The 71,870-nt window shown below is 47.0% G+C and overlaps 1 protein-coding gene across 1 annotated transcript; it reads left to right on the forward strand.

Moving 5' to 3' along the window:
* Positions 1-2,316: 2,316 nt before the first annotated feature.
* On the forward strand, positions 2,317-10,009 carry NRN1 (neuritin 1). The gene is made up of 3 exons (XM_063098114.1): positions 2,317-2,382; positions 6,394-6,538; positions 9,544-10,009. Exons 1-3 carry the CDS (start codon positions 2,328-2,330, stop codon positions 9,770-9,772), a joined length of 429 nt encoding a protein of 142 aa, XP_062954184.1. The 5' UTR covers positions 2,317-2,327; the 3' UTR covers positions 9,773-10,009.
* Positions 10,010-71,870: the final 61,861 nt, after the last annotated feature.

Raw genomic sequence — 71,870 nt, forward strand, 5'->3', positions numbered from 1 at the left:
GTTGAGGACAAGAAACCTTGAGCCGCCCCCCTAGCCCGGGCTCTGCAAGGGTCTGAGCGCGGCGGGGGCGCTCAGCTCCGGACCGGGGAGGGGACGGTGGGGTGGGCTGGCTCTGCTCGGGGGACCCTGAGGGGAGGGGCGGAGCCGTGGGCGGGGCCTGCTGGGACCAGAGGCCCCGCCCCTCAGACCAACCTGTCGCCCTGTCATTGGAGGGCGTCGGGGGCGGGTCCGAGGGACGCCCTCCTCTCGCCACCAACCCCCGCCCCACCCCCTGCCCGCCCACGTTTTCCGCTCTTCCTGGAGCCTCCGAGCTCAGGGATAGGAAACACCCTGGGCCCCCACCGTGTCCCTGGACGCCGAGGAGGCGAGCCCCCTGCCGCCCCGCCCGCGGGCTGGTGACGTCACCAGGGGCGGGGCGGCGGGGCTCCGCCCCCGGGGCCCGGGCAGTCAGTCACCTAGGTGTCTGCGGCTCCTGCGGGACCCGGGGAAGGGGCCGCTCAATGCAGATGCTTCACGTCACATAGTGCTGCAGTCAGACCCCCTGCGGCTCCCCCTTAGCCCCTCACCGTGCAGACTGTCCCACTCCCCTTGTTTTGCACCTTTCTCTCCCTTTCTGTCTATGCATCTCCAAATGGTTAAGAATGGGGACGCCTAGCTGGGCTCATGAGTAGCAAGCTGTCTGCAGAAGCAAATTGGATGCCATATCTCCTTAATCATTTCGCGATTCTGCTTATTTGATCGTTCTCTCATGTAGTTTCGCAAGATGTGGAGGAGGTCGTTTTCTTGTCTTTTCTCTGCAAAGGCTTAATTAAAGTTGGCCAATGCCTTCTTATTATAGAAGCTAAGATTCAGGCTTTTCTCTTTCTTTTTTCTTTCCTTTTTTGTTTGTTTGAGTTTGTGTATGTGTGTGTGTGTGTGCTGAAAAAGGCGTTTAGAAAGGAAATAGGTCTGATTAGTTTTTATTCTTAAGCTATCGTCAACACCTTGCACCAAGCACAAACGCAACTGCAGAAGCACTTCGTTGCAGAGTAGGCTGCGTCTACACAGGGTGTGTGCTCAAGCCTCAAAAGACAGTGCAGGTGTGTGTGGGTCCGGGTGTGCGTGTGCGTACGTGATGTACGTGTGTGCGTGTGTATACGACCCAACGAATAACCCCAAGAGGCGCATCGAGATCAGAAAGAAGCCCGCACACGAGCGCTTGCCTCGGAAATTTCCTAAAGATGAATGTTAGTAAATCGCTAGTATCCGAAAATCGTCTTCGAGGAGGCCCCTTCCCCCCAAAACAGGTGTCGCTGCGTGTCGTGCAGCTGCCTCTCGCCCTGGCGTCGGAGGCGGTGAAGCTCACAGAGGGCACGCGGTGTATATTCCAGGGGCCCCCCGTGTGCAGACCGAAGCCCCGGGGCCTGGGTGCGTGCGCTCGCCCGCGTGCAGCGTGTGCAGGCGGGCACGGGGGCGCTCGGCTCGACTCGCGGGCGTGCGCGCGTGTGCGAACGTGTGCTCGTGCCAGGGGGCCGGGCTCTGTGCTCACGCGCTGCAGGCTGCGCCCGGAGCTCAGCTGCTGGGTTGGAGGAAAAGAGGGGAGGCAGGTGCAGGGGGCGGGCGGCCGAGGGGAGCTTTCGAATTAATAGAGCTGGCTTAGCTGTTCTTCCCTCTCCCGCTCCCGTTCCTTGAACCCCCCCTGCATCGTAGGAAGGGGGCTGGCTTCGCTGCTGTGCTGCTGGAGGAAGGGGAGCGGGTAGAAACAATCGAGTGGGCGCGCCAGGACTCCCCGGCTCCAGGCGGGGACGGGAGGGGGAGCCCCCGTTCTGCGCAGAGAGGGGGCGGGGGGGGGGGGGCCCGAGCACAAGGAGGAGGCGGGGGGGGGACCGCGGGGACCCGGGAGGAGAGAGTTCGTTTGGATCGCGCATTAATTGGAGCCATCTGATTAATTCGAGCTTCTGATGACTATAAATGGCGATTCTCTAGCAAGGTGTCTATATTACAAAAAAAAAAAAAAAAAAATCGTTCCGTGTCATCCCCCACGTCAGGCCTGCTCGTGGGCGTGAGGCTGTACTTCCTCCGCCCCCTGCTAATGGAGTGAACCATTCGCAGCTCTTCCCCCTCTCCTCTGTCTCTCCCTCTCTCAGCCTCTCTCTCTCTCTCTCTCTCTCTCTCTGTCCCCGTCTCTTCCCCGCTCCCTCTTTTTCTCCTCCCTCTGCCTTCCCGGTGCATAAAGTCTCTGTCGCTCCCGGAACTTGTTGGCAATGCCTATGTTTCAGCTTTCCCCCGCGTTCTCTAAACTAACTATTTAAAGGTCTGCGGTCGCAAATGGTTTGACTAAACGTAGGATGGGACTTAAGTTGAACGGCAGATACATTTCACTGATCCTCGCGGTGCAAATAGGTAAGTGGCAGCCCGGCCCGGCTTTGGGCGGGCGGCGGCGGGAGGCAACCGGCTGGCCCGAGGCCGCCCCAGGGTGCGGAGAAGCCGGCAAACCCCTGAGGGTGGGGACACTGGCTCCTGGGGACTCGCGTGTCCGGTTGGGTGTTCCTAAAGAAAGAGACTCCAAACGTTCGCAGGAATTGTGTGCGGACGGCAGTTCTCTAGAGGCGGTTTTCCCCTTTTTCCAAAGCGCGCATTCCTTTTTGCTTCCCTCTTTGGGATTAGACCAAGCTTGGTGCGCGCTGGGACAATGCTTAGTCCCTACGATACTACAGGATATTATTTTGAGGGGTTGAAAGGTGGATGCAGGAACAAGATGGCTAGGCAGCTAGGACTGGAAAGTTTATGTGCAGAAAGCAGAGATTTTGCAGGGCTCAGACTGCTGCATTTAGAACTTTGTCATTCTCCCGTTCCTCCTCCCCTCCCCCCATATTTTAGCTGCAGCGTTTGCACCGGGCACCGCAGACCCGGCTGGGGGGCAAATTGAGAACGATTGGGAACTTCGGGCCACATATTTTAACATGCTTACCATTGAGGAGGATAAATTCAGCCAAATATTTGTGGATATACCCTTCTAAGCACATTTGCCTGTTACTTTACTCATCGGCATCTGTTATTTTATCCATAGGAAAGGGTTAAGAAGTGTTTGCAATGTGTTATGTTTATTTGGGGTTGATTATGGACGGATTTATTGAGTCCCCATTTTATGTTAAGGAATGTTGAGTCGCAGTTACGCTTTCAGGGAGCTTTTTAAAGTGCACATTTTTCCATCTAGAATGAAGAAAACATTATGGGAAGGGGCAGTAGAAAACTCCCTTCTCTGACGCTGGGTCAGAACAATAATTAATGGGGTCTAAAAGTGAAAGTGAAGCAGGTTATTAATAGAATGGACAAGAGAAAAAAATAGAAACTCTTCAAACGGGTTTTCTGGAGACAGAGGGAATTGTAGCCTCCTGTCATTTCAGGCTGTAGCATTCTTTGCAGATAAATCCTTGCAGTATTGGGGGGTGCTTTAGGGAATTGGTTTGGGACAAGAGAGGGAATTTATAACATTTTTCCTCATGAGAAATGTTGAGAAAACAGGGTTTAGAGTTCTCTGGACATTAAAACGAATTCTTTGCAGTGGGATTTTTATGCATTTGATGTGATTTTAACAATCTAATTTTTTGCAAAAACATTACAGGGATTTTAGAGCGTGTGGATGTGGGATGTTTGGCGTTTTCCTTTAATTCTAAGAAATGACTTAATGCTTTGAATCTGGTTGTTTTGAATCTTTGACATTAGTGCAAAGAGCTGCAGTAAAGAACATTTCTAATGGCAGCAAATTCCTTATAAATGTTGAAAATAAGTGAATGTGGCGTTTTGCAATTAGCCTGCGAATTTTTAGAGAGCAGGAGACAACAGCTGTTTTTGAGATAAGGATTTTAATCGGAGGTTTTGGGGTCTCTGTTTTCCTGGTGAAAAGTAACCTTACTTTGAGAGGCTTAAAAAAAAAAAAAGGTGGTTGTGCATGAAGGATGTTTTGAACACATTAATTCGGCCCGAAAAGGACTATTTGTGGGCTGTGGAATTGAAATTGAGCGTATTTTTTCCCGAACGTCTGCCCTTTCCTGCACCAGAACCTCGGTCTTTATTAATTCATGGCTGGGAGCTGTCCCAAATCATTGACATTTGACAAGAAAAGTGGGGGTTGGGGAGGACCGCGGAGTTGCAGAGGGTGTTGAACGCGAATGAAGACGCTGCGGGAGGAAGTTTGGAATGAATGAGCGGTCGAACGAGTGAATGAACGGATGGAACCGCACAAGGTGCGGACTGCAGAGGGGACAGGGAAGGAGCTCGGGTCGCCCTCCCGAGCCTTGTTGAAGTGGGATTAGGGGAGGACGACTAGGGACGCGCGACCTGCGACCTGCCCGGACGCGTGCGCCGGCAACATTGGTCCCGCCTGCAAGCTGCCAGCCTCCCAGAGCAGGCTAGAGCCCGAGGAGTCACAGTTGCAAAAGACAGAAATTTTCACGACTTCTTATTTTACACACGCACACAGCCACACATGCGCGGTGCGTAGGGTCTTCTCCAGCAACGCCTGGGAAGATAACGTGACAGGAGCGCTTCCCGCCCCCGGCATGCCCCAATTCCCCCTTTAAAAAAAATTGCCAGTGCATCTCAGAGGCTTCTTTTACGCCACCGAGTTTTGGGGGTGAGGAGCGACCGGGGGCAGGGCAGGGTGGGCTGCGTTGCGTTTCGTGTCTTCGCTGCAAAGCCGTATTTGTAACATGCATTTCAGAGCAAGATTTTCATTTTCACTGAGTCCTGTTAGGACGAAGATTCGTTGATTCGTGACGTTCTCTGACAGTGTTCGAGTTGCTCTTGCTGTAGTCGCAAGAGTACTTAACGTTTCGTGTAAGGAGAACCGGGACGTTTGTTTATGCCCCGGCCGGCCGGGGTCGACCTTAACCTCGGTCCCTTCCCCAGAGCTTCCCGTTCCGGATTAGAAAGCGCAAGGTCCGCCTCGCTCCTGCCGCCGCGATTTGCAAACGGTGCGCTCTCGGAGGCTGCTTCGGCTGGGTGGGTCGCCTTCCCCGCGCTCTGCGTCTGGCTGGGCGCTCGGGGACCGGCCGGAGCGAGGCGTCCGGTCCTCCCCGGGCACGTTCACTCACGAGCCGCGGCGCCCGCAGCGCTGCGGAGGAAGGGGCCTGCGCCCAGGCTGGTGGGCGCCGGGGGCCGGTGTCGATCCTGAGAACACTCCCCCCTTATTCCTCTGCCCGCCCCAACAGCGCAGATCCGCGCTTCCTTCGCGCCCCCCTGGAGCCCTGGGAGCCTGGGGTGCTTCGGGCCGCTCGGTATCGAGCCTCCGGCCGGGTTGGTGGCCCTCAGGATGGAAAGAAATGGCCACCGCAGCGTCTTCGGCCTGGAGCCTGTGTCTGGTCCGGAGCCTCAGGAGCGAGGGTCTCGGTGCGGCCTGGGTTTCCTGCTCCTCCTCTCGCCTCCCCGTCTTCCATCCCCGGTCCCCTCTGGAGGGAGCCCCGAGCTAAAGGCCACGAGCACCCCCCTTCCCCGCCCACCGCGCGGCAGCGCGCTCAGCAGCAGGGCTGGGACGTGGAGAGGAACGGTCTCACCCCGCTGCTGCCGGGAGCGGTGGCAGACTTTGCAGGGGTGTTGAGGGTGTGTGCGGAGCCGAGCGGCAGAGAGAGGCGGTGGGGAGCACACACATCCTTGACCCCGTCCAGCCTCCGCCCCTGACCACTCGTCCCCGCTCCTGGGTCTCAGAACGCCTTGGCTGCCCTCTTTCCAGTGGGGCGGAGGAGGGTCTCACTGGGAACACGGGCAGAATCCGCAGTGGGCAATCGGTCTTACAACGCCACAGTGCATTGCAGTGACTGCTGGTAGCTTCCAGAGACTTCACTTATTCACGCATCCATTCAGCAGGGTTTGCTGCGTGCCCACCCTGGCGCCGAGCCTGAGGCTCGTTCGCGCGTTGTGTGTGTGTCTGGGGGGGGGGTCATCTGCGTGACCCCGCGCTGGCCGCCTCCCGCCCCGTTCTCGCCCCGCAATCTGCTGCCGAGACCCCCTCTGTCACCTCTGAAATTGAAGATTGCATTGCAAGAGCGGTGACAGGGCTTGCTTGGGGAAGCGTTGGGAGCGAAAGAGGGAGTGGAGAGAAAGAGAAATAAAGGAAATAAGGGAGGTGAGCAGAGGGGGCGACGGAAACAAAAAAATGGCGAGAGGCAGGAGGGAGATCCACCCACCGCGCCCGCTCGCACAGACTTTCTGCACTAGACGCGGCGTTCGGGGCAGGTCAGTCATTCTTGGGCCACGTATGTCATTCACCTTTAGCACTGGCGCGCCCCAAGGCTGGGCGTTAGGAGGGAACGCGGAATGGGGCGAGGCCGCGCGGAGTCGGGGACGCGCGGGCGGGCCCTGGGGCTGCAGGGAGAGGTCGTGGTGCTACTGACTGGTGTCCCCTCCTCCCCGCAGCGTACCTGGTGCAGGCCGTGAGAGCAGCGGGCAAGTGCGATGCGGTCTTTAAGGGCTTTTCGGACTGTTTGCTCAAGCTGGGCGACAGCATGGCCAACTACCCGCAGGGCCTGGACGACAAGACGAACATCAAGACCGTGTGCACGTAAGTGTCCTCTCTGGCCAGCTGAGTTTCTGTTCTGGGGGCTGTCTCTGCTGCGCTCAGCGTTCGGCGCCAGGGCGAATCCTCACATTCTTGCCTTCTAGCTCCTATTCCCAGGCCGAGGCTCCGGGACAAGCCCTCTGGCCTCAAGGCCCAGTCCCCTAGGTTAGAACCTGCACTGCCCAAGGCTACCCCTCGACCTGGGAGGATCATTCCACGAGGGACGGGCCCATTCACAGGTCCCTGCAGCCTCACAGGCCAGCACAGAGATGTGTACACCCAAGGCGCTGGGACCTACGGCCAGGGGTCAGGAGCTGGGAGCCCTGCCACCGGTTCCTTATGCTGCAAAATCTCTCTACTTTGAGGCAATCTTAATCGTTATTTTCTCTTTCTGCATGAGTGGACTGCCGAGTACTATCTGAAGAACAGTTGATTTTGGTTTGAAGAATATTTTGGGTAACACTAGATTTGCCTAAAGTGGAGGTCACTTGCCTATTCTATTTTCCCTGATAAAATGCCCTTCTGATACACACCAAGAAAATATGGGTGCAGGGGTGTGGTTTTCCCTGTTTGAGGAGAGAAGCTGAAATGTTTTATTCCATGCCAATGACTTTGCCCAAGAAGGGCATGTCCAGGAGGGCTGGTGACTATTTCTGCTGAGTTTGTAGGGGATTCTGAGGTTTGGGGTAGCCACTTTCCTTTCTTCCCCCACCCCTGCCTGTATCTGCAAGATCTCCCTGGCCCAGGGCACCTAAGGGCCCAAAGAGGGAGGAGAAAAAATTCATAGTCAGACCCAGTGTCATTTTCTCAGAGCTTAGCTGGAAGGCTGCTCCCACTAGCAAGTGAGGTAACCAGCAGAGCCCTACTGCGGTGGACCTGCGACATTTTGGCTGCTGCAGACCTTAGAAATGTCCCCATCCTCTGCAACACACACTGTCTCTTATTTTTCAAAAACCAGGTGTATTCCCCCATCCACACAATGGTTCGTCCTTCTGATAATGCCAAGGCAAAAGGTGTCCCTTTTTTCCAGAGGTTGGAGTGACCATTTTCTGTGCCATCCTTTTTATACTTTTTATACTTCCTCTCTCCCTAATTGGGGGGTGGGGTAGGATGGGGGGTTGCTTATTTGTTTAAATTATGGCTAATTAAATGGGGTCAGTTTTGCTACACACTTTCCTAAATGCCTAGAAGCCAAGGCAGCTAAGTGGCTGGTTCCTTCCTATCATAAAAAGGACAAAAGGCACTTAATTCCAAATGTCTGATGGTTGTTAAGAATGCACCTATGAGGCATGACAAAAGGTTACATATACAGTAGCTCCCAAGTCCTTCATCATTAACTAGAACTTGGTTATTCTGAGCTATTTTAATTTTTTAGTAGGACTTTGATCCTGGAAAACAGAAAAGTGCCTCTCCCTGAGGTCACAAGCCACAGCTGGGTTCAGGCCCCATTCGGTTGGTGGTGCTGGCAACACAAAGCTGAAGCCCACCTCACCCTAGCCCCAGCTGGATGTCCCTCTTCCAGGAGGGTCCTGTCCCCACCTGGGTATGCAAAAAGAAGGGAGCGATTTAGACATCCTTTGGGAGGTGCAGTAATATAGAAGCTCTGCGGGACAGCTGTGCTCTGGGCCTCCTGGTGTTTCTAAGTCTTGCTATTTATTACAAATTGAGGAACCTGGAAGCTCTGCTCCCTAAGACCCCCAGTCCTCATAAATTAAAGACTCGCGGGGGTCATTAGAAAACAACCTGAGCTCAAGGCAATGCAACAAACGTTTGTCACTTCATTATTGGCCAGGAGATGGGGTGGGGGTGCAAACAAGGATAAACCAAACATGGTGCCTGCCTTCAACGTGCTCACCATCCAGGCGAGCGAGAGGATAGGCGACAGAGGAGAAACTACAACCAAATTGCATGGAGGGCAGACGCTGATGACCTGGTGGCGCTCAGGGCCCGGGCAAGGTGGGAGCCAGCCCGGAGTTACCGAGACACGCAGATCGACCCAGCTCCGAAAGGAGACAGCGCCCCAGGAATCGATCACGGGTTGGGATTATATTTAGTCTCGGGATCTATTTTGGGCTTTTAGAAGAAAGGGGGACAATTAAAAAGGACAGGTTGGAGGAAGGTTGTGGGGGCGGGGCTAGGAGCTGAGCCTGGGTGGAGGAAGTGGCAAGCTGGGCGCGGGGCTCCGGGACCTGAACGGGAACTGGGGGACAGGGAGCGAGTGGGTGGGCACCGCGCCTGCCCTGCAGTCCCGGCCTGGGGACGAGGCGCTGCACCTCGAAGGCCGTGGCGAGGAGGTCCCGAGGGACCCAAGTCCACGGAAAAGACTGGGGAGGAGGAAAGAGGAGGAACCCAGCGCGCAGGCCTGGAGCAGCGAGGTCTGTAGAGGCAGGAGGCTGCAGAGCTGGCCCCAGGGCTCGGGACCTGACACTCACCGACCCCGGGCCGAGCGTGAGCCGGAGACTGGACAGAGAGGCGGGAGGGGGCGCGTGCCGAGGAGCAGCGAGGGGAAGGGAAGGGGAAGGAGACGGGAAGTGGGGAGAACGGGAAACAAAAGGAAGAGGGGTGGCGTGGAGGGAGGGAATGAGGACTGGGGGGGGTGCCGCGGCGAGGAGCGGGGGCGACAGAGGGGCGGGGAGGGGACTGTGAGAGCCGGGGGAGGGCCGCGCATCGTGCAAGGAAGGGGGCACTCATGGGCGGCAGCTTGCAAGGCTTAGCACTGTTTTCCTAGCTTTCCCCGAGGAGGCCGAGCAATCTGTTTGCGCAGGCCGAGGTGCCAGCGCGACGCAGCGGGAGGGGAAACCAGACAGAGGAGGGGGTGGCCCCAGTCCTCGGACGGCGGCTCCGGGGGTGGGCGAGGTCCCGCGCGTCCCGACCTCGCGCGGCCCCGGCGCCAGGGCGGTGGAGAGGAGGTGGGGAGGGGGCGCCCCGCGAGGGGAGAGGCGCGGCCCGGGGTCCTCCCGGAGCCCCGAGTGAACCTGCTTCTTCTGTTTTGTCCTGTTCCTCGCCAGATACTGGGAGGATTTCCACAGCTGCACGGTCACAGCCCTTACGGATTGCCAGGAAGGGGCGAAAGATCTGTGGGATAAACTGAGAAAAGAATCCAAAAACCTCAACATCCAAGGCAGCTTATTCGAACTCTGCGGCAGCGGCAACGGGGCGGCGGGGTCCCTGCTCCCGGCGCTGCCGGTGCTGCTGGTGGCCCTCTCGGCAGCTCTAGCGACCTGGCTTTCCTTCTGAGCGCGGCGCCGGCTGTCCCCCCGCGCCCACCCGCACTCACCCCGTGCTCCCGGAAACCGAGAGGAAGATCCATTCGTTCTTTGGGGACCTCGTGATTCTCTGTGATGCTGAAAACATTCATATAGGATTGTGGGAAATCCTGACACTCTCTTTAATTTCGTTTGATTTCTTGTGTTTTATTTGCCAAATGTTACCAATCAGTGAGCGAGCAAGCACAGCCAAAATCGGACCTCAGCTTTAGTCGTCTTCACACAAAAATAAGAAAACGGCAAACCCACCCCATGTTTTTATTATTATTATTATTATTATTATTATTTGTCAAAAGAATCTCAGGAACGGCCCTGGGCCACCTACTATATTAATCATGTTAATACATGAAAAATGATGGGCTCCTCCCTGTAGGAAAGTGAGGAGAGGAGAAGGCCGGGGGAATGAATTCAAGAGAGATGTCCACGGGCGAAGCACATGGTGAATAATTCACGCTCACGTCTTTCTTCCACACTATCTTGTTTTGATCATTTCCACTGCACATTTCTCCTCAAGAAAAGCAAAAGGACAGATGGTTGGCTTCGTGTCTTAAGGCTAGGAGTGGGAGAGGAGAGAGGTCGGGGGAATCTCTGGTATAAAGGCAAAGGCTGCCAGAAGAAAATGCTGCTAAGGTCACTGAGGGGTTAGCTTTACCTGCTGTTGTCCATGCATCTTTCCAAGTCCACTGCCTTTATTTCCCCCCCTCTCTCTTGTTTTAGCTGTTACACATACAGTAATACCTGAGTATCCAATGGTATAGATCACAAAGGGGGGTGATGTTAATGTTAATCTACAATATAGTTAAAAAAAGATTTTGACATAAAAGAGCCTTGATTTTAAAAAAAAAGAGAGAGATGTAATTTAAAAAGTTTATTATAAATTAAATTCAGCAAAAAAAAGATTTGCTACAAAGTATAGAGAAGTATAAAATAAAAGTTATTGTTTGAAATGGGGGCGTCGTTTGTTTCCTACCCCAAGCCTGCTTTCTCGGCGGAGTTCTCAGGGTGCCTAAAGGGACACATGATGCCAAAAGGTAAATTCACCTGTTTACAAATTTTCTAACCTGTCCTCTTCAAGCCGATGCCCCCTCCCCTCCCCCCCCACACACCCCTAGGACACTTTGCTCCTTCCTTGAAATTCCGATTACTTAAAGAAGAGAAAAGGGAAATTGTTTTTAAATTAATGAATTAAGAAGCAGAGGTCCTTTCTAGGTGCGGTTGGGAGGAACTGGGCTTGAGCACAGCTAAGAAATCACACGCAGACAGAATGCGGAGCCTGGGCCGCTGCCCCCGCCCCAGTGGGGCCGGAGCCCTCACCACGGTCCCTGCAGGCCGGGCCCCCACCACGGTCCCTGCAGGCCGGGCCCCCACCACGATCCCTGCAGGCCGCGCCCCCACCACGGTCCTTGCAGGCCGGGCCCCCACCACGGTCCCTGCAGGCCGAGCCCTCACCACGATCCCTGCAGGCCGCGCCCCCACCACGGTCCCTGCAGGCCGGGCCCCCACCACGATCCGCCTCTTCCTCTGCGGTGAACAGAGGCAGCTTGCGAAGGAACCGCCATTAAGGGCTCCAGCAGAGGGGCCGACGGGCTGTGTTCCCTTGGCAGGGATCAGGTGAATCCTTTCATAGTTAATAAGAGAGCACAGCTGAAATGGCGAGGAGACGGGGCCCTATTGATCTGCCGGTGGAGCCGCTTCCACCTCTCCTATTTATAGGCTCCGCATGGCCTTACGGAGGAGTAAACATTCCAGAGTAAACAGGAGCCCAGGAGACGCGGGCCGGGGGCTGCGGGCTGGAGTAGGCTGGGGCGGGGAGAACTGCACGGAGGTCCTGGGTTCAGTGAAATCCAAGTCGGATTGGAGAAGGTGGGAGTGGGAGGGCGCTGGGGGGGGGGTCCTGGGGTACGTGTGAGGGAGGGCGGAGGACATAGGAACGCTGAGCAGGCTGCGACAGGTTCCCGCAGGCAGGAGCCCCCGCCCGCGGCAGGGAGGGTGCGCGGGGGCTCTGAAATGCAATGTGTAAACAATCGCTAGTGTAACCGTTCATCAATCAAGCTCAGTGGGTCGCAGCCCCATCTGCATCCCCCCCACGGATTGAATTCCTGCAGCACATGCGTCCCTGCGCCCCGAGCGCTGGAACCTGCACCGATTCTTCACGGCAGCACATATTACAGCTGCGCGGTCACGCGCGCGCCGCGCAGGGCCACTCCGGGGCATCGTTTCAGCCGCCACCCCCCAGCCCCCCCTCTCCGACGGGTCCCCGGTTCTCAGTCAAAACCAAAAGAAGATCCGCGCTGCCTGCTCCGGGAGGTCACCGATCCCGAAACGCTCATGGTTTGGGAAGATACTTGGGTTTTTCCGTGTCGTTTCAATGGTTATTTTCGGTCTACCAATAAATACTGTGACTCTAACCCAAGCTCAGCCACCGGAGCTCAAATTAAAACGTCTGAGTCTATTTTAAATGCAAATCTATTGAACGAGGGGGAGGAGAAAGAGGGAGGGTCTCCTCCCGTCACGTTTGCAATAACAGCGCGCCGCCGCCTCTCGGTCTCTTTTCCTCCCCAAACTGGGGGCGAGCCAATGCGCACAACCGGGCCCCTTGCCTGCCAAAACAAAGCGAGGGGATGTGACAACCCCGCGACTCGCCGAGGACGCTGCTCCCCTCGCAGCGCGGGCTTCCCACCTCGACATCCACCTCCTGGAAGATCTAGGAGGAGGCGACGTGGCGGGAGGGGCCGACGGGACGCGGGGGCGGAGGTCGGGAGGGCTCGTTTTCTGTCCCCAGGGCCCTTCTCCGGGAGCCCCCTGCTCCTTCTGCGGTTCCCGCTTCTTCCCAGGTCGGGCAGCCCGAGAGGGAGGGCGCCCCACGCCGTACCCTCCCACGGTCCCCACTGCGCCCGGTCCCAGATCGCTGGGGACTCTCAAAACCTCGGTGCCCTGTTCGGGTCACTCGCCCCGTCCCAGGCCGTTCGCGTGCGCTTGGAGAGATCTTCAAGGCCGCCAGTCTCAAAAACGCAGACTCGGCATCGGGTGCGTTAGAGAACTTTTCTTCTTGCGGTGACTCTTTAGATTGTCATCACGCCGTCGTCGACTCTAATTTGCTGTTTAATCATGATGACATCTCCATGTGTTCGTTGATATGATTGTTTTTAAGCAGCAACGCGGGAAGCCCTGTTGCCAGTTCAGGGAGACGACATCAACCCGAGCGAGCACGTCCCGCCGCCAGGAGCGGAGCTGGGGGCCGGTGAGGGACCGAGCGGGTGTCGGGCCCAGCGGACTCCGCGTCGCAGCGGCCTCTCCAGCTCCGCGCGCCGCCCGCGGCTCTCCCTCCACGCGGCCCCCTCGCGCTCACGTCCAGCCCTGGAGGAGCTGCTAGGAGGGGAAGGGCCTCCTTCATTCCAGCCCCTCTCCGAATAGACTCGAGCCACGGAGTGTCACGCGAGTGTAATGTCTGACAACCCTCATGTGACGATGTCAGAGGGGCCCGTCCCAGAGCCCGGCCTCGGCCGAGGAACCGCAGGGCCGCTGGGAGGGGAAAGTGGAGGGGAAGAGGAGACTGGCGAGAGAATGGGGGCGCGGGGAACCAGATGTCGAGGGCGAGTTAGAGGGGACAGAGGGAGGCAACCGTCTGAAACACAGGAGACGACAGAGCCGTGGGCGAGAGGTAAGGGACAGAAAGGAAACGGGGACTTATTTTCATTCAGGCCTCTCGGAGAAGCAAATGAACACAAGCACCCCACAGAGTCTCTCTCTGCAGACCCGTCTGAGGGGCTTCCACGCCGGGCCACAGGCGACGTGGGACCTTGGTGCTGGGAGAGCGCCGGGTGGCAGCTGTCGACCCGAGCCCGCCCCAGGAAATCGACTGCGCCAGGCACACGGGGCCAGAGGCTTGCCCCTTCCCGAACTCTCCCTCACATCCCAGCACAGCCGCGTCCCCTCCTCCGCCTCCCACCCCCGCCTACGGAGGCTCTGCGTCCTGGTGGCGCCAGGCAGGGCGCGGGTGGTCCCGGAGGGGTCCACTTTCTGGGTCGATCTGTCATCTCCCCATCGCACGGGCCCCACTCCTTTCTCCTTCCATACACAGCCAAGGAAATCAAGTCGTCGATCTCCCCTCGCGCCCCCGCGCCTGGCCTGAAAACAAAGGCGGGGAGGTGGAAGGGACAGGCAGGGACTCAGCCGTGGAGCCACCAGATTAGACCCCGGAATCGCCCCCCATTTCCATCCCGGGGACCTGGGCACTTTGTAATGCTGTCGCCTGTGCCCCCCCTAGGCCCACCCCAAGGAGAACAGAGTAGAGAAGCCCCCCAGGGGCTGCGCAGGGCGGGTCAGTGAACCCCTCAGTACCGCGGTTTCTTCGTCTGTCAAAGGAGGTAGCTCATCCCTACCTCACGGGGATGTAGCTGGTAGCAAGTGACATAGCACAGGTGAAGCACTTTGGTGCAACATGCCAATAACCGAGGGCTGGGTGCTATTAACCTCATTTTCTCCTGCTTCGGCCCAGGCCGAATTCGATGGATCTCGCTGAAGTTTCCAAAATAACCTTGAGTAGAGAACGTCGTTCTGACCTTTAGCACTTTGGGCCAGGTTTTCTTTATAGTCTAGCAGTTTAAATTCTTCTTGCTACAGGCTACCCAGGGCCACCCTCTCTTCGGCTCTTCTCAGAGGATGCTCTAGACAAGCTCCTTGAACGAAATCAGCTGCTCACCGTGACTGCGCCCCCGACCACCCCGCCGGCTCCAGAGCACGAGCCCGGCCCGACGCCCCGCTTCCCTCAGCTGCCAACGCCCAGCCCGAGGCCCGGAGTTCTCCAGTAGCTTCCTCCGCAGCTTCTCCCTCACTCCAGCCGTTTATATTAAAGTCCTCTCCCAACGTTAAAAAAGAAAGAAAGAAGAAAGAAACGTAGTTATTGTAACCAAGGAAGCAATGTAAGTATACATAGAGGGAAAAAATTAATCCTCCCTTCACTCACAAATGTTAATTGATAGCCTTTCCCCCACGCTCATGTGAACATATACTGACAAGCCTATATGGAGAGTAAGTCTTAGTTTTTTTCATTTTTAGAAAATTGTGATACATGTTTCTCTGCAACCCGAATTGTTCAAGATCAAAAGCCAAACAAATAGCTCCTTCTTTTAAATTGTTACACAATATTTCATAGGATGGCTATACCACAATCTAAAACAAAAATTTTTTTCCACCTATTGATGGACATTTAGGTTTTTCGAGGTCTTTTTTTTTTTTTTTCTTTTTCTTTCTTTCTTTCTTTTTTTTTTTTTTTTTTTTTTTTTGGTCTACAATATTGTCATAAATATTACTGTTCAAATAACTTCATGTACTGGTATTTTTATTTCTTCAATGAATAGATTCCCCAAAAGTTGTATCGCTGGACAGAAAGGTATGTATGTGTGATTTAATTTGAAAAGCTGTTGTTGGATTACTTTCCCAAAGGATGTAGAGTGCCCATTTCCTTGCATCTTTGTATGTAACTGTGTGGTAACACTTTTTTGTCTTTGTCAACCCAGTAGGTAACCTCTCAGCTTTCTGGAAGGCCAGGCTTTCCTGGCACCGCATTGGGGTCTGTGAGTCCCTCTCAGGCCCTGATTACCACCAGAGCGTCCTCCTGCACTGGAGAGCAAGATCCAGCAAGACTTTGGGTCCCTCTCTCCAGGGGGCAGTGACTTTCATGCAAAGTCAGGCAAAATTAGTCCTGGAAAACCCTAATCTAATCCACAGGCTTTATGGGCCATGCAGGGTGAGCTCGGCAGTGATCATGGGCGGGCAGAGGCGGGGCTCAGCCGTGGGTCCCCCACTGCTCTTGCAGCTTCCTTGGGATGCTCATCCTTCGGCAGCCCCAGCTTTGCAAGTCCATGCAGAGGCTGTGATCCTCTGGCCTGTCTGCAGTGGAAGGCAAGTGATGGAAGGAGGCAGCAAAGGAAAAGAAAACAGCCACAGAGCAAGGGCAGCAAAGATGACAGCTGAACTTTTCTTTTCCTCACCCAGTGAGACAAAAAGGCTTCTACAGGTGAGATCCAACCTAGGGAGAGCAGCAGGAGGACCGAACCATCTATAGGTGATTCGGTGTACAGAAATCCGGATTATACTCTGTCTCTTCTCTCTCCCTCCACCCCTACCACCACACAGTGCACTTTGCCTAACTTTTAAAAATAATTACTTTTCATTGAATGCTTACTTCATGCTAGACATTAAGCTAAGGCTTTGCTAATATCATCCCATTTCTTTTGCAATTTCGGTAGGAGGATTGTATTATCCCCATTTTACGGATGTGAAACTGAGGTTTAGGGACAAGTTAGTAACTTGCCCAATATCAGAAGGTAGCAAGAGAGGAAGCTGAAATTTGAGCACTAATATGTTTTGGGAGCGTGTTTTAAGACATTACTTCACTTGGCTTGTTTCATTTCTATTTTGAGCTGAGAGAGCTAACACAAGTAAAAAGACAACAGCAACAAAAGAATTTAGGTCCTGTGATGGGCAGAATAATGGCCTTGCAAAGTTGTCTATGTCTTAATCCCTGGAACCTGTGGATATATTATTTATATGGCAAAAGAGAATTAAGATTGTAGATGGAATTAGGTTGCTAATCAGCCGACCTTAAGATAGGGCTATTACCCTGGATCATCCCTGGAGGCCAGTGTAATCACCAGGGTGCTTAAAAAAGAAGAGAGAGGCAGAAGAGGTCAGTCATGTGGTAGGAGGACTCAACCCATCATTGCTGGCTTTGAAGATGGAGCAAAGGGACCACAAACCAAGAATATGGGCAGCATCTAGAAACTGGAAAAGGTGAGGAAACAGATTTGTCCCCAGAACGTTCAGAGGGGAATGCGGCCCAGTGATTTTAGCCAAATGAAACCCTTGTCAGACTTGTGACTTATAGACCTAACCATACGAGAATAAAGTTGTACTACTTAAGCCACCTGGTTTGTGGTCATTTGTTAGAGCTGCAAATAAAAAAACTAACAAATAGAAAACTAACTCTGCATTGTACTGATTTAGTTGAGGAAATACATTACACCTGAGGAGGCCAGGGCATTCAGGGTGTGTGTGTGCCAGGCATTTCTGAGGGCCCTTCTTTGTCAGTGAGTGAGTTTGGGCGAGGTGGCAGATTTGTTTCAGCCTGGGGTGGAAGTGTATATGTGAGAAAGAGGACATGGGGAATAAATTTCTAAGGACAAGCAAAAAGTTGTGTTGACGTTTCACAATGTCTTGGCATAGAAACTTTTTCATTATTTTCTCCCCTATTTTGTGCCCTTTTTAGCTGCAAGAGCCTCCTATTTGCTTCCTTTCTTCAGTAATATAATAGACATACAGGCAGGTTCTCTGGTTCTGTAACAGTCACGGACCTGCTCAGATAAGGAAAGTTCATCGTTACAGTGATAGACGGCTTGAGGTACATTCATGAACTGTATCCCCAGATAGTTATTCTCTTGATAAATCACAGCAACTAATATTAGCTCCATACCTCATCACCTGGACAAATCATATGTTGGATTGCTTTTAATGGTGGTGGCATTTCCGACTTTGTACATTACCCAGAGCACAGAAGAAAGTGAATCCAATCTCTACGAATGAATCAGTTGCTATGCATGTTGTAAGAAGGGAGAGGTGCAGGAGAAAGCAGAGTCAGACAGACCACAGGTGGCCTCTGCCTTCCGCATTGAGAGAAACTCCTTAAGATAGTCCAAACCCCATAAAGAGAAGGGAGAAAAGGACACATTTGTTCATCCTGGGTTAATCAAGTCACAAATTGCTTTGTTTACATTCAGGCACCATCGTGGGAGCCTCTTCTTGATTAAGAGAGAAGCAAGAGTAAGCAGGCAAACTACCGGGGCCTGCCAGGCAGGGATAATTAGCTTCAGTGTGCCTCGCAGACCCAGTTACCACAGATTCTGGGCCTGGGCCTGTCTCAGTCTTTGCATTTCCTCAGAGGGGTCTGCTAAGCTTCGGAGAGTGACTGTGAAAAATGGGTCTCTTCGTCTTCTAGTCATCCCCTTGGGCTGTCACCTGAGGCACACTGAACTGTGCTCTCCCTTAGGTAGGGAGAGGAATCCCAAACAAAGTGGTTCATTTAACTCTAGCCAAACACAAATTCTTCAAAACAGGCAACTTCAAAGGTGACAAAGAGCATCCGAGTGCATGGGTGGCACGTCCATCAACCCCGCCCAAAGCTGTGGCTGTGGAGCTGCACGCCGGCCAGGCCTCCTGGAGGCCACATGTCTGCCTGGGGGCCTGGCGGTGGTGCTGCATCGCGGCAGCCTCCGGGCAGCGTATCTTCCTGTGCAACACCCTTCTCCATTCCTTTTTGCAATATGTTCTGTTCTCTTGAACACAATGAGGGGCAAACTGCATTTCCTCAATTGCTTTGTTTATAGAGTTTGTTTTTTTTTTTTTTTTTTTTTTTTCCTATTTCTGAAGGACAAGGATACTTGGACACATAGCAGGGGGAAATGCCTCTGTCTCTGCCATAATCTTTATCTTCACAAGTCACTGTAAATCCAAATCCAAGATGTGTTCGTGCATACCCACTTACAAAGACGTTCATAATTACATACTCTCTAATTTATGCATTTTCTAAGATCCACACGGATGCTCATGCACACACATGCTGCTCTTGCACCTGACCTTATTCCCAAGATTAGCTCTTGGATCTTACCTCTTGTCTTCCAAGTTGTCCGTTTTGTGTTACATTCTCTACGTGCTCCTTCCCCTCAGCTTAAAACACACTCCGTCTCTTGTAGCCTGAAAGAAGCTCCCTGCCCTGCCCATCCTGCTCTGTACTCCCCGGTTTCTGAATCAAGTGCTAGAACAGTGCCCAGCCCCAGGCGGACACCAGTCTATACTGGAAGAACACAGGATTGGTATTTTCTCCTTCCCTCTTTGCCAGCCTCCCCCTGTAGGCCTCCAGCCTGTGGCCTCTGGAGCCAGGCTCTTTCCTACCAAAGTTGGGCTTCTCCTTTTTCCCCATTTGTATTTTACCTTTTAAAAACTATTTTATGCATTCCATTTTTTAAATTTTGCCAAGAACCCCTGCACACTGTGGGAAAATTAGAAACTGCAGGTAACCCAAAAGGGAAAAATCAAAATAGGCGTTAAGTTCTTCAACCAGAGCTGTGCATTTTGGTTTCAGTGTCTCTTTTATGAATTCTCTCCTTTCTGTATGGGCCTGGTAATGTCATTTCCTTCCTAAAGAAGCTCCACTTCCTTCCCATTGCTGAGTCATTGCTGAGTGGTTCCAATTCCCCACCTGACACTGAAGACTTGCCAGGATCTGGTCCCATCTCTTCTTTCCAGCCTTCTCCCCATCCACAGCCCTCTGCACCCCTGACCTGTCCACTGCGGCCTTATTGAATTCCTCATCACTCCTTGAGTTGACATATCCTCTGCCCTATTTCATGCCTTTGCTCATTTAGTTCTTCCAGGCTGAAATGAACCACACTTCCCCCCAATCACCCCTCTCCACTTGTGATTTCTTGCTCCTTTAAGACTCTGCTCAGGTTCAACCTTGCACAAATCCTTCCCTGATCCCCTACTCAGAATTATTGGGTTGCCCTTCTATTGCCCCTCAATGTTCTTAATTCTGCATTATCATTAGCTGTCTGCTGATCTCTTTGTCTTTAAACAATACACTCCTTGAAGTCAGGGACTGTGTCTCTTTAATCTTTGAATCTCCCACAATACTTAGTACTGTGCCTGGCACAGATGTTTATTGAATAACGAACATTTCCAGTCCCCCCTTGTCTCACGCATATGTAGTTGTACATTATACTTTTGAAAGGATAAGGAAAGGTATTGCTGATGCCAACCCTTCTCTGGCTGCTTCTTGCTCATGCCTTTTCTCAGAATCTCCTCTTTGGCAGCCTGGATGTGTATATATCCCTGGGAGAGCGGAGATGTAAAATTGCTGGATGTATGTGATGGAGTACGTTCCAGTGGCTAGAAACAAAGTAATAGATGTACCCATAGCAATGCAGATAAGAGGAAATAAACAAATGACAGCTAAAACAAGAGGGTGGAAAGAGAAAAGAAGAAATTCCTACCTGTTATATGATTTTCATGCCTCTCAGAACAACATACTCAGCATTTCATTAGCTTGCTACAGGGAAATCTGTAAAACTCATCTCCCTCCCCTCATTCTCTCCCTCTCATTCAAGGAACTCTTGAAATCTATAACTTTCCTTTCCCTTGTTTGAAGAAGGGAATTTTCCTAATGAAGAGATAATGACCATGCACATAGTAGCCAGCCACCAAACTGGTCTCCAGTGACCCTTGAGTCCTGGTATACATGCCTGTGTGCAGTCACTTTGCACAACGTATCAGGGCTGGCCCCGTGTGACCAACATAATATGGGTAAAGGGATGATGTGTGACTTCTAAGGCTAGGTCATAAAAGGTATTACAGCTTCCTCCTTGGTCTCTTGGATTACTTTCTTTGGGAGAAGCCAGCTGCTGCACCATGAAGACATGTCAGCAGCCCTGAGATGTCCACACAGAAAGGAACTGAGGCCTCTTGCCAACAGCCAGCACTGACTTGCCAGCCACACGAGTGCACCATCTTGAAAAGTAGACCCTCCAGCCCCAGTCGGAACTTCGGATGACTGCCACCCCAGCTGATATCTGACTGTGACTTCATGGAGACCCTGAGCCAGATCCATCAGCCAAGCTGCTCTCAAATTCTTTACCCACAGAAACCACAACAGATAATAAAATGATTATTGCTGTTTAAGCTACTGTTGGAGGATGACTTGTTATGCAGCAATAGACTAATTTTAACTAATAAAATGCATCTGGCTTACTCTTTCATTTTATCCTTCAATGTTTGTTCATATGTCCATATATGTTCACATGAGTTTTGATAGGTAGGTTTTGTTTGAAGGTTTTAAAAAAAACACTTTATATATTTAACTCACTTTATATACTGAATAGCAAAATACATTGGGCATCTAAATTCTTTAAGCAACAACTTGTCAACCATGGAAGCACCTGGATTTCTCTAACTTTGGGAATATATTAGTAAGTATACAAAGAGGAAAACAGAAAACAGTCTAAGTATTTCAAACAGAAGTAATTCTATACAAGGGATTAGTTAAAACATGTTAGGCTGGAAGAGTAAAAATAAGAGCATTAATGTTGCCCAAAGACTAGCAGGAAACCACTGTAATGCTTAGGTCAGAAAGAGAAAATGGGAAAACGGCACCACCCAGAGCACATGGCCATTGTGACACCAGCTGCTGCTGCACAGCTGGAGATACCCCTAGAAGCTGGAGGGAGAAAGCTTGTCTCAACTTTTCACCCACCTTCCAATCTCCTGCCAGAGCCTCCCATTGACAAAAACTAACAGGAAGCAGTGGGCAAAGGAGCCTGGGAGTTGTAGTTTGCAGGCTTCCTGCCCTGGCAATAGAGAAAAGATTTATGTAGGGAAACTGAGGAGCTGACAGCCAATAGACACTATTTGTCACTGGGAACAAGAGAGATAGTGGAAATAAAGACGTATGTATCTGATAGGGCTCTACTCCAAAATGAAATATCCAGCATTTGGTAGTCTTTTGTTATTCTAGAAAGTTAGAGAAATTCTGATGCTTCCACATTCATCTTCTAACATGTATTCTAGTAGCCTACCAAAACACTGGTTCAGACCTCTAAATTCCTCAAAAGGGCCACTACAGCAAAGCCCTTTTTAGTAATTATAGAGGAGCATCCCTAATAAGAAGAGCTAACACACTGAGTATGGATCAGACACGGTTCTAACTAGTTTTCAATTTTAACTCACTTACCTCCCACAACATCTCCATGAAGTTGGTCCTATTGTGATCTATTCTACAGGTAGGCAAACTCAGTCCCAGAGAAGTTAAGTCACATAGACGGTGGGTGGCAGAGTCATGGTCCCAACGCGGTAAGACTGCTTCACAGGCCATGTGTGTAACCATGCCACTGTGCTGCCTGTCATGCTTCCATCACCTCACCTGAAACATGGGAGCTGTTCATCACTGGTCCACCCATGTCCAAAGTATTGAAAGAGATGAGTAATATACAATAGAGAAAAAACCAGAGTGTGTAGAAACTCAACCCCTGACCTATAGAATTAACCTTTGACTCAACTTGTCCAAATGTTGTCTACTATAGTACAACCCATTAATTCTTTTCAAAAGTCCACAGTTATTGAATCATCTGGGCTTCAAGTATGGAGGAGGGTTGTAACAAGTATCCAGGGAGGACCTGTGAGCAGGTGAGCCATGTGCTTGGGCAGGGAGGGGTGCTGTGTCCTGGTGGCCTGTACCCATGCCAAAACCTGAAGCTCACAATTTCAACAAGTTTAACCCTTGTTTTCTGAAGGTGCTGTTTCATGCTTGGAGACTACACGTTGGCCCTGCCTGTTAGTTTTTAAAAGGAGCAGAAGGACAATAGTGGACTCTATGGATTCTCAAATAATTTTAAACAGCAGACCTGCAGAACCCGGTTCCCTCTGAGCCTTCTACCAGGAGCGCTAATGTTGTTGTGTGCTAGTGTAAATAGCCTGTGGAGGGTGGAAGGACATGCCCCACTTAGTCCAGAGCTGTCACCAGGCACTTTGGGGCATCCCTGTGTGTTGGGCGGCACTGTACAAGGCTAGCCAAACTGAACCCAATTCCTGTCCTCTAGGAGGAAGCATAAGAATTAGATATCTGTGACTATAAAGTAAGACAATGATTTTTATGTAGTTTATGGAAATAATGTTCGTTGTTTTATAGTCATTTCATGTACAAACTTCATAATAAACCAATCAGGTTTCCCTTTGCTACATTTTGCCTCATTCATGCCAGAGAAGAAAAATTGGGTTACCACAAGTAAAAAAGAAAAATGACCTATCATTTTGATGCCATGAACCTGTGCGTGGTTATGGATGGAGGGGTGAAGAAAAAAGAATTGATACCCAACAGCTTTTCTCACAATGAATGATTTGCTTTAAAGAATATTTGTTTCTTCTTTTCGAGTACAGTGCAGAGCTGCTGCAGAACGACCATCTCTGCCGATGCCTCGCACAGCCAGCAGGAATGAGCCTCTTGCTCAAAGGGCATGCCAACTGCAAACTCTTCCCTCCAGACAGCCACCTCAGGGCGGGTGGTAGCCCCAAAGCCCACACTTACACACTCCAGGGAAGCCATTTCTGGTTTTTTCCCCTCTCCCTTCCCAGTCTTTTTATAACACAGCTGTCAAAAGAAGGGAAGGAAGTCAGCACCGAGCCGACAAGCTCCATGAGCTCACAGACACAAACGGCAGTGTCTGAGCAGGTGCAATGCTGTGCAGCGGGGTGAAAGCCTTCAAGGCCCCAGGTATGTCCGCTACAGAGAGGGAAAGTGAAGAGGTGCGAGAGCCCACCAGGGACAAGATCTTCATTCACTGCTTCTATGATGTTTGTGCCTCTGCTTGATCCAGCATCTGACTCATTCTCTGACCTCACCTCCTACCAGCTCTTTCTCTGCCTTGGATGTCCCAAGCATATTCAGCCTTAATGCCTTTGTACTTATGATTTCCTGTCACTCGCCCCAAAATCCTTGCATGGAAGGCTCTTTCTTTTCAGGTAGTTTCAACCTCAATATCACCTCTTCAGAGGTACCTTCTCTGACCTTCCCATTGTAAACTGAGAGCCACCCTGCCTCAAAGCCCTCCCCAGCAAATGGGCATGATCACATTGCCTGGTTTTGTTTAATTTATAGCACTTACCATTTGCACAATTTAAATGAAATTGCTGTTAAACTTGGTTGCATCCTCTATGTTTTAATGCCCTGGGCAAAGCTGCGCATTAGGCCTTGGGCAAACAGATGCTTTCCGTGTAGTTCTCTGTGTCCTAAAGATCTTGAGCCACCACCTCCAGCCTCTCCTCTACTCCCTGCCCTGCATCTGCACCTCTACAGTTCAACATCCAGATTTTATCGTCACCACTTGGCTCACATCTCGGTGTCTCTTGGACTTAATAGTAAGCAGGTCTCAGTATAGCACCAAGTAGCAAGTGCTGGGCACCCTCCAGGGGATCCAGTATGGCCACCTCCATCTGCATGGCAGCAGTTAACAGGTGTGGGGAGGCTGGTTTGGTGGCTCAGCGGGGTGAGCGTCGTGCTGGGGGCAAAGGTGAATATCTGATCACTACGGGGGGTCAGCCCACTATACCCCAGCAACAGTCAACATCCCCAGAAACTGATGTCTGTTCACAGTAGAATGATCCAAATGATGCTCAGCCCAAGTCCACCAGGCCCAAAGCCCCCATCCAGCTGTCGTCTGTACAAACAGAGAGGAGTTGAGGGTAAGGTGGTATTTATATATAAACAGTCACTCATGGGAAACCACACCATCTTAGAAATAAAGGATTATTTTCTAACAAAGTCCATTCCAATGAGGGATCTCTTTTTCTTTGCAATATGATATAACTTATAAAACAAACTCCCACTTTCCTAAGTAAAACTAAGGTCTGGACCTTCAAAGTCAGCAATGGAGGGAGAATTTCCACATGCAGGGGACATCCCCTCCCCCCCTTCCGCACCAGCCTTCATCCCAGGAGACCCACTAATCCCTGCGCATTTCTGAGAAAATGTTTCCACCACCACCAGGCTGGCCTGCGGGGGGCAGGGGTGAGGTGGTGCTGCCTCCTCTTTGATACTCTAGTCCCCCAAAGTTCTCCACCCTGGTAGCACCCCCCCCCCCCCCGCCCCCCAGTCTCCTGGGGAATATTTTCTTTAATTTTTCAAAACACAGGTCAGCCAGGCCCGGGTCCTAGCCAGTCCTACTGAATCCAAAGGCTGGTTGTGGGCCTCTTAGAAAACTCCACAGGTGATTCTGGGCCAGAGCCAGGGTAGATGCTCACTGGTGCGGATGTGCAGCCCATGAACTCCTCCCCAGATTCCCCATTAACAGCATGGATGAGACAGGAGCATTTAAGAAGATGCCACCTGGGGCGAGAAAAAATGAACACAGAGTAACACCCAAGCGGATGAGCAGATTACAACTTTCTGCTCCAGGTCCCCTGCAGCACCAGTTTGAAAGGAAGAGTGACTGAGAAGGAAGTTATTTCTGTGAGCATTAAAACCCAATACATAAGTATTGAAGTTTCCACAGTCAAATAAGTTTGGAACATGCTACTCGCTTGCTCCCAGTCTTGACAGTCACACGTCCATTTCATTTTAAAGTCTTCTACAGTAAAAAACAAACAAACAAGAAGCCCTACAGTAAAGAAACTCATTGAGATGTGTTTAACCCAAAGGTTCCTCATGTTCATCACTGCAGAAACCCTACAACAAAAGACATTGTAGCAAACTTCTGTTCTTTCAAAGCCCACATCCAAGGCTCAGGGAGTGACTCGGGTCCCTCCCACCTACCCACTGGGCCCAGGTAGAGGTCCTGTCACTAAAAGCCTCCTCTTCTTTGGGCTGATCACTCTCCTCTGATGAAAACCCACCCCTAAAACACAAAGCCACAGGCCAGTGCATCAGAATTCAATACAGTGAAACTCAGGTCTCTTCAGGAGATACACACAATGCAGTAGCAAAGAGGTCTTTGTCTTCAACCATGAAATTGATGCAGCTAATGGTCCATCCAGAAGAACAGGACGTAAGCCCCTTTTTCTCACGGCCTGCGGTGGGCTCACCAGCCCGCGGGTACACCAGTAGCGCCGCTGTGCAGGGCTCTGTGTGGCACGTGGCTGGGGCTGTCCACGTGCTGCCCCTGCTCCTGCTGTAGGGGTTGACTTGCCCCTCATTTCTCCTGCAGCTCCCCAGAGTCCACTTCCCGCCCTCTCCCCACAGGGAGCAGAGAAAGAAAATGAAGTCCCTGAGGCAGGCTTGAGATTAGAGAAAACAAAGTAAGAACAGGGAGGAAAAGGAGCTCTCTGTGATTACTGGGTGAGGACACTGAGGAGAGAGAAAATACGTGTTCCTAGGATCCCTACTTAAAATTTGGAACACTCTTCCCCATTGACCAGTGTTTCACAACTGAGAGTAATTTTGTCCCCCAGGAGACAGACATTTGGTAATGTCTGGAGACATTTTTGATTGTGATATCTGGGGAGAGGATGCTACTGGAATCTGTTGGGTAGAGCGCAGGGGTACTGCTGAACATCCCACAATGTACAGGACAGTCCCCACAACAAAGAATGATCCGGCTCCACTGTCAGTAGTGCCACAGTTAAGAAACTCTGCCATAGAAAAATGCTGTATTTGGTAACTTGGTTTAATAATTCAATCATGGTGGCTTAAACAGATTTTTTTTTTTTTAAAGATGACCGGTAAGGGGATCTTAACCCTTGACTTGGTGTTGTCAGCACCATGCTCACCCAGTGAGCTAACCGGCCATCCCTATATAGGATCCGAACCCGTGGCCTTGGTGTTATCAGCACCGCACTCTCCCGAGTGAGCCACAGGCCGGCCCCCTTAAACAGATTTTGAAGGTTGGCTTTAATGTCTTGCTGTGTGTCTCCATGAGATAATGTATTTTAAGCTTCACTTGGCCAAATAACAGTGATTACGTGGCTTACACATAGTAGGTATGCACATCACCTTGTTCATTTCCTTCACAGCACTAATCATGAAGCAGAACAACCTTTTCAGTTGTTTAATTAATGACAATCTGCTCCAATTAGGATATAAGCTCCTAGAACATTGCCTGATCAAGAATAGACACTCAGTAAATATTTGCTCAATTAATGAATTCAGACAGTTGGCAACTGCCTGGTTCTTCTTCATAGGCACAGGCCATCTCTCTTATATGTGTTCAAATCTACAGTACCTAGCCCAGGTCTTTACACATAGAAAAGACTCAATGACTGATTGCTGAATGCGTGAAACAATGGATGTGAATGAATGAATGAATGAATGGGCAAACAGTATTAATATCTCTGTGGCCCGCTACAGAAAGTGAATAAATATGCATGCTACTATAGAGGATATTTAAAAACACATGGTGAGTCAGGGCCTGCTGCTCTGTGTTCCAGGTTCTCCTCTCTGGAACCTTCTCCCAGGGAGTCAGGTATACATAGAGTCCTAGATACAACGGTTCTCAGCAGAACTCAGCACCCAGACCGAGGAAGCAACGACTCCTACCCCTTCCCGACCAGTTTCTAAGAATACTTTGGTGTTCTGCCATCAAAGGATGGATCCTCAAGTGGTGTTAGTTGGTAATACGGGGAACCTGATGATTCAAATGGCTTAGGGGGGCAAAAAGAAAAAAAATGACTATTCTACAGTTCTTTCTTTCCTATTCTTTTCTATGGATAACCTGTTGATTTTTAAGAGCTGATGGATTTCATAAACTTCCTTTGCAGAGTGGCTTATCAATGTCAAGCATTACTATCATCCTGTAGTTCCAAATTTCTCTCCTGTGGGCAGTAATTTAGCCTTATTTTTTCTCTGTGATAAACCTTTGCATGATTAGCAAGTCTCTAAGGAAGGATTATACGTACCTTGGAGGTGCCAGCAAAGAAACAGGCAACAACTTCGGGTTAGGAAACTAAACACAAGAGAGAAACCAATTTTGCGAATTGTCCCAATAATGTCTCTCACAGCAATTTTTTCCCTGAGCCAGGATCCAACAACACGATCATGCATCTCATATAGTTGTCGTGTCTCTTTAGTCTCCTTTAATCTTGAACAGCTGATAGGAGGATCTTTGAAGCAGGTTTCAGTTAAGAAATACTTGCACTCCTAGGCTTATCAGTTTGATTAATTGGAAAGCTTTTAATAATTGCTTCAGTACATAAAATTAAGTTCTTAATAATACATTAATAATAATATATTATTTTACAATAGAAATATGCATACGTCAACTAACAATGGAATTTCTGCGTGTAAAGCACATATGGAGATTTTTCACCCAAAGTTACGTGTAGGATGCTTCCATATAGTTGAGAGTGACCATTCAGATATAACCAAATGATGTCTAATCCATATTACTTGCATCGTTAAACTGATTACATGTGATAACCTAGGTACTCACGTGCTTATTGATCACACACAAGGGCAGGATGTCAGAAATAACACTGAGGTAGGCATTCAATTATTTTGCTTTCTAAAGGCCAAGGCCAAAGCTAAATAACAGATTTTGGTTAAGATTGAGGTTGTAGCCAATTTTTGCACATCTACAATGTGTTGATCAGAGGTGGGTTTACTGTAAAGCTAAGGAAGTTTAAGCTGGGACCCCAGCTGGGTTCTGGCTGGGAGGGACCCTACAATGTGTTCACGTGGTGCATTACATGCTACCCACGCCCTGCCCAACATTTCAGCTCACCTTCTACTCCAGCAATGCTGCTGAAATCACCTTCAGGCAGGTGTAACCTGGCAGCACCATGCCACATCTCTTTCTGCCCCAGGGCTTCCCTGACTGTGAGGTGAGGGGTGCTCTTGAGACCTCCTTTACCCCCATCCTCACATGGGTACAGTTTGGAACTAAGAGAAAATGAACTCTCCATGAACAGCTGTTGACCAGTGGAAGATAGAAATGCTGGTGAGTAAATGCTCCCTCTTCTCTTCCTAGGGCAGACAATTCTGAGACACATTCTACACGTCTCAAAATGTCCTGGCAGCATTGTGATGCATGTGCTCACCAAGGTGTGTCGTGGTCCATTCAGGCTGCTGTAACAAATACACTGTAGACTGGGTGGCTAACAAACAACAGGAGTTTATTTCTTACCATTTTGGAGACTGGAAATCCAAGATCAGGGTGCCAGCATGGTCAGGTTCTGGTGAGGGCCTGCTTCTTGCATCATAGACAACCGTATTCTTGCTGCGTCCTCACGTGGCAGAAGGTGAAGGTAGGAGAGAGGGCTCTGGGGCCTGAGGCCTCCACCCTCAGGACCTAATCACCTCCCAAAGTCCCCACCTCCTAATACCATCCCCTTGGGGGTTAGGACTTCAATACATAAATTTGGGGTGGGAGGCCCAAACATCCGGTTCACATCACTAACCAAATGAAGAACTCATCCTTTCAAGGATCCAGGAAGGAAGGGTGAAAAAAAAAAAATCAGTTAAAAGAGACATATGATAGAAAAGTTAAAAGATATGGAGTTTTCATCCAGGAGCTCATATTTTATCTCATAGAAGCTCCAGAAGGAGAGAACAGAGGAAACAGGGGAAATAACTAAAGAAATAAAAGAGAATTTCCCCAGCCAAAGAAGAGTGCAGACTGTAAGAACCCACAGAGTGACTTCTCCAGAGAGACGAAAACCAGTTACCTCCAATGAAAAGAGAGACAAATTGGCATCGCGCTTTACATGGCAGCACCGATGCCACAGGACAACACGGCAGTGGTGAAGGCCTTCAGGGTATCTCCTTCCTCGACAGACCGTCTTTCCAGGTTTTCCTCCCTGATGCTTGCGGCCTTCAAACGTTAGAACTGGCTTAAGTCTCTCATCTTCTGACAGGTCCTGCCTGTCTTAAATGCTAACTCAGGCTTTTCCATATAGAACTACATGGAAAGTTTAGGCAGCTTTTTACTGAATGGCAAAGGTCCCAGACTTGGACAGCGTTGCCAGGGGAGGGAGCAGGGGCGTGTGCCCCCAGCCCAGCTGCTCATTCCCTACACTAGTGCGGGGAGAGGACTCACTGCTGAGGTTTGACATGTTCCTCACCCCCACACTTCCTGTAGACTGTAGGTAGATCTGGTGGGTTGATTGGATTCAGATTCCATCTTGATGGTGCTATGCATTGTGCGTTGCATCATATCTGGGGTACACCATGTGTGCCAGTCTGCTAAGACTGATCAAGGAGCTTAGGGATACCAATCCATTAGCAAGGTTACTGCTGTGGGTCAAATGTGTCCCCCAAAAGTTCATGTATTAGAAACTTGATATTCATTGTAACAGTGTTAAGAGGGTGGGAAATTATCTTATGGTAACTGAAAGGTGGGGCCTTTTTTTTTTTTTTTTTTTTTTGACCGGTAAGGGGATCGTCTGCACCACGCTCAGCACCGGCCATCCCTATATAGGATCTGAACCCGCGGCCTCGGCGCTACCAGCGCCGCACTCTACCGAGTGAACCACAGGGCCGGCCCAAAGGTGGGGCCTTTAATAGGTGATTAGATGGTAAGGACTATGACCAGTGAATGGATTGATTCATTCATGGAGTGATGGGTGTGGTTCTGATGGCTTTAAAAGGAGAGCACATGAGGTGGTCAGCTCTGTCTCCTGCTCAGCCCATTCTTGCCATGTGATACCATGGTCTTCATGGGACTCTGCAGAGTTCCCACCAGGACAGGCCCTCACTTGGGACTTCCAGTCTCTGAAAGTATGAGAAATAAATTTCATTTCTTTGTAAATTACCCAGTTTCAGGTACTCTGTTATAAGCAGTGGAAATGGACTAATACAATCCCCATCAACCTTCACTCCATGGCTTTAGTAGCCATTGATCTCATTGCTGAGACAATTATTTCAATAAGAGTTGTAAATTGGTGATTTTCTAATTCTAACATTCCTCCTCTATTAATTATTAATTGTGATTTTTCTATAAAAAAAGAACTTTTCCTCATTGACTACTTGGTTGCCCTAAAAAAGTTGGTACAGAAAAAGTAGGATAGATGCTTTACTCCTTTTCTTTGTCCATTGTTGGGAAAATAGAATAATTAACCAGGCCCCCTCGCCTTGGGGCAGGTTGTGTGTGGGTGGAGTTAGTGCACCTGTGCAGCACTGCCACCTTGGCTGTAGTTTACTGCCTTGGGCAGCCGCCACCGTGCACGGCCATGCCTTTCCAACCTGAGGCTTCCAAGGACCTGTTTGCCAGTTACCTAGCTCATAGACCTGTGTGTAAGGGGTCTGGTGACCCAGTCTGGACGATGGACTTGAAGGATCTGTGAGCTCCAGACCCAGCTCTAGCTGAACAATTGGCCCAGTCCGTGCAGGATTACGGACAGGTAAGAGAGCTCCACAACTGGCAGCATGAACAGGATTAAGAGTGCTACAATTGGGGCCGAGCCCGTGGCGCACTCGGTAGAGTGCTGCGCTGGGAGCGCGGCGATGCTCCCGCCGCGGGTTCGGATCCTATATAGGAATGACCAGTGCCCTCACTGGCTGAGTGCCGGTCACGAAAAAATGGCAAAAAAAAAAAAAAAAAAAAAAGAGTGCTACAATTGGAGACGTGGGCGGGATTCCGACATTAGCCTAGGGCTACAATTGGTGTAGTCTGCTACAGGATTCTGAGCAGGTACAGGAGCCGAAAGCCCGTGGAAGAAGGAGGAAATGTGGTTACTTTTGAATATGCTCGGCCCTATGGCCACCTTCCTATTGACCAGGATCTGGTTGCTGCTCACTGTACTGCAAGGCAGCGTAGACTAGGTACTACAACACAAAATTCTTTGGGAAGGGGAGGAAATGTGGCTGTCCTTGAGCATGTGGTGCCCGGTGGCCACTTTTCTGCTGACTGGAACCTGGCTGCTGATCACTATGCTGCAAACTGATTGAGATTTGCTGCAGGAAGCAGAGTTGTTGGAAGCGTGGATAAACGTCCTGGAGTTTGGTGTGCAGCGACTGGCCACTCCTGCCTCTCACGCCAGGGAGGACGACCAACCCAGTCTGGAATGGGCTTGAGGGGTCTGTGAGCTCCAGACCTAGCCAGAGCACCACATCCATCTTCAGAATAATGAGCTGGTACCTAAGTAACTTCCAAAGATAGTTAACCAATGACTGGTGTGGTGCTGTTTTTGCAACGGGCTGGGATGGTGTATTATTATTAACTCAGAGATTTTTATATACTTGACATGTTTCCAGCCATGTTAGTCAGTCATTACTCTTTTTTATTCAAATTGTCCATCGTTAGCCAGTGAGTGTCCTTTCACTTTTGACACGACCTAGGAATCTAATCTTTGATGCCTTCTTTTCTTTCTGTCTCAATTTTTTCATTTCCTGCCCCAGCCCTGGAAATGGCTATTTAGAGACCACAGTCCCAGCCCTTGTAGTCTTCCAACTTGTTTTCTAGGTTCTGCTTGCTCTGTCACAGACCCACCACGGGTAGCACTGGCAGAAGGACAAATCTTCCTGAACTCTGGGTGGTGTGCGTCGTCCCTCCATTAAATACCTTCCAGTGAACTTGCGTTGCCAGCCGGATGTGAGCCACTCATGTCAGCCTGGAGCTGAAGGCCCTGCTCGTCTCTCTCACTACAGCTCCTCACGAGCACTGGGATACACTCAAGAGTCCAGGCCCCTGGAGAAGTCCATGCCCACCCCATCCCAGTGTCCTTGTTGGCTCTGAGCCAGAGGCTCAGGCCAGAGCAAGCATGGTGGGACATGCAGGCGCCAGGGCAGCTCCCGTCTCTGCCCCTTGCTAGTGGATGATTCCAGTTCGTCGTTGCCCCTCACCGGCTGCAGGCTCCTCATTTACAAAAAGGAGATGAAAACCAAACACGGAGTTGTTGTGAGGATTGAGAAAACCCACACAGAGCACCTAGCCCAGGACACTAAAAGACAATAAATAATAGTTGCTTGCCTCTCCCCAGATCAGTTACCCTCAGTTATATAATTAGGTGGTTCAGAAGCTAAAAATTCTTAGTTCTTCCTAAAGTGCAGCTGCTATTTTTACCTGTCCTTTCAGAAAAGGTTACAGCCCTGTCCTGTTGTTGGGGAGAGGGCAGTCCTGAGTCACTTCCTCCCTCCCTGTGTTGGTCCTTCTGTGCCAGGCTGGACGTGGGCCAGGCCGCTCCCCAAGAGCTGCCCTGCCACCAGGGCTTGTGCTCGTTGACATTCAGGAGGGTTTTTGCGAAACCACAGGCTTGGCAGGAGCCTGGGCTGACCTCCCACTTCCTGAATTGATCATGCTCTTTACCTCCCTGACAGCCTCTCCCTGAAATTGATCAATGTTCCTCCCAAAGTCAGCAACAACTAGCAGCTGGTTGATATTAGACTTTGAGAACGACGCCGTTGGACTTCAAACAAGTGACAAAGCTCCTTCCTTTAAAAAATGTGAATGACTGTATAGCTGTAACGCACTTGACTTATGTCTCAGAATGACCAAAGGAGCTTAAAAATACTGATGCCTGGGTCTCGCCCTAGACACTACGGTGCAATTGGTCTTGGGTGTTGCCTGGGCATTGGGATATTGTATAAACTCCTACAGTCATTCTCGTGTGCAGCAAACAGCGAGAACTGTTATAAGGGAACTGTTTAGGTGAATGTCGTTTCTCTGCCCCCAGGCAGGCTTCTCATCAGCTGGGGAGCTACAGAGCAAAGCTGGACTTTCTCTGGCTTCCAGGACTCTCCCATATACTGTGGCTGCAGGTGAGGCAAGAGATGGAGGCACTTGCCAAGTCATGGAAGGGTTATGGGTCATGCCAAGGGGTCTGGGCTAGACCTTGCTAAAACTCTTGTCAAAGGGTTTTCAGCAGAATGGCAACTTGGTCAGGTTTGCATTGTATGAAATATCTCATGGCAGCATTGGGAGGGTGGGTTGGAGTGGGGATGGTTGGAGGTAGCTAGGAGACCTCTGAGGTCCTGGTAGGAGTTGACAAGAGCCTGGAGCAAGGCAGGAGCTGCGGCGGCAGCGGAAGGCCAGGGCATGGAGACCAAGGGAGAGGGGCTCCCTCTGTGGCGCCGGCCCGGGGCTCCTGGCCTGTCCATGCTCAGCTCTTCTAGCTGCTGCCTCTCGGTGTGTTGGGTTTTCATGTGCAGGCCCCAATGTCCTTGCATTACTGTTAGTCACAGTAGTGACCCACATTTGCTATGCTCCCACTGCAGGCCGGGCACTAGCTAAGAACTTCTCGCTTTACCATTAAGAAAACTGAAGGTTAGCGAGGTTAAGTGACTGGCCCGAGGCCATGAAGGCAGTAGGAAGTGGGACTGGACAAAGGCAGGTTTGACTTAGCTATTAAACTCCCCCCATCTCCCTACTTCCTACCCGTGGTGCTCCAGTGCCCCAACCCCCCAACAGGGACTGTCTCCTTTTGAACTGAGTCTCAGAACCTGCCCCACCCACAGGTTTCACCTGATTTTCCATGCTGGTCACTCCTGGTCATCCTTGGAGTCTTAGTGCCCACAGAAACAAGAGGTTCCAGCTTGTTGGCTAGATTGACCAACCTCTTAAAATAGTTCTAATTTACATCGTTTCAACTCACACTTCCGCATAACTAAAAATATCCCCCACTTTCTCAAGATTTTTATATGCTAGCATTGAAGTCCCATTATTTCATCCTTTTTTTTTTTTTCAAAAAAAATTAGAAAATAGTATTGGTAATGAACTTAACCTTTTTGAATAGTCAGAAGTTCCTATGTTAAAAATTTGAGTTTAGGCTCCCAGACCATCTAGAGAAATCCAGAAGGTAGGGGGCTTATACTTAAAGAACTTCTGTGTCGACACTATTGGAAATGCCACCAGGAATTATGCTTGCAATAATTGGAACTAACTTCTTAAGAAAGTGCCATCAATTTCCAACAGTGACCATTTATTTAATCCACATTATATATTTTGTGGTTGTGATTAACAGTGAGTTCACATTATAAGGCAACGCTATGCTAAGTACATTACAGAGAGTATCTCTCATTATGACATCCCCATTATACAGATGAGGAAACTGAGGCTCAGAGGGGTTAAGTAACTTGCCCAACTTCCCAAGTTGGTGTGCAATAGAAACTACACTTGGAACTAGACCTGTCCGACCCAAACACCATGCTCTTCACTGTTATCTACATTGTTAGGACTCTTAATAGTAAAAAAGTACAGCCTGATTTGTATATTAACACCTACCACTTTATACATTGCATCTATTAGCAACAGTTTCTCTGAGATTTGTTTTTAAAGCTTGTATATTGGAGTGTTTTTTCTACAGACAATACTGTAATATTTCCATTTAACTCTGTCTTCTATAAAATGACATCGCTAGTGTATTTGGAATAGATTTGCAGTCAGTAGTGGTTAATAAGCAAAGGAGTAATAATTAGAGAATCATTTCTGCTCCAGATCTTTGTGAAGTCTCTGCTTGTCGTGTGGTACAGCAGGATGCCAGCCACCTGGCAGCCTGTGACCGACCACGGGCTCACAAGCCTCAGTGTAGGGCATGGGGTAACTGTTCTCTCCCGGCTGCGGCTTCCCGTTCTGATGAAGGTGTCTTGCAGCCTCAGGTTCTGAGTTTCTCTCTGGCCAGCTGCCGGCGGTGCATTAGTAATTCTGAAGAAGAGTATAATGGCTCCAACTCTTACAGATTTATTGTTGGATATAATATTATCCTCTTTGAAAAACAGAAGCCCATCTATCTGCATTTCACAGAACCTGTGTTACCCAGTCTGTGACATTAATTAGCATCAACCCCTATGTTAATAAAAATGAAGTAACAGTCAATTCAATGAGAGGTTTCTGAAAAAATAAAATCATCAGGTATTTATAAGCACTGGAGAGCAGGGATTCCAGTCACTGGACTCCAGCGATCACCCAAACAGCCAGGCCACCTTGAGGAGGCACCAAGTGCACTCAGTCTGGGACTCTCTGGTTCATCGGTGGCTTTGCCAGAGCCACCTGCTGGCAGGATTGTTCTCCCTGTGCAGTTGAGTGTGTCTTTAATTTTGGGAATTTCAATCTCATTACCAGTTTGAAAGAGCTCTTTGGTGATTCTTTTAGGATAATTAAGAATTACTTGGTGATATGAATAATTTCCTTAACTCAATTTGGAGAGGGAATTTTTGTGTGCTAGATGTTACTTGAGTATCGCAGTTCCACCATTTTGGTAACGAAACTGTGAATTCCTCTACTAGCCTGGGAGTCCCCTGTGCATAGGACCCAAGTGCAATTTCACCTGGCGTGGGGTAGGTGCTCAATATGTGTTTGTTGAATGAACAAATAAATAAATGAATGGTTAAATGCCAGCATCCAAAAGGGGTTTGAAGTCAAATTTCTTAGCTTTTACTTTATAAGAATCACTGAATTTACCTGGGGGTTATATGTCTTTATCTTATTTATGTTACAAACATATTCTATATGTTTTATAGATTCTTTTCATGCTGAAGAGGGTGGGATGAAAATAATTATTATTTTGATAACTATTATTGATGTTTTCCAGGAGGATTTATGATTAGAGAATATGGCTTTCTTTGACATAAAATGGTATGTAGACAAAGGCAGAAAACCATATAGTAGCAAAATAAAAATGCCAGAAGAATTTTCCTCCTTCATTTAGGTAGAACTGAAAGAAGAGTTTTTTTCAGGTTTTACTTAAAGAGACTTGTAAAAACTTCAGTGTGATATTTTATTGGGTTCTGTTGATGTAATATAATGACCCCAGCAAATTCTTAAAAATATATACTATTCAAGTAAAAAATCCCTTAATTCTGAATATAATTCGTTTAGATAAATGAATATAAAAATGTGTCTACTAGTGCTCACTAAGCAAGGTCTAGAATTAATGTAATTATCTGGATGATTTTTAAAAGTCACCCCTTCTTGTGAGGACAGAGTGACTTACAGGACTTTGTGCCTCCCCACTGGGTGCACAGAATGAGTGCATTTTCACAAGCATCATTTAGGCAGAGCATGGTGTGGTGGCAATTGGGAGGTTCAACTATGGGAAGAGGATGTGATGGATTTCCTGCATCGTCTGTGCCAACCCAGCATCCCCCTTGACCCTTCCACGTTGTATTCTGCATTGCTAGAGAAAAGTCTGCAGGTTTTTCCCACTATGGTTCAGAGTTAGGGTTTTCCAGTGTAAAGTGGAGAAAAGAACTCTGTTCAGAATCTGAGATAATCTGATGTTGCTTTGTGGGGGAGGTCCCCCCAGAAACCGTGCACTTTGGGCAGGCAGCTGAAATCACTGATAGCAGCTGCTCTTGGTTTTGACATGCCCTCCCGAGAGAATCTCCTGCTTTGGTGCTCCCAGGCAGATGGAGTCTAGGTGGCAGCTTCCCTCTAATTCCTGCTCTTCCTGATTTCTGAAAGCAGGTTTCCTGATCTTGACTTCACCAGCCCTACTCAACAGTCATGTGCTTCCTTGGATTAAACCTCTTTCTGCTTAAAATGCTTAGTGTCTCCTTTTTTCCCTGAATGAACCCTGGCTGTTAGACCATCTTCACCAAATGGACTTCTGGATGATCCGGAGTCCCAGAGTTCTGGAAGTCTTGGGATGGAGGGTGGGAGGGGACTGCCCAGCTCCTGAAGGTAAAGGCAAGTCCCACCCCAGGCTGTCCCCAAACATGGGGTCCAAGGGAGTGGGGGAAGAGCAGGAATGGGGCCAAGGGTTGGGTTGGCAGAGAGGAGCAGGGGCAGTGCGTAGGAGCTCAGAAGTTCATCAAACCACGACTAGGAGGGAGAGGATCTCTTGTGGAGTCTCTAGGTGGCTGCTGGGGCTACTGGGTCAGTTTTCAAAGAACTTCTCTGGCCATTAGAGGGCATGTATAACAAAGAAACAGACCAAAAACTGAGTAAATATATTGTCTTTATAGGGAAACAGCACCATGCACAGATCTAACTTGCACTGACTGAACTAGGACCATGTCTGTTACATAATTAAAAATACCATGCCATAAAGATGTGTAACAAATTGAATTATTTGTCCTATTTCTGCATTCTTCAGTGGTAGTGCTAGACAGCCATATTTGGCCTTGGCCCTGTGATATGAGAGATGAACTTCCCTGCACCTTGATTTTGGGCTTGGCCAATGAATTTTGGGGGCCAATGGGATGTCAGCAAACATTGATGCAAGGAGAGGCCTTAAATGCACTTACACAGTCAGGCTTATTCTCTTAATGCATCTGCCACCTTGGGAAGAATATACCCTTGATAGCCAATGTCCCTCCAGCTTGTTGCCTAGAGTGAGGCACACAGAACAGAGATACTGCAACTGACTTACAGACCCACAGGCGCATAACTGAGAAATAAATGCATGTTGTTGTTTCCCACTGAGATTTGGGGGTGTTTGTTTTGCAGTCAATTAATGGCAACAGCTACCTGATACAGGTTCCATACATCATCTCATAGATACTGTTCTTTATGGAATAATTAAAGAATTTTCAAGTATAGCTTTGGCCACGTTCAGTTTTCACAATCAATGCGCTGACTTTAGCCTCCAATTCATGTGTAAGATGAGATTCCACTCTGCCTTCAATGACAACTCTGTTTCAGTCTTGTTTCATAAGTAAATGTTGTGCTGGTTTGCTGCAGCTGGTATCCTAGCTGGTTTTTATATCACTTAGGTAGTGAATGATAGGCTAGAATTTATGTAGAAAAAAAACACCTGCATTTACAAGTCCAAAGAAATTCTATCTTCTTATCAGCATCTGAAACCTGTACTTTTAGGTAAATTTTATAATTGCTTTCATCTTCCATTTTGCAACTCTGGTGAAATTTACACAGCAGGGAAGTGTTTTTAAGAATCAACAAACTAAGAAAAAGGCACGAACAAACTGAGAAACATACATGATCATTCATTTGGCACTGTCTTCTAAAATTTCACACTTCGGGGATAAGGAAAATTAGTATAATTCATTTCTTATATTGCTTACTAACATCGTTTAAGTGAGGCAACGCAAGAGGAAGAGATTGGCAGCTTTCAACAGGATGTGACAAGGCCGCCCTCCTGGAGTGTTAGTGACCGAGTGACGCAGAGGCCAGACCACTGACCCCAGGGGACTTCCAGGGGACTTCCCAGTACCACAGCTCCTAAATGGGAGCCTGAACTGTCTGATCCATGGTCCCCCTTGACCTACAAACACCAGACTCTGGATGGTCAGGGGAAATAACATTTCGGTCACCAAATTTCTCCACTGGCTTTTTGCTCCCCAAGTTGAATGTCAGTGGTAATGGTAGTTTTTAAAGATAAGCTCCCTTCCTTCTGTGGAGTAGAGATTTAGGGTCTATCATGGTTGCAGTGGTTGCATGCTCCCTCCTTGAGTTGACACGGCACCTCCTGGTAGCCAAAAGATCTCTGTGTGTGAGCTCAGCTCTCCAAACCTTCAGTTCAAGGGAGTGGGTCAAGACATTTCCCCTGCCAGTTTCTTACTGTCTGGGGCAGGGGAGGAACACCAGGCTCCTCTGATGAGTCTCCCGCAGCTACTACTGTGTCCCAGCCCTGCTTGACTCACTTGTCCCCACTCCCCATTTCTCTCCAGGCCTTTGTGAGGCAGCGCAGCATGGCTGAGTGCAGGGACAGCCTGGGTCTGAGTCCCGCCTGCACACTTACTGCCTGAGTGAACATGGCAGGTCCCTTCACTACTTCAGACTTGATCATGTCCTCTGTAGAATGCAGACAATAACAGCGCCCACTCCCTGAGACTATCATGACAATTCAGTCAGGTAATCCTACAAAGGTCCCAGCACAGTTCCCGGCATGGGATATGTTCTCAGTTACGGTTGGCTACTATAGAGTAAGTGATAAATACTATTGTAAAGGGAAATACCATCGAGTGGGACCTCTCCTAGGGATGGGGGTGTGTGTTTGAGTACAATGACCGCAGAGCGGACAGCCCCTCTTCTGCCTCTCCACCCTTATTTTGGTCCTCAGAGCTCTAGGCAAGACGGCCAGTGTTGCAGGACATGGTGTCCAGCATTCTGAACCCCTCAGCAGGCTCTGGTGGGACCTTTCCACACTGGTCAGGACTCACAGGGCACGGCACTGTGTCTGATGCAGTGGCCACCAGTGCAGTGCACACAGTGCCAGCTGGGAGCTGGTTCCCAGCAGAACAGGATGGTGAGGCGGGATGGCTTGTCCAGCCATAAGGGCTGACTTTGACATCTTATTTCAGACCTGCTGAAGCTGCCCCAAGCTCCACCAGGCTGCTCTCTTTTTTGGTATGACACACACGTCTGTCATTGGTTTCATGCTGTTTGGGGCCACGGTGACCAGCGGGCCATGTCACCCCTGAGCCATGCAGCAACACCACCCCTAGAAGTCACCCACATAGAGAAGTGTGCACATGACATGCTTCTTGTTTCTGGCATGTGGCCAGTACTTTCTGTAGCTCTTGACTCTGGAGGTTGGAAGAGATGCATCCTCTCTCTTACTGCTCCAGAGTGCACATGTTTGAGGTGTCCTAGGTCCTTTGAAAAGGCACCGAAAGGAGCCCAGGTCGTGGTGAGTGTGGACAGATCTTTCTCAGCTTGGTCTGGGAAATCTCAGCACTGAGCCCTACCCAATGTGGGGAAGGTGGGCTCCTGGCTTCCGTGACCTCTTCTCACACTGTCCTGCAAGTAGTGCTCACTCTTCCCTTCCTTGGAAGTGGTGTGGCTAGGCACTGCGATCAGTGCTGGGCTCACAGCCCTGCCCGGAAGGGACTGACAATCTGTCAGAGGAGCCACCAGGGAAAGACCTGCTGTAATGTCCTATGATGACCGTCATGAAAAGGCAATGGAAGGAGAAAGGGAGGACAGATAGGGAGGTGGCTGGCTCCTCCTAACAGATGGGGATCGAGGAAAGATGGCCCACGAACTGACACATGAGAAGATTCTAGAAAGAATTCTCCAGGGGGAGAAAAAGATGAGGAGGGTGGGGATTGGAGAAAAGATATTTCAACCCGAGAGAAGAGCACGAGAAAGTCAGGCCGTGAGAGGCCGGGAGCGGCGCAGACACCCGCAGATTCTCTGGTGTGGCTGGAATGTAGGATGCGAAGAAGGAAAAGAGTTTTAAAAGACTGGTTGAGCCAAAACAGGGAAGAACTTTAGATACTTAGAATAATGCATTTGGGGAAACTTTGTGGATTATTCGTCTGTAGAGGATCCTTAAGGCCCACCTGTAAAACCCGTCAGTTGCTCCAATTGCATATGGCATAGGAGGGAAAAAAGAACAGGAAAGAATTAATAATAGAAGTACCCCTGCCCTCAAGACTTTTGCTGCCCTACATGAAGGTCAAAGGTAAATCAACCTAGCAATGGTCCTTTTTAGGTCGAAAACTCGACTGCTTATTTTCATGGAAGGAAAAGGTGACATCGGAAGAGCAGAATCCTGCTCAGGGGCTCAGGCCTAAACCAGGTTGTCTAATTTCCACTCCAGTCCAGCATATTCATTTGTAGCATGTTAGAAGTAAAAGATAAGCCACCTTAGGGAGCCTCATTTTATACCTGAGGAATCTGAGATCCTTCAAAAGTTGAGTGAGGGCTTAAAGTCTTAATGGTGTTGAGGACGGAGGCACAATTGAATTGAGACCCCCCAAAGCCCTAGCCCAGTGTTTGTCTAGTGAGCTCCACAAACTCGCTGACTCCCCATCTCAGCAGGAGAAGCAGCTCCCGTGCCCCTCGCAAGTGGCTAGTGGCGTCATCTTTGTTTATGAAGGAGAGCATCATTAGAAGCTTAGGAAGGGGGCTGGATCGGTCCTGTAAGAGTCGCTACGCCATGCTCAGAGAACCCTTTTCAAAGCATTTACTGGAGACCTGGGCCTGAGAATTATGACTCCACAGGACATTTACCAGCCTTCTTCCCAGACCGTAACAGTCTCAAGCACCCACGTGTCACGTTCTAAGCTAGCCAAGTGTTAAGGACCCTCTGCAAGCAGACCACCCCTCCTGAGGACTGAGGCTACCCTGCCTCAGGTGACCCCATTTTCTTTTCCCACTCAGCTCAATTTATACCTCTATGTCATCACGCCCCTACATAGATTCGGGTCTGTGCTTTTGTCTCTTGGCTTTCTCATGATGTGGCTTTAGTAACTGAGGGGAACATCTGTTCTCATGGCATATCTAAGTGACATGATGGGGCCACGTAGCCTGGTCGACAGCCCTGCAGAGCCATTTTTCTTACACAACCTCCACAAACAAGCCCCTTTGCAGTCCACAGTGGGGTCACTAGGAACCAGTGCTGGCCAAACTCTCAGAGAGAAAAAACACGTGAGGAGGAAGAAAAGATGGAGAATATGAAGACAAAAATGATCGAGAGAGGTGTGTACAGAGGAGTGATAAATGGCACATATCAGGTGTCACTCTAGGAAAAATCAATCAATTGTGTGTTCTCTGCTACTGTTCTGTGTCCAGCAAACATTTGTGGATAGCCTTCTGTGTGCTGGTGCTGTGCCTCCTAATCGACACTCCCAGCTGACCTAGGGTTGCTGCCCCATCAGAATCCTGCAAACACGAGTCCTGCAATTGACAGGAAAGAGGATCCATAAAGCCACATTTTCCAAAATGCCAAACCTGAGCAAATTTGGCTGGCTGTCCACATCAATCCATTTCTCCATCAGTGGCCCAGCAAGTCACTTTCCTCTGCCTGTGGGTGTCCCCACACCCCTTATCCCATCACGAAGAAGAGTGATGGTCACCTCACTGGACTCTTGGGGAAGCAGCTTCCAGAATTACCTTGTATGTTTTTAAAAATAAACCTTTAATTTTTGAATAATTTTAGATTTTCAGAAAAGTTACAAAGATAATACAGAGTTAATACCTCTCACCATTTTCCATTAATAACAACAGCTTACGTTACCATGGAACACTGGTACATTACTATTAATTAAACTCCAGACTTCATTTGGACCTCTCTAGTTTTCCCCCAAATACAACCATTTTCTGTTCCGGGATCTTACCCAGGATGCCACACTGCATTTAGCAGAATTATGTTCTGAGGCCCACGCACACTTAGAGAAAATTGTTGAACATAAATGAGGCCATTTCTAAGTGTTTAGAATTCACACTAGTAATTCCAAAGGATGAACTCATATCTCCCCTTTGTTTTGTGTCTGTACACACGGCTTAAATAATTAACTTAGCTAACAACCATTTCTAAAAGAAGGTTTTAAGTTTGTTCTTTGTTTTTTGTTTTTTGTTTTAAATTCGTAAAAACATTGGTGCCTGGCTCCCCTTGGCCCAGAAACAGCAACAACTAACTCTTCTTCCTGGATGCACAGAGATTTTCCCACAGGGCCAGAATTCCTGCCCCTTGGAGTTGCATGAGCCTCAGGGAGGATGAGGGGCAGGGCTCCTCTTCCCCGATGCCAGGTGGAAGGTTCTGTCCTCTAACAAATAGGGGGAAAGTGGCCTCCTGAAGTTGTGGGGCTGAAGTAAGCCAGAGTCCTAGTTAAGTCTACACTACTAAAGTCTACCCTTCTACAAAGTGGTACCTAGCATTTGTGCAACCCCTGCTCAGAAGAGGTCCTGGAAAGTGGGCGGCTAGAAGCAAAGAGCCACAGTCACATTCAGAGACAGGAGTGTTCAAGGACCCCCAGTTGTGCCAAAATGTCTTGGCACCTGCCCGGCCCCTGCCACGGAGCAGCTGCGAACAGAAATACTCACAAGCTATTGCTTCTCTTCCACTGAAATCTGTGAATTCCCATAAGATGGTGTTCTAGCTCACTCATTTTTGCCACGAATTCTGCTTTCCCTTCATGAACTAACACACTGGCCTATGTATGTATTTAGCAGAGGAGAGGTTTTTAAGGGTGATGGCAGTGACAATTGTCGTTCGTATTACTGCTCAAGTATTGAGTGTTTTGACATAGCACATGCTTACTAATACTCGCTATTTCATTGATAAGTGGCTGGGATGAATGAAAACCTAAACTTAGAAGAATATCAAACTGAAAAGCTACTCTGGGGGACACTTTATGTTTTGTTGGCTGTGTGCATGGCATGAGAATGGCAGACAGTAGAAAGAAGGGGCAGAGAAGGAGGCCATCCCCTCCCAGGGGAGAGTTCAGGGCATCTGGGCATCTGGGCACATCTATTTCCTTCAGGAGGCCCCTTTCCCTATGCACTATTGTTTGGTTCACAAATTCTTTTCAGAGAAAATTATAACCTCAAGAAAACTTCCTTTAGGAATTTAAAAATCATTTTGTCATTTTTTTCTGTAGGATTATATAAAAAATGATTTTAAGCTAAAAAATATTGTAAATGACTAAAAGGTTCATCATGTGATCTTAACCACCATCTTTAAAATATTCTCTTTCCTTATTTAATAAGTAAACTTCTGTACTTCCTTTTTAAAATAAATTATGCAGTTATTTGTTAACAAACTACAAAACTGTTCACGTTGTTTGTTTTTGCACATATGTATATTAACACGCAATGAGAGTCAAGTACACATTACAGCATTAAAGTAGACAAAATGGCTTTATTTATATAATTTTATTGTTTTGTTTCTAAATGACAAGAAAGAGAAAGGGTTATGGATTTCTATTTATAACTTCTTCGCCACAATAATGCATTGCAGGGTGTACAGTAAACATCTATATAAATAAAGATTGTATTTATTGGTTGGTCTGCTGTTACATAAAAGCAACTGGATGGATTTTCAACAAGTGTAGAGGGTATGTCTGGGATGACATGACTTAAAATATAGGTTATATGGCCTGGACAAAATTCCATTTGGGCACCCACAAAGCACTGACAGAGAGAGGCAGACATCCCCCTAAGCAGCAGAAACAGGACCCTGTGACCACCAGGCAGAAATGACATGTTGTATGTACTAGGATATACTGAACTGGAAAAGTAGAAAAGCAGTGATTTCAGATATAAGCCCCAAATTAAAAGTCAGTAGAACAGATGCACCCCGTTGCCAAGGTTAATTTGCAGTGGAGCTACTTCTCACCTGGGGGACTCGGCTCTGCTCTTGAGGGATCCACAGCAGGGATTTATTTATTTCACAATTAATTAGACTCTCCTCTACAGCATGAGGAAGTCCAGCCAGACTCCAATAAGTGAAAAGCAAAACTGGATAAGATCATCACTTCGATGGTTTCTGCAATATTGCTATTTCTTTTTTTTACTGAAACATAATTGACATATTTGTGGAATACAGAATTGACTATCAGTATTTGTGTACAATATGTGATGATCAAATCAGGATAGTTGGCATATTCGTCATTACGAAATGTATTCATTCTTTGTGTCCCATATTGGTATTTCTTGATGTGTTGTGAAGAATTTTGATCAGATGAGTACAACTTCAGACCTAGGATAGGTTTTCTTAAGGCAGATTTGCAGAATAATTGTCATTTTTATGTTTCTCATTAATTTGTTGTATTTCTTTGTTAGTTTCTTATGCTTTCTGACTAACCAATGGTCATTATGTGAATAACAGAGCAATATTGGACTAAGAGGACAAACAACTGAAATCACACAATCAAAAATCCCAGAACAACTAGATGTTTTAGCAGAGCCATAAACCAAGTGCCGGAGTCACGAGCAGGCTTCTCTGATCTGATGGATCACATTCACTTGCGACGGACTCAGGCTCCCACATGGCTCCATTAACAATGTATTTAGTTATTTATTTGAATAGGGAACACATTCCACATGTTCAAACATTGAAAAGTAAAAAGTCTATCATAAACTTTTCTTCTTCTCCTACAGCTTGGTTTCTCTCCCCCCGTAGACAACTGTTAAAATTGCTTGGTCTCCTGCCAGACATATAAGCAAATATATATTTACCACTCATTTCATTTATTTATTTATTTTACTTAATGACACATCTTTAAGATAAATTCTTGTTAGTATAAAAATAGACCTCTCATTCTCCTTAATGACTGCAATTCAATTTGATTGTACCATAACTTATTTAAATTCTTCTCTCTGCATGAACATTTAGGTTGTTTCTAATCTCTTGCTGTTTACAAGCAATGCTCTAATAATAAATAACTATACTCATAGATCATCTCTCACATTTTCAAGTATGTACATAGGATAAATTCCTGGTTCTGGCAATAAAAATCATATGATTATCTCAATAGATATGGAAAATGAATTTGACAAAGTTGGACATCTTTTCATGATTGAAAATAAAACCTCTCAAAAAATTAGGTGTGGAAGGAACATACCTCAACATAATAAAGGTCATATATGGCAAACCCACAACTAACATTATACTCAGTGGTGAAAAACTGAAAGCTTCTCCTCTACGATCAGGAACAAAGTAAGGACGCCCACTCTCACCACTTCTATTCAACATAGTACTAGAGGTCCTCACTAGAACAATTAGGCAAGAAAAAGAAATGAAAGAATTTTGAATCAGGAAGTAAGAAGTAACTCATCTCTGTTTGCAGATGACATGACCTTATATGTAGAAAACTCTAAAGACTTCACCAAAAAAACTGTTAAAACTAATAAATGAATGCAGTAACATTTCAGGGCACGAAATCAACATACAAATCTCACTTACATTTCTATACACTAACAAAAACCTACCCAAATAAAAAATTAAGAAAATAATCACATTTACAATACAATCAAAAAGAATAAAACACTTAAGAATAAATTTAACCAAGGAGGTGAAAGATCTGTACATTGAAAACTATGAAACGTTGACCAAAGAAATTATAGAAGACACAAATAAATACATACATACATACATACATACATACATAAAAAGATATCCCATATCCATGGATTGAAAGGAATAATATTGTTTAAATGTCAATACTGTCCAAAGCAATTTACAGATTCAATGCAATTCCTATCAAAATTCAAGTGGCATTTTCACAGAAATAGAAAAAACAATCCTAAGATTCTTATGGAACTACAAAGAATCCTAACAGCCAAAGCAGTTTTGAAAAAGAAGAACGAAGCTGGAGGCATCATATTCCCTGATTTTCAAACTATATTACAAAGTTGTAGTAATCAAAACAGCATGATATTGGCATAAAAGCAGACACACAGACCAATGGAACAGAATAGAGAGCCCAGAGATAAACCCATGTATTTATGGTCAACTAATTTTTGACAAGGGTGCCAGGAATACACAACAGATAAAGACAGCCTCTTCAGTAAATGGTCTTGGGAGGACTAGATATCTGCACATAAGAGAATGAAATTGGACCCATGTCTTACACCATATTAAAAAATTAATCCAAAATGGATTAAAGACTTATAAGTAAGATGTGAAAGCATAAAATTCTTAGAAGAAAACATAGGTAAAAATTCCTTGACATTGGTTTTGACAATGATTTTTTGGATATGACACAAAAAGCACAGGCAACAAAAGCAAAAATAAACAAGTGGGACCACATCAAACTACAAAGCTTCTGCACAGCAAAGAAAGGAGTCAGGAAAATGAAAAGTCAGTATACAGAATGGGAGGAAATATTTGCAACCATGTATTTGATGAGAGGTTAGTATCCAAAATACATAAGAAATTCGTGCAACTCAATAGCAAAAAAAAAAAACCCTGATTAAAAAACGGGCAAAGGATCTGAACAGACACTTCCAAAGATGACGTGTAAATGGCCAAGTGTATGAAAAGGTGCTCGACATCACTAATCATCAGAGAAATGAAATCAGTACCACAATGAGATATCACCTCACACTTGTTCGAATGGATATCAGCAAAAAGACAAGAGATAAGTGTTGGGAGGATGTGGAGAAAAGGGAACCCTGTGCACTGATGGTGGGACTGTACATTGGTACAGTCATTATGGAAAACAGTAAGATGCCTCAAAAAATTAAAAATAGAATTACCATATGATTCAGCAATCCCACTTCTGAGTACATATCTGAAGGAAGTGAAATAAGTATCTCAAAGAGATATCTGTACCCCCATGTTCATTGCAGCACTATTCACAGTAGTCAGCATATAGAATCAACCTAAGTGTCCATCAGCAGATGAATAGATAAAGAAAATGTGATGGACAGATAAATAGACACACATATAGGTAATGGCATATTGATCAGCCATAAAAAAGAAGGAAATCCTGCCATTTGCAACAACATAAGTGAACGTGGAGGACATTATGCTAAATGAAATAAGTCAAACACAGAAGACAAATACTGCATGATCTCACTTATATGCAGAATCTAAAAAAGTCATACTCATACAAGCAGAGAAAAGAATGGTGTTTACCGGGGGCTGAAGGTTGGGGAAAATGGGGAGACGTTTGTCAAAGGGTACAAACTTTCGGTTATAAGATGAACAAGTTCTGGGAATCTAATATACAGCATAGATGGTGATGGATGTGTTAATAAATTTGATTGTGGTAATCATTTCCAAATGTACACATATATCAAATCATATTGTACACCTTGAACATATATTACTTTGTCAATTAAACATTTTAAAATTTAAACCATTTTTTAAAAAGGCTTCATGCACTTGACTTTTGATAAACGTTGCTAAATTGCTCTTATTGAGAGGTTGTATAAATTTATACTACAACCTGCAATGCATGGTTCAATTCCAAAGGCAAGATATATTTAAATAATTTCATCTGTTTATTTTCTAAACAAGAAAGGGAAACAGAGGTCATGGCTGTGTTGGATGTCACAAACCCCATTGAGGTAGCTCTGCTCAATGCTCAACGGAAGTCAATGCACGCCACCCCCCAGCTCTGCCACTAACTAGAGGTGAGACTCTGGGCAAATTTAATCTTTTTATATCTTGGCTTCATCTGGGAACTGACACATCCATGGGTTCCTCTTCCCTCTGGTTTTCAGTGGGGTTCAGCCAGTAGAAGGCTTATCTGACACTCAGGTGTCAGTCCTAGAGCCAGAATAATACAGATCGGGGCCAGGCATAGGAGGTGACCAAGTCCAGGAGCCACCAAGAATGATGACTACAGGTAATACATGTGAGATGAATTCTGTGAGCGAGACATGGATCCAAGTGCTTTTCATGTGTTAACTCATTTAATCCTCCCAACAGCACTATGAGGTAGGTACTATTATTACCTTCATTTACAGATGAGGAAACCGAGGCTCAACAAGACTGCTCAAATAGTGAGTGGCAGAGCTAGGACTGGATCCCAGAGTCTGCCATTCTGAGAGAACCAAGGGGACCAAAGGACAAAGACAAAATGTCCCATGTCTAGGAAACATCTCATGTGCTTGACATATCTCGAGGTGGGTGCCCCGTCAGAATGAAGGAAAGGGAGTGGACTAGCAGGTAGATGGATTCAGATACACTCTCCCTTACAGGTTTGGGTGAACCTGATCTTCAGCCTGCAGGTGAGGGACCTGGTCTCATGGTCTGGCAATTTGTGCTGGTGTAATTCCAATTGTGCATAGAATAAAACACCAGAAAGTCACTGTGTCTTGTTTCATCTGCCAGCATTTGAGAGGTGGAGAGCCAGGCAATGTTTCTGCAGCCAGGGATCTTATTACTTAGGTGGCTGCTCATTGCAGGGCTGCTTGAACACCCTAGTCTACGCTCACAGAGCCCTAGAGATTTAAGCAGCTGCTAGAAGTAGGACCCAGCTACTTCAGGCTTTTTAAAGAATGTTTGATAATAGGACAAGCAATCCAAAATGCTCATCTCCATTTCTTTAAATAAGGAAAACTTTTAGAAAGTGGGCAAGGAAGAAATAAACAGTCAAATTATCCCAGAATTGTGTTTTGTTTTTTTTAAACACAATCAGAGCAAATGTGTCACCATGATTAACCAGTTTATACAGGAAATAAAACTTACCAGCAAACTTTATTTTTTAGCATAATTTATTCGTTGTGAATTTTTAAAAGATATTATCTAGTTTTATTTTATTCATAACTTCAGTAGAATTGCTTAAATATTTGGCTAAAATTATCTGTGCTCCATCCAGGAGGGCAGCCCACTGGTGAAAAGACCCGTCATTCACCCCAGAAGCAGTGGGATACTCTGATGGGTGGATGGGGGGTTAGGGGGCAGAAGGAGAAATAACAGGAGGTGGACCCTGCCAGGGAGATGCGTGGTATATATTTCCCCTACAGGAGCTTCCTGTAAATTCACACTATGTACCACACACACACACACACACACACACACACACACACACACACACACACACACATCAGCATTTGGAGGTCTGCTATACTGAGGGCATTGGCTGCACTGCCGTTTAAGTAAGAGACACTTGTCTCCAATATCCCCAGCACAATACTCTGGAAAACCAGAGACCCAGAAGAGAGGGTCATCCCAGAGTCAGGCAATGCCCCCACCACTCCATTCTAAGGTGAGACTGGTGGCTTCTCCACACTCTGAGGCCTTTATACCAACACCTTAATGTGGCTGAGGGGAAGGAAACCGGAATTAGATTTGAGCTTGGAGTTTTAACCTGGAGGAAGTTTCTGATAACAGAATTTTAGTAAGTAGTTAAGGAACCTGCCCACATTGTCAATCTGGAGTAGAGAAGGGAGATTTAGCACAGCTTCGCTGGGAAGCAGTGGGGGTGGTCTATTCATGCCTTCACTCTTCTGAGTTCAGACTGCTTCACAGGCCCGTCGCGAGTGTGGGAATTGCAGTGACAGAAAGAGAAGGTGTCCTGAGAGAGGCATCCAACCTAGGAAATAGTGTGAGGGCCCAGAGACATTGTGGCACCTTGAAGCGGCAGAAAGAAGCTCCACGGGGCTGAAGCTCAGTGAGCGAGATGTGGGGGGCTGGGGAAGGTGGCAAGAGATGTTGACAAGGTAAGCAGGGACCAGATCGTAAGGGACCTTGTAAGGCATGGGAAGGAAGCTGGACATCATTCTACAGAAAACGGGAACTCGTGGAAGTGTGTGAGAGCTGCGGGGCAGGAGAAGCAAGATAGCACATGGACTGGGGGAGGCAGAGCGGAGGCTGTGGCACTAACCTGAGAAGGAGATGGTGATGAACGGCCCAGGACTGTGTTGGCTGTGAAGACGAAGAGCACTGGGAAGATCTGAGTATGTGTGAGAAGTAGAATCAACAGGATGTATAAGGAAAGGTTGGACGGATGGTTGGACTGATGAAATAGAGGGTTAGGAAGAGGATGGTACCCAGATTCTACTTTACCTGACCTTTAATTGACAGTGCAGGTGGAAGCTTGTCTGAAAGCAGCACTTAACTTAGACCCTCCAAATACTGTCCACTTCTCCCGTGTCTAAAATATCTGCTCCTCAGAGTCCTATGTGCAACGCTTAAACCCCAGCTAAGCAAGCCACTTGTAGGGACCCATAAAAGGGCAAGAAGCCTAATTCACTGTGAGGAGGCGTGTATCAATGAGCTAGTGCTCAAATAATGCTCAGTAACAAAACCCTTCCAAAGACAGCTTCTTAAAAGAACAGTCATTTATCCTCCTTGATCTGCAAGTTGGCTGGTGCAGGCAGTCTACACTGGGGTCCGCTGGTCATAGTACTTCAGCTGTGGTTGTTGCTGGGTTTGGCCGTGTGGCTGTGCTCCACGTGTGTTCAGTCTGGGCTGAGGAGATAGCAGTGACTTAGAGAAAGTGTGTCTCCTAGAGACGGCAGAACCAGGTGAACCAGCCCAGTCCCACAAGTGCTTTTCAAGCCTTTGGTCACATCACGTCATTAACATTACCTTAGCTAAAGCAAATGTCATGGCCAAACCCAAAGTCAAGGGGCAGGAAAGTACATTCTGCCCCTGAAGTGAATATTTCTGGACGATAATCTTATCTACCATAAGGATATAATAGAAATGTTTTCTCCCCCCATGTAACTCTGCAAGGTACATTATTATAGGTTGCAAAGCTAGATAGGAGGATAAATGTACTACCCAAAGCAAGATTGCTGTGAGATGAAGCAATATTCAAACTCAACAGAGTGTGGAAAGAAATTCCAATCCCACTGAAAATTGCCATCATTGTTTAAGTTAGAGGTTGCAAGGCTCGCCTAAAAGGGCTCATTATTTCTTTCTAGACATTATGTCCAAAGATCCTATAGCTGCTACCGGGTGAGCAGTGGCACCTGATTTACGACAACGTGAACCAAATGGTGAAGCACGCAAATCGCAGAGAGACCAGACATAAAACACATAATTCATTCATTCATGAATTTTCTACCAGAGTATAGCTTCTGATTCAAATAACAGCATAAATATTTAACCACTTGCTGTGTAGAAGTGATTCTTTATTCAGCTTCCACTATCATTAATCACTATTTAATGTAATTCTGGCTGTAACCTCCAGACTCACGGATGTACGTATGACCCCCCGTGTTTGGCCCCAACACTGAGGCTTTAGAGAAGTTTTCTCGTAAAATCCCTTGCCAGTGACTTGCGTCCACAGTTCCTGTCGTGGATGCTGATAACACCGTTCCTTTCCTGCATTGCTTCCACGAAAGTTTCTGATATGTGACCACAAAGTGCCAATCTCAGAGATGCCCTCAGAATATTTTTTTAATAGGTTTGAGGTGTGTTGCCAACCTTTTAAAGTAGATTGGAATTTGAAATCAAAATCCAGTTTTTGGCATTTCCTGAAATATCGGAAGATCTGGCTACTGGGGGCCTACATTTGCAGGTTGTGATGCCCAGCGCTGCTGCCCTCTGTGGGCTGGTATTCTCCAGTGCAGCCCCTGGGCTGCTGTCTGCGCCGCCGCTGGCCTGGCCCTGGAGGCACTTAGTTTTCACGCCGCCTTCCGTCTTTGCACCATCTTTGCATGAAGGATGGCTTCTCTCCAACTCCCGTAATTTTTCTCTGTGCACGGCTCCCTCTCTGCCAAGTAAAGTGAAATTGATCTGTCTCTCCCCTCCATCTCTGCTTCAACTCATCCCATACATCCATGTAGGTGGGAAGACCGCTGCTCCCTGTGTCAGCATAAAAGCCTGTGGCAGCTGCTTTCAACTAGAAAAATATCTTCCTGCCCCATCATCCAACTGTCTTACCACCCACCCTTCTTTATGGCCTCTAAATCTTAGTTTGTTTCAAATTATTTTGCATAGAACACTCCAGTCTCTGAAGATTACTCTTTACAGTAGCGCGACCAATTACATTAAATGATTTCTTAAAGTGGAGTGTTTTCTTTCGAAGACATTTGGAAATCCATGATGTTTAAGCAAAATTACACAATGATTTTTTCACACCTACTTCACAAGTTGTTTTTTTCCCATCTGAAAATGTCTAAAGAGTTTCTTACTGAATTTGGAAGGGCCTATGATCCCCCCTTGTGAGCCTTCATGGTTTCTTCAAGCTATAAAAACTTTCAAGTCATCGTTTAATTAATTTTCCAAAATGTTCCACTGTCTACCCAAGGATTTCAAGGTGGATTCAAGAACAACGATAAATACAAAAGCAGTACATTCCAGCTGCAAACTACATTCTCTCTTAATCACAAAGTGAAAGACCAAATCAATATAATTTTAAGGGAGAATAAAACAGATAGCAAAAGGTTAGCATTCTGCCTTGCTTGGAAATAGAGGCGATTATTTTTTATTCTGTGGAATAATGCACATGTGTCTGTGGTCTCAGCTTGTCCAGTGCTGCATCGCTCAAGAGAGCCCCAGGAGCAAACCACAGGCAATTCCAGAAACCCCCAAATCTCCCAGATTCCTCCTAGGCAGGAGCACAATTTAAGCAGGAAAGACTTAATCTAGCTGTTTAGACACAGCCGTGCTCCTGAGGAATCTATTTCTAGCTCCAGGCTTCATTATAAATGTCAGGACACGATATAGTTATGGTTAAAAAGGCACTTTCATTAAAAGTCTCTCTTCCTAGACACTTGCAATTTTTTGAATAAATTACCCTTTGGGAATGAAACTTCTCTTCAGTGTGAAGGTAAATTGGTATGGAAAACTTGACAAAATCCAGGTTGTCTTTTCTTTCTGGTGGGCTGCAATGCCAGTGTAAAGGAAATAAGTGATGCCTTCCTTACATTAGCATCTGGGAGCATTCATTGCTAAAGTCAAGGTGGGATCACCTGTCTGGGTGGTCTCAGTATTTGCAGTCTCACTGTTGATTTTATTACTTGTCTAGTAGTGAGTTGAAAGGGAGGGGGTGTCTAAGACACAGGAGGAGAAAGAGAGAGGGTCTTCTTCTGTTACTCTGATGTATACATATTTACTGTCCTCCTCCCCTCAGGAGGGCTGGAGGCTGGGCAGCTAAGGTCAAAAGTTGTTTTCTGTAGAGCTGGAGATAAAGCAGGAATACTCTGCTTTTATGGGGAGGGAGGAACACTTAGGGCTGAAGGGTTAGCTAAGCAAAAGCGTGCAGGAAGAAAAGCTGAATTCAAATACCAACTCCAGGAGCGCAACAAGGACCAAGGTCGGGAGTCCAGAGTCAAGAGTTGAATTTTATTGAAATCAAACTGGAAAAAAACCTAGACTGGTGAAGTGCTGATTGGGTGAGAGGGGCTGTCTTGGGCCATCCCCTCAGCTTGTCAGTAGGTGTAGAGTTTGATGATGCTTTCCAAAAGGGTCACCAGCAATGTGGAGAATGTAAGGCAATGATTTCAAAGACCAGTGTCCGTGACCGTGCCATATTACTGAGAAATGCAAATGCCTGGATATCAGTTTCATCGTCATAACCTGAATATTTTGCTGGTCCCAAGAGTCAAAACTCAGAGTAGATGTTTGGAGACAGATAACCTTCTATATAATTGATTAGTTATTCAACTGCCTTATATTTTTTGGTTTTGTAGTACAATTCCTGAATATTCTAAAATACAAGATTCAAACAATCAGTAATTATGATCGCACTATATAAACCATGCTGAGTGCTTTAAATTAAGAAATATTTTTGGTGAAGACTTTAATGTTTGAAAATTCTTGGGCTGTGTCTTACCCCTCCCCGCTGAGTGGGTATAGAGAGGTGGGGTGCAAGGGCACCCCCTGACATTACCCCCAGCTGCTGTGTGTGAAAGGCCTCCTTGTTGCCCAAGGAAAAAAATTCCTCCTTTCACCCCAGAGGCTCTAATTTCCTCTATATTCTGTCTCCTGCCTTCCCTGCATGAGTGGGTGAATGGTAAGTGCCTTTGACATGTTTGAATAGACCTGAGTTAGGAATGAATCTCCCAGGCTTTAGAAAACCACCCACGGAACAAGTAAAAGTTGTCTTTCTCACCCTGATAGACATTTTTCAACTTTTTAATAAGGTATCAAGGTAGAAAATGGGATGTACTTTGAGCCACCACACTAATAATGAACATCCAAGGATTTTTTTCCTGCCACATTTATAGACCAAATAGACCCTTCGGATCCCCAAGTATTCTATAAAAGTTGACCGTTGGATTTCTGTAGTCCTTGCAAGATGCAGAGAAGGCAGCCCCCAGAAAGGTTCTGACTCTCCAGGGTCCAAGCTACACTTAGAAGAATATCCCATGGCTCAACAGAACTTAAACAATGATAACTGAGCATTTTACCAAAGAAGCGAGGAGAAGGATTAGTCAGGCAAATACTCCCATAATCACACTAGAAGTCCTCTTTAATCTAGGGATCATTTGAACCATATTCTTGTAAGAATAGGAGAGTGAGATTTATGGAAACACTTAGATTCTGCTTACAATAAAATCCCATCTAGAACAATTCAGGGTAGAAAATAATTTGTGATTGTTTTCTCAAAGAAAGATATATATCACTTTCTGCTTTCGCATCAGGCTGCTGAAGGTTCTTGTAGCAATGACTCTGCTCCGTGGAGGATACTGACATTGCTGAGATGTACTGACGGGTGTGTATACTCATAACCTTTCCCAGCTCTCAGCCAGTGTTCCAGCCACAGGGTTGAAGGTCAGTCAAGGACCATGGTCCTGTTAGCATGCCATGGTAACCCCGGTCCAATCAGCACCAAGTTCTAATACTTCCATGCCAAGCGGCTAGTATTTCTCCTGACTCTGGCACACAAAGCTGCTCTATTGTTCTGGTTTTCTCACTGGTCCACACACCAGGCTCACAACCTATAAACTTTGCTCATGCACCCAGAGCACTTATGCGTTCTGCCTGCACTATGTCAGATTTGTCCTTGAGTACTGAGCTCAGGTCTCTGTCCTTGAATATTTCTGCCCCTATCTTGTCCTCACTGAGGTTACCTTTCTGTCAACTATTGCTTCATCTTGCCCTGTTGTCTGGTGAGAAATAAAATTTGCTGAATAGGAGCCATTTGACTTAGGCTCAGTCTTGCTGAGTGACTGAGCTCCCACTGTCCGGGGACAGAGCATGTGAGAGTCCTGTATCCACTGTGGCTATCAGCCCAGGAGCTGGGCAGTTGGAGGGAATGGCCTGGCCACAGCCTTCCTCTACCCCTCACCATGTGTGTGTTGGTGGGGGGTGCAGTCCTCTTTACAGGGGGTCTCCCTTAGTTGTTCCTGATTAACACTTCAGTTCCCTTCTTGGAATGGCCATGACACCCTGAGTAGTCCTAAAAGGCTCTCAGAAGACAGACCATGCTTAATTTAGATTCCAGAGAAAAGAGCCCCTTGTGTCTGCATTCAAGTCAGTTTCATTCTTCACTTTACCTCAAATAACATAGGCACTAGTAAAGCCAAAGATCCTGAGTCTCAGTTTCATTCAACACACTTTTGCTGAGACTATATATGTCAGAATCTATCAATCACCAGTCCTTGGGTTCGGGGGTAGGTGGGGGGTGGATGGGAAGAGGGGGATTCAAACATGACTGAATCTTGGTGGCTGCCTTTGCAGGGCTCACAGTGGACTTGAGATAATCACATAGATAGCTAAGTGCATCTAAGTCAGATGATTATAGATATTATAATAACATTGTCATGGGTCACAGGGGTGGGAGGAATCCACTTTAACTGTGAAGACTACAAAATGCTTCTTGGAGGAGGTATCATTTTAACTGGATGTTGAAAGACGAAGGAATTATAATAGGTAGAGATGGAAGTAAGAAGAAGCAGGTAAGTAACATGTAGGGCCAGAAAAGGCAAGGCCTGTGACACCAACAAGTCATCCATATGTCTGAACTCTTGGGCTGGTGAGGGAAGAGTAGTAGTGAGAAAACAGGCTGGGAAGAACTGGAGTCCAAAAGTGGAGGGTCATGCTGAGAGACGGGGTGCTCTGGTCACAAACCAGCCTCCCTGTCCTCACACGGGTGCCCCTGACCTATGAGCCCCCAGCCCAAATCCCGACCTAGGGACTGTCCAAGTTCACACTTATGTGTCTGATGTACCCTTGATCTTTCTCTGCCACCTCGTCTCCTGCTGTATCCAAGAAGAGCCCCACACTCTCTCTCTACTTTTCTCCAACACTTTTAAAAAGTTATATCTTAAAGCAATTAAAAATAATGGGGGAATGGACTTATTTTACATTAACTTATTCCATTAAAGCACTCTATTTCTTTGCGCAGATCGAAGCTTCTGTCTGGTGTCATATTTCTTCTGCCTTCAGAGCTTCCTTTAACATTTCCTATGAGTAGGTCTTCTGGAGATGAATTCTTTCTGTTTTAGTTTGTCTGAGAAAGTCTTTATTTTCCCCATATTTTTGAGAGGTATTTTTACAGGGTGTTGAATTCTGGTGTTATTCCAAGGTCTGTGTCTTTCCTGGTTTCTAGAGGGAAGTCTGCTGTATTACTGATCTTTGTTTCTCTATAGATAATGTGTCTTTTCTCTCTGCCTTCAAAATTTTCCCTTTCTATTTTGTTTTCAGTAGGTTGAATATGACTTACCTAGATATGTGGGTGTTTTCGGAGCGTCATGGACCTGTGGTTTGTTATCTCTCATCAATATTGGAAATTTCTTGGTCATTATTCCCAATACTTTTAATGTTGGACCTCAAGGATGGCCTTGGTTTCTCTCCTTGTTTATTGTATTGAACTATCCCTGGTTCCAGCTGCTGTAGGTAATTTGGTACCCAATCCTCTTTGGGGACTTGGCAAATTGGGCCAGCTTCTAGTCTGCATTGACTTGAGCCCTCAGAAAGGGATCAGATACATGCTAAGTACCTGAAACCTTATTTGCTGGCAGTATGGGAGCCACATGAAATTTTTGAGAATGGGAGAAATTTAATCATAACTGTACTTTGAGAGTATGTAACTCTGAATGCAGAGAAAAGAATGGACTAAAATTGGTAGAGACTAAAAGCAGGGAGAATAATTAAGAGGCTGATGCAATGGTCTAGGTAAGAGGAAAATCACAGTGGAAATGAGCAATAGGCACCTTGAGGAGAGACTTTGCAGGGGTACAGTCCTAACAGAATTTTCCATATTAGTTAGTAATGAGCCACTGTTATGCAGAACACTAATGGCAATGTTCTATGGTTGAAAAGGGTGGGGCATTCTGCATTCGATAAAGTTAAACAGGTCTGTAAATTGCAGAACTTCTCAGAGCCTTTAATATGCTAATGTACTCTGAAAATCTCTTAATGCGGGATATAACATGTAGTGTTTCCCAGACTTATTCACTGAAGAGTACTGTTCTCATAATGCCTCCAATAACATCTCCTGTGTTTCATGTAGCATCAGTTTGGGTAATACAGCTCTAATAAACTGCAAACATCTGAATACAGAATTAAGGACATGGGTGCAGGGGTGAGGAAGAGAGAGGAAGATGCTGACCACAACTCTGACGTTTTTATACTGAGTAATTAACTGATGGTGATGTCAAAACTGAGACAGGAACATGAGAGGAATAGCAAGCTCTGGGGGCAGGGGAGTGGGGGGGATGAGAAATTCACTTCGGGGCATAAAAACATTGATGCCGAAAAGGAAAAATGTCCTTGGATATTTCCTCCAAGAGTGATTCATCTCTGCTAGGAAATTTCTAACCTACTTAATGAAAAATAAACCTTACATCCTCTAAGGCCATTAATTCCAGTAAAAATCTAGCCACAAAGGGACAGATGGATTCCAAAGACTTGGTTTTATCTCCTAAAATTCCTTTCCCCTTGGACCTCTTCATGTTATTGCCACCACATCATGATGGCCTTGGGGAAGGACCCTGTTCACCCCTGGAAATAAACCCCTGACACAAATAAAGAAACGTTGGATAAATGAAGAAACATTAATGCCAAATAGCATGGCTGAAATAGAGCTGGAATTTTACTAAGGTTTTAGCTTAACAAAATGAAAGTAAGCATAAAATGATAATATGGCCTACAAACTATCGCTTTTCGCCTTCTGTTGGGGCCTCAGATATTTCTCCTTCCTTCTCCTGTGAAAGCCATCACACCTGCCCTTGCTCAGAAGCAACCTGAAAGACAAGTCCACCTCCAAGTCTAAACGCAAGAATGTGATGGCCAGTGTGCAGTGTCGTGCCTGACACACGGTAGTCACTCAATAAACACTGTTGAACTAAACCAAATTGTGTTTGGGGAGAAGCAGAGTTCCTTCCCTGCTACTGGAGGCTGGTTTTCTCCATTCTGATTTCCCAGACGAGGACCAGCCTTGTCTTCGTGTGACTGACAGGAGAGGTGGCTACCGCCCCCACTCAGGAGAAAATGTAAGCCTTTCCTTGGGAGCCCCAACATGACAGCCGCATGAGGATACAAAACACGACACAAATTACAAAATGCAAAGCACAATGACCTGAGCCTTTGCTGGATACCCCCACTGATCCTGCGTAGGGACAGGGTGGTTCTGTGGCGTGACGTGTCTAACTGCTGCGGGGGACTGAGTCCAACCTTGATGAGTATCTGGTTGTAAGCAAATGAAGCGTGGAGAGGTACAGGGGGTGATTTGAGTGCTGCTGGAACTCTCCAGTGTGTCTGGGACCAAGGATTACCAGTTCTAGGGACCTGTCAGTTTCCTTCTTCACGGGGATGTGCAGTCAAGTTTGGGGCATGTTGCAAAATGAAGCAGGTGGCACGTGGCATTCCTGTTTTTCTAAAGGTTTAGGAGAATGAGGCATCAAACAGTGGGTCCTTATGTGACCATGTGTGAATCTAAAGTCCTGGATGAGTAACACCTTGGAAGCAGTTCAGAGCAGCAGCCTAAGTTATCCTGGTTTCTTCTGAGTGTTTCCTGGCCCTGTTCTTCAACCTAGAGGTTGCTGTCTGGGAGCCCAAGGCTGAATCACGCTCTCAGAGAGGTCTTATGTGATTGGAAAGTGTTTTATTTTCATGTCAATGAGTTGCCCAACTTTAGTAAGTCGGAGAGTTTACGCAATTCAGATTTCCAACTTCTCATGAAAAAATCGAGGTTTGGCAACACTGGACCTGCAATCCATTACCAGCTGGATCTGAGGCATGGCTGCCTCGGAGGAGACAGGCCTGCCCCTCGGTCCAGCGTAGTCCCTCCCAGCCCACCACTCTCACGTGACTCACCTGCCTGGCCCCTGCAAGCATCTGGGTGGGTGACCCTGGTCCAGACAGGGCTTTCTGGGGTTACTGTCATTGCTGCAGAAGTGGGCCACACATGCGAATCCACCCATAGCTTCCGCAGTTCATGAGGGATTCTGCACAGAGCTGACCATTTCTAGGAACTTCTCTCCTAGGGTTTTGGCAAAGCATGCCAGATATGCTTGTGGCTTTCTTGATCCAAAGAAAGCTTCTCTTTAGCTGTATTCTTCGCTTTGTTTACTTCTGATTGCCATTTGGAAGGCAGAAATCATTTCTGTATGATCCCGTTTGAGACAGCACCTTCGTTCCAAGGCATTTGCCTGCCTGTGGTAGACTCTAGTCTGGTCCCCAGTAAATATTGGAACATGATTTAATGACTGATTTTTGGACCCCATCAGCAGTGTGAAGGTGAGGTGGAGAGGAAATGAAGCCAGACCAGACCATTGGGACCTTTAGGTCAACGGAGCTTGGCAGCTTCCAGGGTCTGCAGACCTTGTCCTGAGGTCTTGGTGAGACGGGGTCTGGGCACCACAGACAGGGACTTGAGGAGTTGGCTCAGAAGTGGTGGGAGGCGGGGGAGGCACCGAGAAGTAGCCAGAGACCCCCAGGAGAAAGGCGCACAACCAAGTCGGGGGAGGGCCCCTGGGGGAAGCATTTTGCAATAAGATTTCTTTACAGAAAAAGTGCAAACTGGCCATCCCAGGACTAAAATTGACCTATAGATGTGTCCTAGTTGGTCTTCACAGTGTTTGTTTTAAATTTGAGCCAATAAGGAGATCATACAACTTTTTAAAATCCAGATTTTTAGTTTTCCTGAAAACAAAAATTAGGAAAATGTTGCAACACTGGTCAGGTATCCCTACACGGCAAAACCTGCTGCCGCTGAGCAAAGTCCTGCACCGCTGGGAGTGTGCACTCTCTGGCTTCATACAGTCCCCTGTGCACACAACACACACAAGTGTACTCACACCTGGCCCCTTCAGTCACCAGCCTCATGTCCCTGCCCCAGGTGAGCATTGGGGTGGAGACCTCTGCTATGCGGCATGGAAAAGTTGAAAGTCAACTGACCTGTGTTTAATACTGGCTTAGCCATTCACCATCCCGTGGCCTTGGGCAAGGCACCTCCACAAACCTGCACCTCATTTTTTTCATCTGTAAAATGGGAAGTTTGTATAGAAAAACGCTAAGGCCCTCCCCAGCTCTAACAATTATGATTTGTACTCCTGTATTTAGGGCACCTCCCGTATATAGAAGGAAAGGATGTTATTTGAAACCCAAACTAATTCAAGTTGAATTTGCCTTCTAAAGTGAGGGAATGGTGTTGATGTAATTATATCAGAGGGTAATGAATCTCCTGGCAAAAGCTGATGCAGGAAGGGGACCAGGTGGCCACTAAAGCATTGGGCCCACTGGACATGGAAAGGGTGGCTCAGAGCACCAGCTTGGGTGTGGGGATGGGAGAGAGCTGAGCTTTTCTGAACTAAAAAAAAATGGGAGAGTTGAGTCTGCAGAAATGGCAAGGATCTCAACAGAAGTGCCCAATGTCCAAGTCTCAGCTGTTTGTGTGTTGAGAGCATATCCCTCCAGCTCCCTGCTCTGAGGAAAGGCTTTGTGCAAGTAGGGGTTTTATGGGAAATAAGAAAGGAGTTGAGATCCTTTGGCTCTCTGGGTCTTCGTAGTGCGATACAGAAGCTGCTGTCGCAGGTCAGGAGGCAATTCACAGCAGACCTCATTCGGAGGAGCAGGAGCAGACCCAGGTGGTGAGGGGAGTGGGAGCCCATCTGACCCCGCTGTTACTGCTAGAGAGTTTGGGGTGGGATTGGAGCCTGTTGCATTTGAATCTCACCAGATGAGTCTTCTCAAGTGAAATCTGGGAAACCACTCGTTTATATTGTTCTACTCCATTCACAGGCTTACATTCTGAATAAGACAGAGCTGCCAGGGCCTGGTTAAGAGTAACTTTTCTTCTCAGACACTAAAGTGGGAAGCAGATGGATTTGCTGCTTCATTTGCTTGGAGGCATCATGAAGGGAAGACCCCTGCAGCCAGAGCTGTGGGTTTGTCACTGACCTTCCTTCTCAAGCATGCCCCAGAGCTGATGAGAGGCCAGCAGAGCCCCCAGGCCTGCCAGGAGCTACCAGGAGCACACTCCGGGCACATGTCCAAGGGCGCTGTGCTGGGACGTCCTGACATGTCCTTCCTGCCTTTCCAAAACTCCAGCCCTCACTGGCAGAAGCACTGGCTGACAGCCTCGTGAAGCATTTCTCTTCAAAAGCGACTGCTCAAAGGGAAGAGGCGAGTTATGGTGCGGGAGGGTCTGCTTTGTTGTGGCAGCTCCCTTTTCACACCCTGGCTTTTGCCACTTAGCCCTAATCCCGGGGACAGGAATGTTGTGGTTTCCAGATAAATTGTAAATGTAAATGTGCCCAGAGGTACAAGCAGACCAGAGCTGCAAGGCCCAGGAGGGACCCAGGGGTGTGCAGTGCATCGGTGCACCAGGCTCTCAGCCCCTGCAGGATTGTAATTGCCTCTTGGGGGGCTAGAGGCCCCTCACTGTGCAGCAGGCATCTCCTCCCACTGCTCTATTTCCCAGCTCTGTGGCCTGGGCCATGTCGTAAAGCATTTTGGCACAGCCATCTACTTCCGGGTCACCCAAAGGAAGAGCAAAGGAAGAGAGGACAGTCCGAATCAGACTCCTTCATTCAAACAAACATCTCTGGAGCAACCTCCACCGTCTAGCTTCTGGGGAAAAGCAGTGAATATGAGCGATACAGTCTCTTATCACACTGAGCTTACAATCTTGCAGACATTAAATGGCTAATTACGCAACATACCATTTATTACAGCCATTATCAGTGATATAAGGAGCCACCAGGATATGAGAGCTTATAAAAGGATGGCCTGGCCTAATTTGGAGTGTCAGCAAAGGCTGCTCTCAGGAACTACGGTATCTCATTAAGTCTCAGATATCACCAATTGTAACACACAACACTATTGTGTGTCCTGCTAAGAAAGAAAAAGATGTCTCCACTTACATATGACACAAGGATGTCTTAGGACTTACAATATTCATTTTACTCTTAATTTGATATAGATTTTCATTAAATATCATTTTGTGCATAACTAAGAGAGAAAACATGAAAAAAATAGGTTCTTAAGGAATTCCTATAATGTCTTTCCATTCAGTGTCCATTTCTTCCTGATCACTTTCAATAGAGTTGTTGATACCTGTGCTTTTCCACACAATATCATTCTCTGTGCCACTGAGAGCACTGGTGATGTGATACTTCTTTATGGAATCCATACAAGAACTAAAGCTATTGGTACTGTGCTCTTAAACCAATTTGCCTTACATAGCACTAACTTATCTTTGACTCCCTCTTGGGGAATGTTGCTAAACAGACCTGACCCACAGAGTCCCCCACACCCACAACACAGCCCTTCACTTCCTGGGGGTTAAAAGTGTCCTCACATTGTCTCCAGGACCTGCTGCCAAGCCGCTAACTGCGTCCTGAGTTTTGACACTTGTGCTGTGGGTGTGTGCACAGTCACAGACGGACAACCACGTCCCAACGGCCCCCCACCGACAGCCCATGCCAATGCATGCACCCCAACTTCAGAGATGTTAAACTGGGGAAAATGTGTTTTGAACCAATGAAACATGGTGGTTTCTAAAATAAGATCTTATAGATGAGTAAGAACTAGCTCAGAAAAGAAGGTAGTGAGAGAGGGAATGTGCTGAAGACGGAGACTCACGATGGCCCTGGGCGGGAGGAAGTGTGGTGCACCCCAGGGATTGAAACATCAGCGTGGCTGATGCCCAGGAGCGCAGGAGGGTGACCAGGGATGGAGTGAGCTGATGGGGGACTTCAGCCCCTGCAAGTCCTCATGAGGTGTGTTAGGGATATGGAATTTTACCCCAAATGCAGTGGGAAGCCTTTGAAATGTTCTCAGCAGGAAGTGGATATGGGAGGGTGAAAGGTAGATTCATCAGATGAGCGAATTCAACAATCTCTTCATTTAGAGTCTAGAGAATGGACTGGTGGGGCCTGTGTGGCTGGTGACGGTCAAGCATAGGCCACGGTGGCCCATGAGAGCCTGGTGGCTTTGTGATCAGAAAGTGGCTGGATTTGTGGTTGATTGGACAAGGATATTTGAGGTCCATTCCCAGGCAACTTCTTGGGTGCAGGCACCATGTGCCAAGCTGGCAAACAATGCAGCAGGGCCAGGTGGGGGCAGGAATGGCACTGGTCCATCCCAGCCAAGTTGCACCTGGGGTTTCCCTGAGACATCCAAGTGGAGATGTCATGTAGGCAGAAGGACAGACAAGTCTAGAGCTCAGAGCAGACGTCTGGGCTGGAGACGTAAACGTGAAGGTCACCAGAGCACAGCTGGTAACTGAGGTAATGCGCATGGATGCGACTGCTCAGGAAGGGAACGTAGAGCAAGACACGGAAAGGGCCTGCAGCCGCGTCTGGGGAGCTGCAACACTTGAAGCTCGGGGACGAAGACATGCTGCCAAAGGAGCCCCAAAGATGCAGCAGGAGGAGGAAGGGACACCAGGGGAGCTTATCCTGGAGGCCAGGGTGGGCGCTGTCTGAGGTGTCCCTCATGGCTCCTCAGAAACTGGGCACCCCATAGCACTCCCTCCAGAGAGCAGCTTCCTTGTATTTCTTCAGTGCCTTTAGCGTTTGCCTCCTTTGGAAGTTATTTTGCTTCTGACAAGCTCAATTTCATTTGCTTTTACATCGAATATACACCTACTTGTAACCTCTCCATTTGGGCAACTTTAACCCAACTCTCAGCAAGCTCATCAATCAGGGTCCTGTTTATAAAACTATGGAGTGCCCAGGGAAGAGAGAAAGGAGAGAGAAGGAAAAGGGGAGAAAGTAGAGGAAAAATCAAGAGGCCAGTGTCTATGGAGCACCTCCTCTGTACTGTTTCTACATGTCTGTTTGGTGCAAATAGTGCAAATGGGTATTACTACCCCATTTTACAGAAAGGCCACAGGAGGTTAAAGGATTTGGGCAGAGGCACACAGACAGTATACTGAGTATACAGAGTGAGGTTTCCGACTTACATCTACCTGCTTGAAAAATATTTTTCAAGAGGCTGTCCCTTGTAGGAGGCTCACCTGTGATTGTGAATCACAAGCACATTACCTGTGAGGCAAAATACCTATAGTAGAGGAAGGTTCCAGCACAGAAATGAGCAGTAATAGTCGACAACAGAAGTCTCAACGTGACCCTGATGGATGACCCCATGAACACGTTTGCTCCTTTTCCCTTGTTTAATTATATTGGTGGGTTAGACTTGCGTAGACATATCTGTGGTGTGATAGACTCATTGGTGGCAATGACAAGTGAGACGTCTCCTCCATGGGTCTATTTTAATGGGAACATCAGTCGGGGGGTGAGCGAGGACAAGCCTATTTATTTCTCTGCCTCACTTGTTGGCTCCTCTCGGCTCGGTGGGAATCTGCTGTCTAACGTGGCCCAGATCCCCTTCAGAATAACCGGGGCCCTTGTAATTCTTATTAAGATGCAGTGGGTAGAGTCTAGGGAAGGAGGAGGAGCCGTTTGAGGAGACCCAAGGACTGTAACCATCCATCCCTGTTAACTGGCGGAGGTGCTGCTTTGTGCTGAATAGACCGGGAACCAAGGCGCAGCACATGTTCCTAAACGTAGCCCAAGGGTTCCACTTGCTGTCTCTCTGGCCCGCCAGACACGGTGGTGAAGTGTGAGTGGAGAAAGTGGTTGCGACCCACGAGGCTGCCTCTGAGGCAGGACAGGTGACAGCTTTGATTGACCACGTGTGCAGGGCAGTGGTTGCTTTGCCATGTGCTTATTCGTGCAGATAATCATGATTGGGAATGTCACCCTGACTCTCAAATATAACCCCTGCAACATCTAAGCTCAGTTCCGTAGAAATATAGTAGGCAAAATCTGATCTTTGACAAAGGCACCAAGCCTATTCACTGGGGAAGGGACTGCCTCTTCAGCAAATGGTGCTGGGATAACTGGATATCCATATGCAGGAGAATGAAACTAGACCCATACCTCTCACCGTATACTAAAATCAACTCAAAGTGGATTAAGGATTTAAATATACACCCTGAAACAATAAAACTTCTTAAAGAAAACATAGGAGAAACACTTCAGGAAATAGGACTGGACACAGACTTCATGAATACGACCCCAAAAGCACGGGCAACCAAAGGAAAAATAAACAAATGGGATTATATCAAACTAAAGAGCTTCTGCACAGCAAAAGAAACAATTAACAGAGTTAAAAGACAACCAACAGAGTGGGAGAAAATATTTGCAAAATATACATCTGACAAAGGATTAATATCCAGAATATATAAGGAACTCAAACAACTTTACAAGAAGAAAACAAGCAACCCAATGAAAAAATGGGCAAAAGAGCAAAGTAGGCATTTCTCTAAGGAAGATATACAAATGGCCAACAGACATATGAAAAAATGCTCAACATCACTCAGCATCCGGGAAATGCAAATCAAAACCACACTGAGATACCATCTAACCCCAGTTAGGATGGCTAAAATCCAAAAGACCCTGAACGATAAATGCTGGCGAGGTTGCAGAGAAAAAGGAACTCTCATACATTGTTGGTGGGACTGCAAAATGGTGCAGCCTCTATGGAAAATGGTATGGAGGTTCCTCAAACAATTGCAGATAGATCTACCATACGACCCAGCTATCCCACTGTTGGGAATATACCCAGAGGAATGGAAATCATCAAGTCGAAGGTATACCTGTTCCCCAATGTTCATCGCAGCACTCTTTACAATAGCCAAGAGTTGGAACCAGCCCAAATGTCCATCATCAGATGAGTGGATACGGAAAATGTGGTACATCTACACAATGGAATACTACTCAGCTATAAAAACGAATGAAATACTGCCATTTGCAACAACATGGATGGACCTCGAGAGAATTATATTAAGTGAATCAAGTCAGGCACAGAAAGAGAAATACCACATGTTCTCACTTATTGGTGGGAGCTAAAAATTAATATATAATTCACACACACACACACACACACAAAACCGGGGGGGGGGGGAAGAAGATATAACAACCGCAATTACTTGAAGTTGATATGACAAGCAAACAGAAAGGACATTGTTGGGGGGGAGGGGGGGAGGGAAAAGGGAGGGAGGTTTTGGTGATGGGGAGCAATAATCAGCCACAATGTATATCGACAAAATAAAATTTTTTAAAAAAAAGAAATATAGTAGGCAAAGGTGTTGCCAACCCCAAACAGTTTTAGATTGTGGCACCTGGCACCAGATAATCGAGGGGGCTGATATGACCAGCTGGGGCCTATTTAGAAATTCTTTTGTCAGTGTTCAATACAGGCCTCTTTGGGTGAAACTTTCCAGGTGGGAGTGAGGGTGTAGGATAACACAGAGGTGCGAATCACCTGAAATGTGTCCGGTATCTGCCTGGGGTATTCCGGTGTATCTTTGACTCTCCTTTTCTCATCTCTCTCCCTCCAGCAAATCGAGATGTAAACACCAAGAAGTGTCAATGAAGAGGCTGCTGACCCCGTAGATGGAGCTGCAGACAACACATCATGATTGCGTTTCCCTTTTGCAAACAATTTGGAAATCTGAGGAGGGTGCTACAGTACAGTCTGGCTAGATAGTTACTAAACTGGTTTCTCTTCCTGAGCGCACAATTATACCACATTTGCCAGCCCTCTTAGAGTTGGATGGAACCATATGATGTATTCTTACCAATGGAAAGTGAGCAGAGGTAATGTGTCCCTGCCAGACTAAGCCAGTTAAGAGCAGACATGACTTCTGCATCTCTCTGCACTGACCCTTGTCTGCTGGCTAGCTGATGTCAGGGTTTCTACACAGCACACATTGAAGGTTGCCATGCCTCATCATAGACTGAGCTTGGGTTCCTGAATGACTATGTGGAAAAGAGCCCACTGACCACATCAAGTTGTGACAAAAGCAAGCAATAACCTTTCATTGTGTCGAATCACTGGGATTCTGAGGTTAATCTGCAAACAGCACCATTTCCCTTAACTAATACATTTGCACAGCTAAAGTCAACGGTCTCTGCAGTAAGCCTCTGTCCTCGCCTGCTGAAGTCTTTCACAGCTTTACAAAAATCAGGGTTGGGTTTTGTTGTTGTTGTTCTTTGTGTTTTTTGTTTTGTTTTGTTTTTAATGAATTTGTTAGCGGTAAAACATTTTTTCAAAATAGTTATTAGTGGGCAATCAATGAAAAAGCCCAAGACAACTTAGCAACTTGGTAATTAATCATTCAAAGTAAAAAATTGGATAGTCCAGGCCTGATGTGCCATCCAGATAAAATTATAGACATGTGTTTCAAAAGGCTGTCTAACATTTTAGGGTAACAGTAAAAAAAGGGCTTCTTGTTTTCTCTTCTGAGTCTTCCTGTTTTCAGCTCTCCAGATTCCAACATTCTGTATCAGCTCTTTGGAATGTTTGTCTCCATGTGACCTTTTCTGATAAAATATCATGAGCTGCCTTTGGACATTCAGCATTTCCCAGACTTGGCACTAAAAAGCAATGTCTTTGTTCACTCTAACGCAATCATAGTCTTTTTCCTAAAGTCACATTTCTGATTCTCCACCCCTGAGCCCAGAAGACATGTTTCCCTCACCACTTCTACCCTGATTTTTGGTCTGTGAGCTTGAAAGTGATGTCAGGGGAACCAGCAACGGAATTAGAAATCAGAAGAGGCAGAAACACAGACACCAGCCTCCAACGCATTTCTGCCTCTGAGGCTTTATTCAGCCTTCTCTCCTGTTCCAGAAATGTTTCCTTCATTCTTCTCAGTTTCTCCAAATCTTCCTAATGCTTCAAGGCTGGGTTCACTAGTTTCCTTATAAAACGAATAGAATTTCCCACATGGACCCTCAGGAGGTTAAAATTTCCAGGAGCACAAGGAACACGTTTGGTTTGTTTTTTATCGTTTCTCCGGCATCTAGTGCAGTGCCTGGCATTTGTTGGACACTTAGAAAATATTTACTGCATGAATCGATGACTTTGAATGAATAGATGCATTCTGGGTCCTTAGCTCATTTTAAGAAAATGTGAATCATCAGGAAGCATGGAAAGAAAGACAAATTCATTCATTTTCTTCTCAGAACACATATTGTCTATACCACATAATTCAGCAATCAATTACATTTAATACTCATTTTGACAGTACAGAGAACCAGTGTGTCACTTTTCTAACTCAACTGACTTATTGGAGGGGGGCATCATGATTATAAATGACTGTGCCCACGACTGCCTCCCCCAAGCACACAAAGCAGATGCTTGTGTTTTTGTGTTAATGAGCACAGAGATATGGTAAGCTTCTCATTTCCTTTCTCTGGTTTTGTTTTGGTTTTTTAATAGTACTATCCACTGATCTACATGACATTTGGTTCTCCTGGCATTCTGTGAAAAATAGACATGCTGAGTATGATAGCTAGAATAATGCTCTGCCCACCAAATGTCCATGTCCCAATCCCCAGAACCTGTTCGTACGTTCTGTTACATGGCAAGAGGAATTAAGGTTGCAGGTGGAGTTAAGGCTGCTAATCAGCTGAGTTTAAATAAAGGGATTATCCTGGGTTATCTGGGTGGGCCTGATGTCATCACAAGCATCCTTGAATGTGGAAGAGAAGGCAAGAGGGTTCGGTGTCAGAGTGGTGCCAAGTGAGGAAGACTCGTTCAGCCACTGCTGGCTTTGAAGGTGGAAGAGGGACCACCAGCCTAGGAGTGTGGGCAGCCTGTATAAGGGGGAAAAGGCAAGAAAACAGATTCTCCCCTACAGCCTCCAGAAGGAACACCTTGATTTTAGCTCATTGGTACCCATTGTGGACTTCTGACCTCTAGCACTATGGAGGTAATAAATGTGTGTTCTTTTAAGCCACTAAGTTTGGGGTAATTTGTTATAGCAGCAATAAGAAACTGATACAAATGTGGATTCTAAATAAAATAGAGAATAAGTGGTACAGATGCCTTTTACAATTTTTCAAAAAAAAGGTAAAATGAAAGCATTTATTTTTCTTATTTTACCCACTTGCATTTATTTTTTCTGTCCTATCATTCCTCCCTGGCAGATGGGGCCTTATGCTTTTTCAGTTTTCAACACAGAAGGATGCTACACAATAAAACATGACCAGTAAGCAAGGGTAGGTTAAAAATACATGGTGGATAACAACAAACATGTTTGATTACTCAAACTGCTCTGAACTGGTGTTTTGCCAAGAACTTTTTGGTGTTAAATCTAAGGGAAAGCTCACAACTAGAAATAACATTATCCTATAAACAACGCTCTCCTGTTGCCTAGTGGTCTGGGGTCACCAGATCTCAGAGGTAGCATGTAGGCCTCTGAGGGACGAGTCTAGTACAGAAATGCGCTGGCAAGGCAACCCACTAGGTCCCGGGTCTTTGGCCACCCAGTCTTTAGCAGAGTTGGTAACAGGTAGCTATATCCCACAGACGTGAGTTTCTGCACATCTCTTCTCCTGTTTGCAAGGGGACGCATCCAGGAACAGAGGAACACCAGAGGTGGACAGGAGAGGGAGAAGGAAAAAAGAGGGGGAGCCCGGTCTATTTTAAAACTTTGGTAATTGGTCCCAGAATAGTCAAAAATAGACGTGTATTTTATATAATACCTACACCTGAAAGAGATTATTTTCCAAAGGGAGAAAGAATTATTAGCAAATCCAGGGGTTCATGCATCACTTGAAAAAGAATCATTTGACTTTTCTGAGCCCAGGCCCTTTTTCTGAAATGCAAGCTGTATGCAGCTCCAACACAGTTGTGGACATTTAGCTGTTAATAACTCTAATATTAGCTACCAAATAGGATCGTTGTAAGGATTAACTGAATTAGTTTTTTCGAAGTGTTTAGGATGGTGCCAGGCACAAAGCAAGCACTGTGTAGGTGTCACTGATCGTTATATTAAATCAACATAAACCGTCTTGCTTAGAACTCTGATACAGAAGTAGAACATGGTTCTTTCCATCTTGTTCCATCTATGCAGTGACACACCAGAGCTTAGAGAACAATTTGGTGGGTCCAAGTGGACTTTATGCAGCTTCCCAGCCCAAGAGAAATATAAGAAGCTAAGTAAGTTGTGACCCTCATGGGCACGGGCAGTACCTGATCCAGAGGCAGCGAGTGGCCTCATTGAGCAGCCTGGCATTAGCGATGTCACATCAAGAAGCCACACGGCTGTGGTGTGACTCTCCAGGCATCTGTCAGCACATTTTACACAGCCTACATGAGGACGGCCCCAGTCCTGATAAATATCTGTTGACTGAATGAGTGAATTAGCTGAGCAAGTCACATGCACACACACGCACACACGCTCACACGCGCACCCCAGCCTCCATTTCCCATTCTGTAAAATAAAAGCAATGGACTTTAATTATCTCCAGAGACCATCTCAGTGTCTTCTTGTTAATTTTTTTAAAGGGCCCTCTGAAAGACTATTGAAAAATCGTAGGGAAATCCGTTTAACAAAACACAGCAAATTAAGCAAAAACAAATTAAAACAAAGTCACCGGCACCTTTTCCTCTCTCAGTTGCCTTTTCCTGCAAACTTCCAGACTTCAGGGGACACCACTTGACAGTAAGAGATGTATCAGAGAAAACAGTTACGAGTGTGTTAGGTCAGTTTCCCTAGGAACAGAATCAAGGTAGAGATGTGCGTGCAGTAAGTGTGCTGAGGCGTGGTCTCAGGACCAACACCTGAGGGCAGTGAGGAAGGCAGGTTAGACAGGGACAAGCTGAACTGCCTTGCAGTCACAAAAAGGCCACAGCCAGTTCCACGGAGAGCTCCAGCCTGGCCCTAGAAGGTGGCAAGCCGGTCATGCCTTCACGGCCCTCTGCTCTCCCCCACTGACCAGTCACTGACCAGTCCTGGGGTCTGGCTGCCCCTAAGGAGGAGAGGGTGTGGCCTTGGGGAGGTGGCTGTCTTGGTTGAGGACAATTCCCAGAGAGGAACTCAGCCACCTACACCACAGGAGCTGGGGGACGAGTGCCCTAGTCCTTGTGTCAGTTATCTGTTGCCAAGCAGCAAATGAGCACAACCTCAGCAGCTTGGAAAAACACACATTTATTATCTCACAGTGTCCGTGGTCAGTAGTCTGGGCACAGTTTATCTGGGTTCTCTGCTCAGGGCCCCCTACAAGGCTGCAATCAAGGTGTCTGTTGGGCTGCGTTTTCATCTGGAGCTCGACGGGGGAAAAATCTACTTCCAGGATCATTCGGGTTGGTGGTAGAACTCACTTCCTTGCAGCTATATGACCAACGGGCTGGCTTTTTGCTGGCTGGCT

The sequence above is a fragment of the Cynocephalus volans genome, chromosome 5, assembly GCF_027409185.1.
Source record: "Cynocephalus volans isolate mCynVol1 chromosome 5, mCynVol1.pri, whole genome shotgun sequence".
Classification (NCBI taxonomy): Eukaryota; Metazoa; Chordata; class Mammalia; order Dermoptera; family Cynocephalidae; genus Cynocephalus; species Cynocephalus volans.

Bases quoted from the DNA above. Each gene is read 5' to 3' on its own strand.
- NRN1 (XM_063098114.1), top strand. From the start codon at position 2,328: ATGGGACTTAAGTTGAACGGCAGATACATTTCACTGATCCTCGCGGTG. The intron at 2,383-6,393 runs GTAAGTGGCAGC...TCCTCCCCGCAG, and splicing joins GATCCTCGCGGTGCAAATAG to CGTACCTGGTGCAGGCCGTG. The intron at 6,539-9,543 runs GTAAGTGTCCTC...GTTCCTCGCCAG, and splicing joins AACATCAAGACCGTGTGCAC to ATACTGGGAGGATTTCCACA.